Source organism: Colossoma macropomum, unplaced genomic scaffold, assembly GCF_904425465.1.
Source record: "Colossoma macropomum unplaced genomic scaffold, Colossoma_macropomum, whole genome shotgun sequence".
Lineage (NCBI taxonomy): Eukaryota > Metazoa > Chordata > Actinopteri > Characiformes > Serrasalmidae > Colossoma > Colossoma macropomum.
The window spans coordinates 1,153,781-1,225,869 of record NW_023495565.1 but is presented as its reverse complement, the minus strand read 5'-3'; the positions used below and the strand labels follow the sequence as shown (position 1 = coordinate 1,225,869).

Sequence of the window (72,089 nt, the reverse complement as noted above, 5' to 3'; positions counted from 1 at the left end):
GGACACCCCTCCTAATTATTGAGTTCAGATGAAATCAACCAGATAATCATGCAATCTCCATAGACAAATGCTGAAGGTAGAATGGATCGTACTGAAAAGCTCAGTGACTTTACATGTGATATTTTCATAGGATGCTACCTTTGTCAGTTTGGCAGTCTGAACAAATCTGAGTTTGGTGGATGCCAGGAAAATGCAACCTGCCAGAATGCATAATGCCAACAGTTTTTAAGATTTGGGCTAGAATCCTTTGTTCCAGTGAGGAGGGGAGGGTGTCCCCATGGTTAAAAAAGCTTTGCTAAAGTGCCCTCTAAAGTGGCAAAAATGACAAGAAGTGTCCTATTGACTGCCCCTCACATGGAAAAAAAAATGTTTGAGTGCCCTCTAAAGTGCATCTTCATACAATAAATTATGATGATGTGACCTATAAAGCAAGGATAATCGATAATAACATTCCCTATCTGTGCCCTTCCAATGAAGTGCCCTCTACACTGCTCCTACATGACAGTGTCCCAAATTGTGCACAATCAGTGAATAAAATGTGATGCAGTGCTGAAAAGGGTGTCCTTACATGCATGACAATGTGAGAAAGTTTACTAGTGGATGTCTCTCCAGTGGAGAAAATGTGATGTGGTGACATACAGGTGCCCTCACAATGGGATAAACATGACGTTCCCTACAGGAGAAAAAACTCATGAAGTGCCCTCTTAGATTCCCTTCCAAAATGGGTGCCTTTCATTGAGGCTGAAACGATTGAGTTTTACCAATAATGTGTTACTAAATACTAATATATGTACACTGCAAGTGTTTTTATAGATAGCTGTATCTCATCATTTTTTAGCTTTGACGCCTAGCTAAGGAGCTAGCTAACTAAACAGGTATATTGCCAGATTCTATGCTAACCTGTGAACTCAATTTGGAAATCAAGCAGAAGCAAAGATCCTTCCCTAAAGGCATTATTTCAGGGTAATTGCCCACAGGACAGAAAATTTCATGTGAACTGCTTTTTCAATTAAGACTGATTAGTCCTGATTTCTAAGCTCCCAATCATAGCTTTTTCTTTGACATTTTCACATCCATGTATGTGTGTTTGTGAAACAAATGTTAATAGTTCCCTCTGTGTTTTACACCGGAGGTGTTTGTGAAATAAAATTTTTAAATCTTTATAGTTCCCTTTGTAATGTGGTTTGCCTATTAACTTCAGGCAAGAAGACTATTTCGTCATGATGCATTGTAGCTTTTTGCACAATGGTGGGGCCCCATGTCGTGCAGTAAGTGCTACCTTTTATTTTTTTGCTCCTGCCCTTCAAACAGCCTAAGTCCACCACTGTTGCAAGTGATGTTCATAAAGACATGGTTGACAAGTTTGGTGCAGAGGAACTCCAATAGTCTGCTCAGCGCCCTGACCTCAGTGGGGACAACTCCGTAACAACAAACAAATATAAGTTGATGAGCATCTGTCCACATACTTTTCGGCGATATAGTGTATATGTTAATGCATTGCACCACAAAAACAATAATGAGCTGTTTGTGCAGCTTAATTTCTATATATGGACTGTGTGGACTGGAGAATAAATGGTACATTTTGAAACTTTAACAATGCTTACCATCAGTGGTGTAGCTAGAATTTAAATTAAGGGAAGGCCTGGTTACAGATTGAGGAGGCTAGCTAGGACTATAATGAGGTTGACAACCATCAACTTACTTCATTATAGCTACCACCACCATAGACAAAAGGAAAAATTTTAAACACCATTCAACTGCTTCATTAGTATAACAGCTGACAGCACCACAGTGGGTAAAAACTAATTAAAGAGGGTGTGTAAAGGGTCATTTTACAAAAATAGACAACCGATTGATGCTGTGTTTACAAGTTGCTGCTAAAAAAAATGCCTTATTCATGCCTTATTGCAGAATTGGTTTAAAACTGCGACATTACATGACCAATAGCAGCATGCAGACATGTAAACATTGGTATGGTGATAGTGGCCAATGGAAAATTTCTGCTGATCAAAGGAGAGTTTATACAGTTACATTTATTTATCTGAAAGGCACAAGGATGGGTTCAGCCTGTATTACAAGAGCACAAGACAAATTACAAGAGCACAAGACAAATGACATATACTATATCAGACTCAAAAAAATATTGAGTTTCACATTAAAAAGGAAACAGCAGGAATGGAAGTGCAGAGTCAATTCACCAGTTCCTAGCCATAAGCTCTATGAGGCTGCAGGTGCTGAAGAAGGCTCACATGTACATGAAAACGCTCTCACAGGCTTGTAAGCAGAAGGCGTGCTGAGCTCTAATGCACCGGCATCATCTGGGGGTGAATAATGAAAGACTGCCAAAACAAACAACACAAGCCAAGCAGGCACGAAGCAGTAAAACACAACGACAGACCCAATAAAGCTGCTTTGTGACAACACCTGTTGTAAAAAGCACTATATAAATAAACTTTGACTTGACTTGACTTAAAGATTGAAAAGGCAGATACACTATATGGCCAAAAGTATGTGGACACCCCTCCTAATTATTGAGTTCAGATGAAATCAACCAGATAATCATGCAATCTCCATAGACAAATGCTGAAGGTAGAATGGATCGTACTGAAAAGCTCAGTGACTTTACATGTGGTACTTTCATAGGATGCCACCTTTGTCAGTTTGGCAGACTGAATGAATCTAAGTTTGGTGGATGCCAGGAAAATGCAACCTGCCAGAATGCACAATGCCAACAGTTTTTTAGGATTTGGGCTAACAGAGTTTACCTGCACAGCTCAGTGGTAGCCTCTTCAATTTGCTCTTGGGATCAGGTTGATTTTGAAAAGATAAAATGTCAAAAACTGACATGACAGTTTATTAGGTGCACCTGTAGTCATTGGCCTTTTTGTCAGGTACACCTGTCATAACTACATACACACTTGGTAAATGTACAATTACCGACTGTAGCCCCCAAATTGCTACACAATTTGTCAGCCATGCTCTACCCCATCCATTCATGGAAAACAACCTCCACAGGACCACTGCAGGTCAAATATTATTTGGACCTCAGCATAGCAGTGACAATGTGTGTAAAACCCCAGCACCACACAAATTCTAATTTGTGCCACTTTAAGCTGCACTCATTGCTGATACAGGCATTCAATCTCGGTGGAAAAACATTGTTAACAGAATAAGATGCAGCTGCACAAGGTCACCGTGCCCAATGCCAAGCATCAGCTATCAAACTTTTCAGGAGCAATTTCATACTGCAAATCTCCCATTCTATCACATTCCAAAAGTGCTCTATTGTATTCGGATTTGGTGACCGGGAAGACCGCTGAAAAACACTGAACGGATTGTCAAGTTCAATTCACCAATTTGAGATGACTTTTGCTTTTTTGATATGGTGCATTAACATGCTGGAAGTAGCCAGTAGAAGATGGGTACTTGGGTAAATATTGCCATGAAGGGATGTACATGGTCAGCAACAAGACTCAAATAGGCTGCAGCATTCAAGAGATGATTGATTGGTATTGAAGGGCCCAAAGTGTGCCAAAAAAACTTTCCCACACCATTGCATCACCTCCAACAGCCTGGACTGGTGGCACATAGCAGGTTGGGTCCAAGAATTCATGATGTTGGTGTCAAATTCTGACCCTACCATCTGTGTACCTCAGCAGAAATCAAGATTCATCAGACCAGGCTACATTTTTCCAGTCTTCAACTGTCCAGTTTTGGTAAGCCTGTGCCCACTGCAGCCTCAGCTTTATGTTCTTGGCTGACAGAAGTGGAACCTGACATGGTGTTGTGCTGTTGTAGCCCATCCATGTGTTGTGCATTCTAATGCTTTACTCCTAACCACAATTATACAGAGTAGTTATCTGAGTAACGTATCCTTTCTGTCACCTCTCTCATCAGCAAGGTGTTCCTGTCTGCAGGACGGCCACTCACTGGATGGTCTTTCTTTATTGAACCATTCTCAGTAAACTCTACAGACTGTTGTACATGAAAATACCAGGAGATACCAGCAGCTATAGAAATACTCAAACTATTTCATCTGACACCAACAATCATACCATATTCAAAATCACTGTGATCTAATTTTTTTCGCTATTCAAACGGTTGATGTGAACAATCTTAAACTGACCAGTTACCTGAAAAGCCTTCACAATTGCACGGGGGTTTTTTTTTTGATATTATGCCTTTAAGACTGATACATATTATATTGTACCTCATTTAAAAAGCTGTTTTTGCTGAAACACTCCATTTAAATTATAACATTAATGGCCAGGCCTAAATTGCTCTAGGCTGAATAGACATATATTTTAATGTATTGGCTTTCATGACATCACAAATACAAAGAATTCGAAACAGGCTGTTTTTGAAGCTTAGTTTCTATATATGGAATGTATATATCTATATGTAGAAATTCCTATATATGGAATGTATATGAACACAGCATTGATACATACCTCTTTTGAAGTCTATTGCTATTTTAGTGGGAAAATATCTAAGGTAAGCTAGTTTAGCAATAAAAACCACTGGTAGGGTGGCTTCTTAGCTACCACGAGACTGCCCGAATTAGCACTTTTAATGGCAACTCGACAAATATTCATTATATAATTTCACTGTAAATCACAGAATTGGTCCACTAAAATTAAACAAAAAAGTTTAAAGTTGACACAGCCTTTTAGTTTGGGTCTAAACACAATTAGTAATCTTTCACATCCCGTCTATGTACTTCTCTGCAAACTATACCAAATCAGTTGCTTGTCTAAACCAATGAATCTGGTCAAAAACGTACATTACCAAAGCTGTCCGCAAGTATCTGGAATATACAAACAGTGTCTCAGAAACGGAAGAATGGGTAATGGCCTCTAGATTAGATTAGATTAGATTAGATAATCCTTTATTAATCCCACAACGGGGAAATTTGCGGTGTTACAGCAGCACAGAAGACAGAGCAGCAGGAAATATACAAACAATATATAAAATAGAATAAACAAAAGTATAAAGATATATATGTATATGTACAAAGATTACAAGAAAAATATACAAAGTATTAAATTTTAATTTAGAAATGTAGAAATGTATGTATTGTAGTGAGTATTGCACAGTGAATAAAATAGCAAATAAATAAACAGTAAATAAATGGAGAAATATTGCACTTGACATAATTGCACATAATGGTGGTAAACATGTTGACAATGATCCGCAGTGAATATACTACGCATGGTGGATTGAGATATTGCACACAGTAAAGTGCTATGGCAGTGATGTTGAGAGTTCTTGCACATGGAAAGTAATTGTAAACTACTGTCTACTGAGTGCCGTGACTGTTATAGAGTCTGACAGCGGCTGGGAGGAAGGACCTGCGGTATCTCTCCTTCACGCACCGCGGGTGCCGCAGCCGGGCACTGAAGGAGCTGCTCAGTGCTGTCAGAGAGCGGTGCATGGGGTGGAACAGGTTCTTCAGCATGTTTGTTAGTTTAGTCCTCATTCTCCTGTCCCCCACCACCTCCACTGGGTCAAGAGGACATCCCAGGACAGAGCTGGACTTCCTGATGATCTTATTCAGTCTCTTCCTGTCAGCAATGGAGATGCTGCTACCCCAGCACACCACTCCATAAAAAATGGCTGATGCCACCACAGCGTCGAAGAAGGTCCTGAGAAGTGCCCCCTGCACGCCAAAGGACCTGAGTCTCCTCAGGAGATGTAGCCTGCTCTGGCCTTTCCTGTAGAGGGCAGCTGTGTTGTCAGTCCAGTCCAGCTTGTTGTTGAGGTGAACACCCAGGTACTTATAGGACTTCACAATCTCAATGTCCATTCCCTGGATGTTCACAGGCACTGGAGGAGAATGTTTGGACTTGCGGAAGTCCACCACCAGCTCCTTGGTTTTTCCTGCGTTGATCTGCAGGCAGTTCCTCTGGCACCATTCCACAAAGTCCTGCGTCAGTTCTCTGTACTCCCTGTCATCTCCGTCTGTGATGAGGCCGACGATAGCAGAGTCATCAGAGAACTTTTGCAGGTGACAACCGGCAGAGCTGTACTTGAAGTCCGCAGTGTAGAGGGTGAAGAGAAAGGGAGCGAGGACAGTTCCCTGTGGAGCCCCCGTGCTGCAGACCACCGTGTCCGACAGACAGCCCTGGGTCCTCACATATTGCGGTCGGTTAGTGAGGTAGTCCAGGATCCAGGTGGTGAGGTGATGGTCCAGGCCCGTGCACTCCAGCTTGTCCTTCAGCAGTGTGGGTTTGATGGTATTGAAAGCACTGGAGAAATCAAAAAACATGATTCTCACAGTGCTCCCAGCATTCTCCAGGTGAGAGAGAGAGCTGTGTAGGAGGTGGATGATGGCATCCTCCACTCCAATGCCAGGTTGGTAGGCAAACTGCAGTGGGTCCATTGAAGAGCTCACCAGGGGGCGCAGATGGACAAGAAGCAGTCTCTCCAGGGTCTTCATCAGGTGAGATGTCAGCGCCACCGGCCTATAGCTGTTGAGGTCTTTGGGGTGTGGGGTCTTTGGCACTGGCACCACGCAGGATGTTTTCCACAGCTGTGGGACTTTCCCTAACCTCAAGCTGAGGTTAAAGATGTACCCGACCACGTCACACAGCTCGTTCGCACGGGTCTTGAGAAGCCTTGAGCTGATGGCATCTGGACCTGCAGCCTTCCTGATCTTCATCCTCCTGAGCTCACTTCTCACCTGGGATGTTGTGAATGTGAGGCTGGAGTAAGGGAGAACAGTGCTGGGATGTATGTCAGCAGGAGAGCCGTCTGATGGTGGCTGTGTGTTGAGATGAAGGGGGGTGGGTGCAGGAGAGGGGGGAGGGCCAAATGCTGGTAGTGCCAGACAGGGAGAATTCAGCAGTGATGTGCCTGTGGTGGGGGGAGCAGGCGAGTGATCAAACCTATTAAAGAATAGATTGAGTTCGTTCACCCACTTGTGGTCCCCCACAGCCCGGGAGTCGGGCTTCTTGTGTCCAGAAATAGTTTTGAGGCTATTCCAGACTCCACTGACATTATTCTGCTGCAGCTGGGCCTACATCTTTCTCCTGTAGCTGGCTTTCCCCTCCCGGATCTTCCTTCTCAGCTCCCTCTGCACAGATCTCATCTCCTCCTTGTCACCTGATTTAAAAGCCCTCTTCTTCTCCTTCAGGAGGGCCTTTATATCAGGATTAATCCAGGGTTTGTTGTTGGAGAAACACCGAATGGTCTTGGTGGGTACGGTATTCTCCACACAGAAGTTGACATAGTCCGTTATGAAGTGTGTGAGGCCATCAATATCTATGTACTCTATGTACACGCTTTTTCCCTTAAAGTCAATGGCAGCAAAGGCAGTCAATGACCATTTTTCTGTTTCATTGCCTTATGTCAGGGTGGTCCCCCTACCCCAACACAGCGCAGCAGAGTAATCCATCTCTGTCCTTGCCAAAATTACACTCCATCCCTAAAGAGGATGTCCCATGTGGAGGCAACACCTTACCCTTGGAGATAAAACTCTATTACGTCCCAAAACCTCGCATCAAGATCCCTGAGTAAAAAAGTAAAACCAGTGGCTTTGATGAGATGGGGAGAGGAAAGCAAAATCATCTTATACCAAGGTTAGCACATATTTAGCTTTTACATGGCAAAGAAGAGCCTGGCCAAGGCACTGTCCTTGGACAGAGCACAATGACATGTAAGTATAAAAGTAATAGATTTCTGCAGATGTTTCTGTTTGCTGGAAAGAAGACATTACTGTTCAACTCCAGCATTTCTGCCAAGTTGACCTTCAGGGAAACACAGTTTGCTATGTACAAACCAATCTGAACTCAGCAACCCTGTTCTGTATGGATACACTATATCAGCACATTCTTTAAGGGTTCTTTAGTGAAGAAAATCGTTCTATATAGTGAAAATGTTCTTCAGATTGATGGTGAGTGTGTTGCATTTGTTTCTATAAAGAACCTCTTTGGCACCAAAAAAAAAGGGCTCTTCCATTGTTACAATGTCAAGTTGGTTAAAGTTGGAAGGACCCTTTTCAAAAGGGTTCCATATAGAAACATATACAGCACATTCTCTGTCAATCTGAACTACCCTTTTACAATTCAAAGAACCATTTAATCATGCAAACGGTTCTTTGAGTGTTCATGGTTCTATACAGAACCTTTTCTTTACTAAAGAACCCTTGAAGAACCATCTTTTTTAAGTGTGCACTGCAAAGCCACTCTGATTTGACCATTCTTAAGGTCAATGTAAATCAATGTAACCTTGTAACCAGATTGGTCCAATTGTCATAGAATGATCACACAAGATAAGGGGTAACTGGCATAATGAAAAGGTATATAAAAAAATGAAGATTATGAATTGACATCAACAATACATTCTTTAAACTAAAGGTGCCAAAAAAGATTCTATGGGACAATGCCACAGAACAGCATGGTCCCCTAAAGCAGTTGTTCTCAAAGCAGTACTCAGGCCCGTAAAGCCTGAAATAATCATTTCAAAACGAGAGGCATTAGGTGGGATTTCGCCAGAGTTTTTCGGCCCACGTCATATGCATTAACATTACACATGCAGATTCAAAAAGAAGGTCTGGCTTAATCTTTAGGTCTCAAATGCAAAATTAACATTATACTGATGATGATGGCAATAGTAGATAATTCACTTACATACTCAGGAAGACACATCCTTCACCAGGTCTTGACTGAGCTGTCTTTTGATAATCTTTTGACATACTCGCAAACATCAGAATTGTTTGTGGGCTTGTGGGGGTCTGAAGCACAACTGACATCAGAAAGTGTTCCACACATTGTGTGTAATAACATTTCCACCAGAGAGGTCTCCATATTCCCAAATCTTACATAGGGCAGCTTAAGGAAATCTATAACAGGACTGTTATAGGTCACCAAAGGTGATACAGGGGAAAAACAAAAAGCAGGTTTTTCAACATGAACCCAATTGCCCTTAGCTTGGCTGGTCTTATTGAGCTAATTAAGTATATAAGCAAACTTTGCAATGCAAACCTCTTTAAAAAAAAAAAAAAAGTGTGTAGAATACATCTACCTTTTGAATGCATTGCACATATTTTTTGTTATTGTTGCTAGCTGTGTAGTTCTTAGCAAGTCAGCATAGTAAAGTAAACTTACATCAGCAGGTTGTATGACAGATGGAGTAGTTGAGCTCAACTTGAAAGTAGCAATTTGAATGTCACTAGTTTTGAAATATTTAGAAACTGACAAAATGAATGTTGTGTCATTGAGGCAACTTGGGACTAAACATTGGGGCCATGAGAACACAGAATAGGCAACACCACACATGTAGAACACAGGCCCCTGAAAACACAGGGCTGTTTCCATCAAATTTCAATGAGAAAATAAAAGGACTGGGAAACATAGGACCGTGGGAACATACGAGTGACCTTAGCGTATACTACCAGTAAGACAATTTCAGGAACACAGAGTTTCTGGAGCTTCTCTTAGTTCTTTCTCCTCAACGCTAGGTATTTCGCACATTTTTTTAAGTTTGGACATTTTATCAGTGACTGATACACTCAGACAAGGGTGTATCAACACTGGAAGACAGGAAACAATATGACCCCACTTACAGCAACTTTGTGACTTTAAACGCAACCAGTAAGACAAGAACTCAGACAGGTTCCTGTAGCTTCTCCTAGTGTGTGTCTCTCTCTCGCTCTCTCTCAAAAGCCTTCTTCCCTACACTGGATATGTCTAAAGGCTTTGCTTGTAAAAAGGCTTCCATTCATCCATTCAGTGGTTAATTTTCCATTCATGAACACATGGAATTTTACATAATTGATTGTAACAGCTCAAGAAATGTCTTCTTCTAAACTGTAGAGAATTACATCAAAGGCACTCAGGACAGTATTTCTATGTACATGAACAAACTGAAACTCAAACGGGCTTAACTCAACATGACAAGATATAAAACATTACATGCCCAAAATGAGCAGCTAGCAACACGAGGCTCTGTATCTTGTGCTGTATTTTGTCAGAATTTTTTTTTTTAAAAGGGCCTCTATACACCCAGGGAGATAGATAACGTGGCTGGTATCTAATCTTTAGACAGTTGTATAAAGCAGCAGATCCACCACAAGCCCCAACCAATCCCCAAACCCAAATGGCCAGGGAGTTAAATGCTTCTGCGGCAAGACAATGAATGCTGAAAGCGAGACAAATTAGGCTAATCCCAGTGTCCCTAAATAGCAAGACAGATAGCCTGCCCCTGAAATAGCAATGCACTACAGACAATAACATGCCAGATTAAAGCAGATTTAGGCTTACTAGCAAAAGCCTCTAATGCTACATATGCTATTAATTCTTATGGACAGGTTATTCACAAGGAACTGAACAAAGAAATTGCAGATATAATGCAAAATGATTAGCTTAAACAATTATTTGATAGTGTGCCAACATATCTTAAGAAGCAAACTGTATTACAAGGAGTTAGATCAGACCAAAATCAATACAACTGTTGCTGGTTCAGTTATTAGTGACTTGCTTATTTGAGGACGCGCATAAAGATGATTTTTATTTATTCAGCAAATGTAGCCAACTGACCTGTATTTAGATTTTCCCCATGCATCAGCCACAAACATATCGAGGTTATATATATATATATATATATATATATACACATATATATATATATATATATATATATATATATATATATATATATATATATATATATATATACACACACACACACACACACACACACACACACACACACTATTGCTAGAAGCAAGCCATGGAACCTTTTCTGGTACTATATAAAACCCCCCCCCCAAACAGTGTACGTAAAATGACTTTGTGAAAAAGACTAAAGGACTTAAAGCAAAATGGCACCGTTACTGCAACAGGATTTAGAGCCACTCAGCCATCTTCTCTGCTTAGATAACTAGGCAACATCCCACATGTCTGCACTGTGTGTGTGTATCCCTTCTAAAATGCACTACTGAAGCCTCCATCTGTCTCCCACATGGGCCACAAGAAGAGAGGAAAGTTTTAGTGCTAACACAGAGGGAGCTAGCTTAGCGCTTGTGACACACTCTTTGGCAGCACAGGCTCTTCATTAGTTGCTCGTTGACATTTTGTCAACATCAGAAGCTCTTAAAAGGCGTCTGAGCCGCAGTGCTGACGCTGAGTACTTGGGAGTGATTAGCAGGTTTGCTGTGTCTTGGTGTCAAATACAAGGACACATCCGCAGATATTAATCCATTCTTTCTGTTTATATGCCACCATGAACATTCAGGACATTTAGATCGTTCTGATGCTTGACAATGCATGCCCACACAAGGGAAAGCTAGACGCTTTAGGAATTAGGCCATTTCCAACAGTGATTCATTTTTAGAGATGTTTAGCAACAGCTACATTGGTTTTAATAGGACACAAGCAAACAAATTTAGTTTAGAGCCAAAGATTATAAAAGGTAAATTTCAGAACTCTCTCCTATGCCCTGGGTGATATCAGATACTCATGGTAATTTGTCACAATCAACTAACTCACTGTGACGCCAATGGAGGCCATTAACAAACAACCACAACTCGCTCCAAAAACTTAAAGGAACATTTGCATCATTTTTCAATAATAAAAACACATACACACACAAATTTCAGATAACTGGGTACATGATCATGAGGCATAACTTTCAAAGTTGCTCATCAACCACATAAACCATTTTCGTCGTAAATAATTAGTAGTTAGAGGCAGCACCAATTCAATACAGGATAGCACTATCAGTACTGGTATCAGGCCAATATCATCAGAAAATGCGTCGAATGAGGGAGAAAAGAAAGGAATCAGAAATAATTTGGTCACAAATCTAACCTTAAAATAGCACAGAATTGCTTGTAGCGACACAATACAAAGTCATGATACAACACATGATAATATCTTGTGATAACAGTATGGTCGAGTCTGAGCGAATTAGAGCATGAGAACAATGATAAAAATTTCATTTTAAAGCTTAGTAGCTCAAAGAAAAAACTATCGATAATGTCAGCATTGGCCAACAGTCAAGGTTTCAGAATCAGAATTGTTTCTGCTACAACTTTATGCATATTTAATGTAATAAAAAGCACTATATTCTACTATTAGAACTAGATTTTCCAAACAGGCATATCCAAACTGCCCAAAAGGACATAGCCAAACTATACAGGGAGTTAAAATATTGAGATGTTTTTGCAGCATTGTAATCCAACCAAAACACTGGTAGATGGTCGAAGGACATTTGCTTTCAGATAGCCCCTCCATTTCTTGTACCCTCTGGATCCTATGTCTGTACACAATGATCTAACCACTGAAAAATGTATTTAATTCTTCATACTCAAACAAAACAAAACAACAAAGTAAATATTATGTGAAACCCAATATAAACAAGGAATCCATCGCTGAAGTTTTAAGAAGAATGTTATATCTTAAAGTTAAGTCAGTTATTTTAAAAGAAGATGTAGAAATAACATTTTCTAAAACTTTAAGGAAGTAACAGACTGGGGAAATTCATTTTGTGACCAATATGATTAAAGCTTCTCCTGGTTTGGTTGTCTGTTGGGTAGAGTAGTTGCATTTGGAAAATGAAGCACCTAAAACAGTATTTTTGACCTCCAGTCTATTAGTACATCTGTGCTGCACAATGTAGCATTTGTTCTACACTAGGTTCACACCAATAACTAATAATCAGGCCCTTCTGGAGCTCAATCATGTAGAAAAATGAAATGTAGTGCAATGAACTGGAACACACCAATTCACTGACCACGTACTAAAGAATTATCTGGCATGAACCTTCCACGTGACCTATTTTTTCTGAAAACCTGCTTCAATATTGCATGCAAACACAAGCTGAGGACATTTTCCTCACTGGTCCACTGGTCATGAGATAAACATAAATGTCTCAAGTGATACATTTCTGTGGGAGATGAACCCACTTAAGTCTGAATTTTTTCAACAAGACTAATTTACATGTTTATACTGGTGTGAAAATTGAGATTCTCTCTGGAACCAGCTTGCAATCATGATAATAAAAATCAATTTTCAAAATTTAAAAATTCAAAAGTTAAAAAAACCATACTCATGAATTTGAATCAAACCATTAAACAGTTTAATACTGGGAAAAATGTCATCACTTCATCTAGCTTGCCCACATATTTCTGAAAATAAGCAAAATATTTGAGCGTCAAATTAAAATTCTTCTACACATGGTACCAAAACCTTAAATAGAAGTCCCATAAAGATCCTTCAATCAACTGATAATTATTAAAACGGATACCTTTTAAATATACAGTCCTGCTATTTATGTGCAACATCCACTTTGGAATTGCCTAGATTCACCCATACATACCATTATTAAACCCCAAATGAGGAAAAAGAAAAAACTGCCACTGAAAACATGACAAGCATTTAGAACTGCATATGCTGTGTTTTGTTCTCTTTAAAGTAGGAATCTTGCTGTACATTAGTCTCAGAATCTGTACATTTATACAAGAGATATAGTTAGCTTTTAAGTCAGTGTTTGAAATGAGATATTTAGAGTGGAAACTGAAACTCACACAAGAAGCAGCTGGCTCTACAATGACTTGTGTTTGTCCGGAGCGCATTGGATAAAGTGCCTGAGTATGTCTCAGATCAAGAGATGCCATAAGGAGATCATTAATAAAAAAATAAATAAAAAATAAACAAAGGCAAAACAACCTGCGTTAGCCGAGGACAAAAGCACAGCACCAAGCATTTCCATTAGAATTATAGAGACAGGAAGGAAAATCGCATAGCAGTCTGTCAGTCCTCATTCTGTCTATGTAACATTTGCAAAGGTATACATACGGGTTTTGGACCACTAATGTCTCAGCATGAGATAATCACTGAAGGTCCAGTAGGAATTCAACGAATCAGGCCGTCGTCCACAAACAAGGTCAAACGGAGGCGGCAGTGAAGCTCTTGTTAAAAGAACGTCCACCACATCAGTAGCTAGCCACAAAGTCCAGAAGCACCCTGAGATCAGGGGACTACATTTCCCATCATGCCATGCTCTCTCGCTCCTCTGATGGGCCGTTCGACACCTTCTTCACCTTCTTAACGCCCTCCCCCATGGCTGTGGATGTAGTGACCCTGTAGAGAGAGCAGATAAAGGTTCAAACAAGATGGAAGACTTATAGCTAGAGCTATTCTAGCTAGGGCTACAAAAGATTTTATAAATTTTCCATACCATTTACTACTGATGATCACTGCATCTAAAAAGTATTTGCACCCTGAGGAGAACAAAAGACTCTGGTGTAATATATAACATTGGTAATCATATTTCAGGGCCTCTGCACTTTTGCCACTTTTGCCACAATTTGCTCTCATAAAGAGACATTTCCTCAAACTCACTGCCTTTTTTACTTTACATAACTCCAAGTTTGAAAACAGTTAACTAGCTAGTTTCGCTAGTTTATACTGTTGTGAGTGAATGGCTAAATGACTTCCTCTCCCTATCCACCAAGTAAAGGGCACATCACCTAAAATAATGATGTAGTAATTATTCAAAGTTTAACAGGTCCATGCACAGACACTAAGAGGCAGGACTTGAAAGAAAAAAGGGTCACTTGAACATGAATAAAATTTAATTTACAACATACATCACATTATCTGAAGAATGCATTTAATTCTGATTCAGGGAAAAGCGTTATGAGTCTTTCCCAGTGATTCTTTTGAGCAGAAATCACTGCCATTTCTACCCAAACAGGGAACTGAACCCCAGTCCCCAGCATACATGGCGCTGGTGTTATCTACTGCACTACCTAAAGAATGAGCCAGAACTCTCTTTAAGCAGCTAGTCCCTGTAAGAGGTCCACACTGCCCATGTTTTTTACAATAATAATCATGGTTTAGCAAGTAATAAGCAACCTTTGCTGCTACATAGGTCATATAAAAAACAATTATTACACATGCCAATCAAGAGAGCAATGGTACAGCTTAAGGTCCAAAGGACAGGGGTTTAGGCCTCCCTTGGGGTCTGTCTGTGCACAGGACTGACAGCTAGAACCAGACAGAGGAACAGAAAGTCATTTTGTCAAAAATACCTCAAAAGCATGTAATGTTTGACTCTGATATTTACTGTTGATGCTTTATTGCTCAGCTTTAAGCTTTCTGGCTCTGTTTATATGGTGACTTGCAGATAAGAATCAAAGTTTGGGTTTGAGAATCAAAGCTTAAAAGTCCTCAGGAAAACAGCACGATCTCTCTGGTGAACTATTTGCATTTTGGTATCAGCTAGAAGCAGATGATCTTGGATCAGCAATTCTAGCTTGAAGTACTTCCACTACACAGACCTCAGTGTGTGAAATATTTACAATTACTCTGTTTCTCTAGGAAAAGCCTTGAGCTACGCCACAATCCCATGATTAATTGATCAAGAGTGACTATGAATTCTTCCTTTTCTGAGAAAACTTCAAACAGATTATTGCTGGATTGAACAACCATTACAAGCTTGTTTTATAACCATTTGTCTTGATAGATGACAAGATGTTTAAGTGTCAAACTAAAACCAAGAGAAAGCGTGCACACACACACAGTCCAGCCCCTTCTGTTACTGATAATTACTTGACACAGATTGGACTGCGTATGGCAGGGCTGGTGGCAGCAGCTAATGTGTTAGATTAGCTCCATTATGCATGCCTTATTAAGAACAACCTGGCCTGTACTCAACATCTGGGAGCCGTGTAATATACATCACATGCAAATCCAATGAAACAAGAGAATTACTATGACTATACTATAGATCAGTTGGTACCACTAATGTAATTTCAACAAAATTCTTATTCCTTTCGCTTGCATTTTGACATCTAGCAATGAAAGTAGGCTCTAAACACAGGACATGAGTTGTTGGCTGGCTGATTTGAAAAAGGCAGGTACCCAGTACATTTAGACTGTCACCTTGTTTTAAAACAACAGAGTGAATTTCATGGTCTAACACCCAACAGTAGTACTTGCTATAAATACAACTGGAAGAAATATGCCTTTCAAGGGTATGCAGGAGCTCAATCACTGACTGCTCAGTCAACTAAGCATGTCCTTTTCAACAAAGGTAAGTGAATGGCATGTAGACAGTAAAAGCTTCAAATTAGCCAGCAAAGAACTTCATATCCTTACTTCCCTAAAACTGGTGTCTTGGTTTCTCAGTTAAGTAGTTCATTAGTTCAGTAGCTCACAGCGGTAAAGTGCTAGTTTAGCAAAATAATCAAATGCACAGAACTCACTAAAATGTCGTTGATTAGCCGTTAGTTTTACAAAGCTAATGCAGCTACCAAGTAATGGAAGCTTATACCCAGTCTGTGTGCCCAGTTAGCACTGTACAAACTGCATGCCTAAATCGTGACACATCAGACTCCAATCATGTCAAGTAATCTCAAAAATACTTGCTTATGTCTGATCAAGCACATCTGATTTTTGGCAAAGCCATTTAAGTATAGAAATAGGATATGTCTATCCTGTTAGCTTACTACATATCAGCATTCACACACTGAGCATCTGACAGTTCCACACCAGCTACAAATTTCACAAAAATCATCCAGCAAGCCTGTCTTTCTGAGTCCAAATTGGGATGGCAGCAGCCTCTGGCTAAGATGAACAAGAGAGAGAGAGAGAGAGAGATGAACTGAACTTGGGGCCAGCCAAACCCGCTTCACCAGCAGCACCTTCACCTCCTTCTCCTGGGACGACTCTGCCACTCACGACCTGCCCAAAAAATGCCAGGCCACATGGTGCCTACCTGAAGCACAGTTTGGTGCTGGCCTATGCTAGCTATCTGGCAAGGGCAATGTGACATTCTGAAGTGCTTTTCAAAGCAGCACTACCAAGCTGATCCCAGGGCTGACCTTTGCTTATTTGTTTATTCAAGTTTCAAAATTCAACCAAAACTGTGAAGGTAACAGCTTGCGCATTCAGTACCAGTTTTTAACTCACGCTTCGGTTAACCGTACCTAAGCAGTGGTCTGCACAATGTTTTTCCAACAGACACAGTATCAACCCAGTCCTCTGACGGACACAAGACATTTTATCATTAGTTGACATTGTCTTTAATACCACCTAGTCTATTAGTTTTATCCAACAAAGCATTCGGAATGTTAGCAGTGGTTTGCCAAGTGTATTTGCCACATGCTATCTGACTTAACTGCTATCAGAGATCTTATGGCATGTTGTTTTTATTTACTACGGTCAACTATCATTTACTCAACAATATGGGTGGGAATCTCTAGGCACCTCTCGATTCGATTCAATTACGATTCAGAGGGCTGCGATGTGATTATAAAACGATTATCGATGCATCTCGATGCATCTTTTTTTTTCTATATAGCATTTATATTTTCTCACTGTGTGAGCTCTAGTTTCGAGTTTGTCATTTGCACAACATGTCAGGACATTTATGCATTGAAATGCTTGTGGTGAGACTAATTACTCTACAGAAAGTAAATAAGTAAAAATAAAAATACAAGAAAAAGAATATAGAGACAATATACATTTTAAAGTGACTAAGTAACTCTGTGTTATTGTTATTTAAAGTGACTTGGTACTTTTAAAGCAAAGTATTTGTAATGATCCATAATGAATTTACTTCCAATATCTTTTTTAATAAATCAAATGTAATGCAACATAGCGCGAAAGCCCTGTTTCGCAATGGCTGAGAACCGGCGTGCAAACTGCAGGTCACCTAACAACGATGCGTTATTCGCATTTATAAGCAGCGCAGTTGGTTTCCTGGTACGTTAAATCTGCAACGACAGACTGTCACACACTAAAAAGTGGCGAAGCTGAAGTCGCTTCTCTTTCGAATTCTCCCGTTCCACCTTAAATGGTGCCGCATTTACATTTGGTGCCTCAGTTAGAATTTAAAGTGGAACGGGTAAATTCGAACAAGAAGCTGGAGAATAAGAAGCGACTTCAGCCTCGTAAAACAGTCGAACGTTGAGAGACATTTAACTGATCTAGGTTACTTCTGAGGAAAAGTTTTCTGGCGGAGATGGGAGGAAAGCGGCTGTAGCTGAGCTAAGCTAAAGCTTAAAGCAGAGCAAAGTAAGTCTGTGTTTTCGTTTATATTGTTTAGTCTATACTAGGACATTAACACATACTGAGACATACTGGACATTAAATGTTGCGGCTCCCAAGGTGGTTTGATTTTTGTTGAAAGGACAAAATGTTAACATTTGTGTTGTGACTCCTGATCTAACCTGGCTTTAATGCAGAGGGAGCCGGTCGGATTTCTCGCTCGTCCAGTGGTGTTTTTGTTATGTGCCGCCACAGACTGTCCGGGTGTTGCACTTCCAAGTTCCGCCGTTTGCGTTCCGTCAACATTACGTTATAAATTAAATATTTAGAAAATCGATTTTTGACATTTGTGAATCGATTCAGAATCGTTCACGTCCGCATCGCGATGCATCTAAGAACCGATTTTTTCCCGCACCCCTACTCAACAACTAGTCTAACTTAGAGAACCGCAAACAGTACAAATAGTTAACTCTCTCCAACCCCTTTTCCCATTAGGCCTTAATTGACTTATTAAGACTGATTAAACAAGTCAAGGACACGTTAAGTGCTAACATTCAACAAACATGGACTCTTCTCAGCAGCTGGCTGAGGACCTGAAATTGAAGCCAACTGATGCCTACAAAGAGGGAGAAGGCTATAAAAAGATGTCTTCCAAACCACAACTTCCACTGTCTGAAATGTCCAAAAGACATGACTGTTAAAGTCAATGCAAGGCAAAGCAAGGAAACGCAAGATCTGGAAGACCAAGAAACAGAGCTGCTTCTATACTGAACAGAAAGGCAAAGCAAACACCCCATATGACAGCAAGGGACCCGCAGGAAGGTTTTTCCTGACAAAGGAGTGGTGGTACACTGTTGTACTGTACATTATTTAGATAAACCAAATTCATTTTGGAAATAATTTTGGACTGAAGAGGTAAAAACAGAACTCTGAGGCCACAGACATACCTCTTACAAAACATACCTCAAAATCCACATTTAAATACTTCAAGAAATACAAGCTGAAGCTATTGGAATAGCTTTTGCACATATCCCAATTGGGATTTGTTTTCTAATGTTTAAGTTAATCAAATGCATTAACATTTGCCAGATAATGCTATTTTTTAAATAATTTGCTGCCGAGCTTGTGTTTACTTCTTTCCACTTCAAAAATCAACAAAATCTGTAATTTAACCAAGCGTGCCCCAACTTTTGCATTTAATTGTAAAGGCACAGAAATAAACAGGTTTCTGTCTCACATCGACAGAGTTTATAAGAAATATCAGCAGCGACTAACTCTTCTAAGGATGCTCAGAAGTATAGCAACATTACAAATCTTTCATTAGTTCAGTGCTAATCTGTAACATCACATCCTGGCACAACCTCCTCTGTGCCAAAAACAAGACCAGGTTATCAAGAATCATCAAACAGGTGAGCAAAATAACTGGTATGACTCAAACTGAACTATCAGAACTGTACAACCAGTCAGTTCATAGGAAAGCTACTTCCATAGTATGGCATCCTTTACATTCTCTTTACAGCTCCTTTCAGCTCCTCCCATCAGGCCCTCTGGCCAAAACAAATGTTTTAAAAGGTTTTTTTTTTAATCCCACTTGATTTATAAAGTACATTATTTTAGTTGTAATGCCATTGCACATTTCTTTGTAGTTAAATTCCCCCTACTGTACCCAGTTACATTCATGTAGAATAATGATGTGTCTATATGTATGTATGTGTATGTATGTATGTATGTATTTAATATGTTGCAGGGTGCTTGAAATTTTCATCTTTATTATCTGACTAGCGGGTTGGAAATGCAGCTGATTCTTGTGCCTTCTCGAGTGGCCTCCTTTCTTTTCCATGTGTCCCCATCATCCATCTTTTCTCTATTCTTTTTATGACTCAATGGGTACAGCCAATTCAGACTGCACCCACATGCCCCTTTACCCTGCCAACACAGAAAATAGGCTATAAGGTAGTCCACTGCCCCATTCAATTCATGTTGAGGGTCTCAGAAAGTGAGGGAGAGAGAAAGAGAGAGGGCATGATTGAGTTTGTCCCCAGGCAGGTGTGAAAAAACAGCATGGAGAAAAGAAGGGTGGGGGAATTGTGCAGGTGAAGAACAAGGACACCACAGTTCCACTAAGCTATTTCTGGTTGGGTTTGGGAGGGAGGGGCAAAATGAAAGAGACAGAGAGTGGTCCAGAGAAAGAGAAAAACAAGTGAGAGAAAGGACAAAGTGCCTGAAGGAATACCCAAAGAGAAACAGTGGGTATCGGATGTGTGTGTGTGTGTGTTTGTTTTGTACATTTTTTAGAACAAGAATGAAATAAACAGGGCTAACCTACATTACACTACATTACATTACATTATATATATATATATATATATATATATAAACACACACACGAACCATATTACATATAGATTAGTTGATTTTGACCAAAATCTTATATCTCCAAAATAGTAATTTTAAAGGAGAAGGAACAAATGTTTAAATATCTGATGAAGTCAGGTCACCACCTGGGACAATTTAAGCTAGAACAAAGTGAATGAGGAAAGTAAGAGGAGACAGTGATGAAAGTAATGAGGCAAGGCAGCAGTGGCCAGGCCTTAAGGGACATGTCTACTACGGACAGGAGCAAGGCTTTTTTATGTGTGTGAGAAGGGCAGGTGCTCAAACAGCCAGCTCCTTTAATGAAGACTGCTTCTTCCAGCAGGCCATGTGTCCCTCTGGGTTTCAACTATAGCCAAGACAGGTGGCAGGACAAGGTGTGTGTGTGTGTGTGTGTGTGTGGCCTGGACTCAGCTGTTGATGTAGCTCACGTGGGTAACAATTTGTACACAAGAATCCATCTCACCTTTTCTCAATTGTCTAAGGCAGAACATAGCCTAGACCTCCTTCTCTTAAATGGTCAACCCAATACTACAGTACTTCAGAGTGCATACCCAAGTGTTTAGTTACTGCAGTGAAAGAGATACAAATACTTCATGTTTACTTTGCATGTTTACTTATTCCAAACCAACACATAGATTTAAAATTCCTTGCAAATTTCTCCATAATTAAATCATTATGATATAAACACAGTCAACTGGAGTGGTTTAATGTGGAATGCTCAGTTTCTGAGAAACTGTGAGTCAGAATTGTTCATAGTGGTAGTGTACCCTGAAAAGGTACATGATAAACATATTGCACAAATTGATCAAGAATATGCTGCCTGATGTCTGATATATTGTTTTACAATAGTTCTGAGATGCAATTTTGACTTAAAGTATATATTTTTAAATCTATTCATGGTGAAGAGGTACATGCAGGGTGTTTTAAGGCAAAATAGCCCCAAAAGATAATGTATATTTCAGGTTTACCTCTGTTTTACCATCATCAAAACTCAAAAGACACGTGTAGGTTCAGTAGTGGTTTTAGATAGCAAATAAAATGGCTTTATTTGTGTCATAAACTGCCGGACCCCTGGTTCCCATCACCACCACTATAAAGAAACTCATCTTTCTAAGTTTCTCTATAATGAACAATTTCACACCCAACTACTCTAAATGACTTTATTTACAGCTGAACAATTGAATTATGCAGAAATTCTAAAAAAATGCTGTGTTCTTGTGATTTTGACAATGACTTGTTCACAGTTTACCTCTCCACAGTTAATTAGAGTTGAATTACCACATAAAAAGTACGTGTGATAGGGGTTTTTGAGATGCCACTCATGCAATTGAGACATAAACTGTCAGTCTATAGACAATATTTACGTGACAAAGAAAGTAAAACTAACTGTAACTTTTAAAGCAGGGTTAACTGTATGTTTACACATTCACATGTGTGCTCTTATTTCCTGTCTCTGCTGAGAAAAGCTCTCCATTAAGAGCTGCGGTGGGAGAGTTACGTAGCAGAAGTCTCCTCTCAACTGCTCTTTCCATCCTCCTCAATAAAAGAGTTTTTAGCCATGCTGGAGAAAACTACTCAAAATGTTCATATGGTGCTTAATACTATCTACCTAAATTTAGCAAATAAATTGTAATTGTGTATTAAAATGTGCAGAACTGTGTTCTCTGTAGAGGAGGTATACTTATTTTCAAGTAGAAAATCAACACCATGTAATTTGACCAGGAGAGCCCAAACCTATGCATATGGCTACATTTAGTCGGTCTGTAAAATAATATTTCACTTTTTATGTTTAATGCATCTAATAACGTTTTCTAACTTTACTGCTCTACCCTGGCTAATGGATGGCTTTTGCGATATCATCCTTCCTTGTCTTGCTCAATAGTTTTGTGTGCAACAAAAGAGTGAAAAATGAAACTATTGCAAAGTAATAATCTGTGGCAACATGGCACAGCCCATGGCTAGTAAAGCAGGTGATTCTGTGATGCTTTTGTTTTTAACACCAGCTTTTTCCAGTGGCATGATGCAAATAGCAAAAAAAACAGATTGCTTCAGGCTACACTGATTAACGTAGGGGTATACTGCAAGTGTCTTCAGAGTCATTTAAGCTGTTCATGCTCATGTTTAATTTGTCTTGGGCATGGGGCTGTTTGTAGTTTTTGGGTAAAATCTATTTAATGAGACATTCTACCAGTTTTCACTTTTATACTTGTATAGTTATTTAGCAGCACACGTGGATTATTTTAGTCAAAAGATGTGCCTGGTTGACTTTTAAAAGACTTCCAGTTCCATGATAGATAAGAAGGTGTTTTCTACCCATTTCCACAGATAAAAAAGAACTTCAAAAATGTCTGCTTCGGATTCGTCTGTGTGGTTTCCAGAGATTACATTTATACTTGACAATATGACCCAGCTTGACTAATTTATAGGCTAATAAGCAGTGACTCCACTTGTGAGTGTAGATGCTTTGCAAATTGTTCAAGGCTAACTGTAGTTACTGTTTTAACCACATTATCTATGCAGTAAGTTAACAAGTTAATGTAGTGGAGAAACTGATGTTGGTCACAAGCAGGGTTTAAAAGGCTTTTTTGTTCTGTCCAACAAGTTATTGCAATCTGGCTTGTATCATATGAACAGTATATAGCATTAAAGAGCTTTTAAAAAAAATACATAATATGCCAAAAATAAAAATCCATATCAACATTTTTTCATAATTTTTCATCGCTGTCTGTCGTCTAATCCCTAATTGTGAGTGTTCGTGTGAGAAGATATGTATCTGTTTAATTAAAGTATACATCATGAATGTTTGTTTAAAGAAATGCACGTGTAAAGATCTTACACGTCGTCCATCTCCATGTCCTCCTCATCCTCCACAGACAGCAGCAGGTAGGGGTTGTAGGAGGCCGGCCGGAACTTGTGTCCGGTTAGGACAAAGAAGGTCAGAGTAGCTAGTTCGTCCAGCAGCTTAAGAGAGCACAAAAGATGCACATTACACCACAATGATATTATGACCCAAAAGTTCTTGAAGTTCTTTTAGATCCATCTAAAGTCAACAGTGTCAAAAGGTTGGCAAGGTGCTGGCCTACAACCACTTTCTGTTCTACCAAACTGCAGCTGCATCTAGAAAAAAGCAATCTAAGACCGGGAGAAAACAGTGAAATCTGGCTCGCTTCAACAGACAGTTAAAGTGGCCTTGATTTTCAGGTGATGTTATCAACCATAATAGATCTGAATGTTTCTATTCCCAACCATTACTTACACAGGGACACCCAAGCTATCCTCATTCAGTCATGGCATATCTCACAATGAAAAGTGAATTAAAGAGTACAGTCTAAAGTAGAAGCGAGACGCACTGTATTTGAATGGTACAAGAGGGGTGATCAAGAGCATGTTATTTTTACAGCAATACATAGACAACGATATGGCCTTTCACCCCGGGCTGCACATTAAATGCACAAACAATAATAATAGTAAGGCTGCTCCGATTTGTTGGCATCACTCACTGTTGACACTCTAAATACATCACTTTACATATTCATATTTTCAAACATTTTATATAGTGCAAAAAATAAATCCATAAAATTTGTTTTGACTGCAGTTTCTCTCGTACCACCTGTCAGTCTACATCTGCATGATGTTGAGTACAACCAGTGGCTTGCTACTGTACACAAAGTTTTTGAAAAAACTTTACCATGATGGCCAATATTACCAGTATAACGTAGATTTTCAGCACACACAAGAAAAAGGTACCACAAATAGTGACTGAAAGGCTGCTCCTAATCTTAATCTACAGGCAGAGAAGCATTTAAATCCTATTCATTTCAGACACCTTTCAGAAACGTGCTATTTTTTCAGCTATGTTCTTGTTTTTTTATCTTTGCTAAAGATATAATAACTATTTTTAACAGTCCATAAATCACTTCTCATTAATTTAAAATGTATTAGACAGTTGTGGGATACAGTTGGATTGCATGGGTGCAAGAATAAAGAGAACAATGTTCTTCACTCACCTGGTACAGCCATTTCCACTGGAAAGGGACAATAACCTTGATGAGAATAGCGATGATACGAGTGAAATAAATGTAGCACACAATCTGCAAAGCAGAAACATGATTATTTATAATGGACACAGAATTTGTAAAATGATCAATCAAATCAGGGTTAAAAAACTTCTTTTTTCTGAACTAATGTATTTGTACTCTTTGTAAATACAGTCATTTGTCTGTATTAAGTGACAAAGTGTCATATGTAGCTGGAGAGGAATGTAAACAAACAAAACTTAGACTTTGTGTGTGAGTGTGTGAATGAGAGACAGAGAGAGAGAGAGAGAGAGAGAGAGAGAGAGAGAGAGAGAGAGAGAGAGAGAACATAATGTTTACAAAATGCTTTACATGACCGACCAATCAGCGCAGGGGGATTTAGATACCACACAAAATCTATTACACTCTGCATCATCTGTCTTATTTCAGTAAGAGTGATGACAAAGAAGACACAAATCCAGACCAATGAAACTAATAAAGGACATCCAGGAACATCACTGCTGGTGGATCTGAGTGGAGAAGAAACTGTAATACACATTCATACGCAGCAAGTCATGAATAGATGAATATAAATCACATCTGTCATTGTTCAGGTCAAGCAGAACCGACATCCAATATAACCCATGCAATGAGAGTGAGATCTACAAAGAACATCCTATTAGGTGAATTTCCATTTAAAAGATGTAATAATTAATTGGCACCCTGGTAAAGATGAGTAAAAAGCGTTAAGAAATCTTTTGGTGAAGTAGCTTAATCTCACTCTGGAAAAGAAAAAAAAATTTCTCTCATGGTAATATTTTATATATATATATATATATATATATATATATATATATATATATATATATATATATATATATATATATATATATATATATATATACACACCTACACACACACACAGAGTGAGACAGAGGAAGTAGGGATGGGAGGGAGAGAGAGAGAGAGAGAGAGAGAGAGAGAGAGAGAGAGAGAGAGAGAGAGAGAGAGAGAGAGAGAGAGAGAGAGTGAGTGAGTTAGGGAGGGAGGGAAGGAGTAAAGGAGAAGGAAGGAAGAGTTGATAGAGAAAGAGTGTGTTAGGGAGGGAGAGTTGGGGGGGAGAGGGAGAGAGAGAGAGAGTGTGAGGGAGGGTGTTATGGACAGAGAGTTAGGAAGGCAGGGAGGAGTAGGAGAGAGAGTGAGATTGCCAAACAGAATGAGATGGCAAAAATGAGAGTAAGAAAGAGAAAGGGAGAGAGAGAGAGAAAGAATGAGATGGCAAAAGTGAGAGAGAGAAAAAAGAGAATAAGGTGGTGAATCTTTGCGGTTTTTGTACAATGAGGAAATTTTGGCAAGAAAGCCTTTTTATTTTTTTTAAAAAGGTCACACTAGCTTAATAGAAGTCTCAATTTAAAATGCGAGGCCTTTTTAATGCAGAGTCTGAAGATACAATGACAGAGCCAGCCCACTGTAGTGTATGATCCACACAACAAAACCAGTGTGCTCTATTTACAATGCATTACAATGCAGAGTAAATGTCCTAGAAAATGTGACTCCTGCTGAAACTGAATACTTTCTTGCAAGAGTGAAAGTGAGAGAAGGAGTGAGAAATTGAATAACGTCAGCACTCACCATCACGTAGTAGTGCCTAAAAAGCTTCAGCTGAGCCAAATTAATGGCAGCTTAAAAAAAAAAAAAGAAGAAAAAACAGGACAAAAGAAAACCATTAACGGTCAATATAACTAAAGAGAGACAAAATTGTTCTCTCTCTTACAATAAAACTACTCTTTGTGTTTCTTCTGTAAAAAAGATAAATCATCATATTTAATGGGGCCATACCTACATTATTCTTGTCTCAGGTCCATTTATGTTTGTATGGGATTATGTACCAAAGCAGTCTTAGTTCATTTTTACATGACTATTTTCTCAACCTCTCTTTATACTTTAGAAATACCTAGGCTGATTTTGTAAATGAGAGAGAATGACAATACAAACGAGCTCTGTTCCGATTGGCTGCCCTATATTTTGCCCCATTCAAGAAGCAGTCCAGGCTGAAACACTCAAATTTCAGTGTGAATGGGCGAGGTTAAACTGATGTAGGCTGAACAGGCGGGTAATATGTTGTGACATCAGAAAAAAAAAACGGTGCTGCTTCTACATCTTAAATTACATATATGCATAGCCTGGGGAGTGAAGACATTTGAAGACACAAAAAGCTGAGAAAAAACAAGCGTTATTTAAACAAGAAATCACTCTGTCCAAGATTTTACCTTCTTCTTGTTTTTTTTTCCCAATTTTTATAAGACACACACATTTGGGCTTAGGGAATAACCTGTGTTATTTCGACACATAACTACTCTCTCTCTCTTACACGATGAGAATGCTGCTTCTGTAACAACACTAACATACTGATGAAGCCCTAACAACAAGAAAGCACTTATAACAGACTGCATTGCACATTGCACTTGCACTTGCACCTCATTCATGCACGCACCAAAACTGGGCACTGCCCTGGTGCTATATAGACTATGTATAAAGGAAAAAAAACACCACTAAATAATACTGATTTTTTTTTTTAATGCCTTCAGGTGCGTGGCGCAACACTTGTCAGATTAACTTCCATGGTACTGCAGAGAGAAGGCCGCACTGGCCATTAATGGACAGCTCCAGCCTTGGGTCGGGGGGAAGGGGGGGGTGCAAGAAAGCGACATGCTGCATGCTAAACAGCACTGCAGAAACAACAAAAAAGACACAGCTGTTACAGCTGCACCATAAATTAGCAATACTGAATTTTGTGTGCATTTTTCTTTCTCATAATTCATTTATTTTACATACACAGTCTATATTGACAAAAGTATTGGGACACCTACACATTACATCTACAGGAGCTTTTATGACATCCTATTTTAAATCCTTAGCCATTACTATGGAATTGCTCCTTTGCAGCTATAACAGCTTCCACTCTTTTGAGAAGGTTTGTACAAGATTTATTTTTGCAGTGTGTCTGTAGGATTTTTTGCCCATTCATCCAGACGAGCATTTGTGAGGTCAGACACTGATGTTCTGATGAGAGGGCCTGGCTCACAGTCTCCATTCTAGTTCATCCCAAAGGTGTTGGACGGGGTTGAGTTCAGGGCTCTGTGCAGGTCAGTTAAGTTCTTCTTGCTTTGTCTACTGGGGCGCAGTCATAATGGAACAAAAAAGGACCTTCCCCAAGCTGTTCCCATGAAGTTGGAAGCATACAATTTTCCATAATGTCTTGGTAAGCTGAAGCATTAAGATTTCCTGTCACTGGAACTAAGGGGCCAAAGCCGACCCCTGAAAAAAAACTCCATATTATTATCCCTCCTCCACCAAACTTTACAACTGGCACAATGCAGTCAGGCAGGTAACATTCTCCTGGCATTCACCAACCCCAGACTCATCCATCAGACTGCCAAATAGAAAAGCGTGATTCGTCACTCCACTGAATACGTTTCTTCTGCTCCAGAGTCCAGTGGCAGCATGCTCCTTTGTGGACGTCAATTATTTTAATTTTCACAGTGCTAGGCAGCTGCTTTGCTCTTACAACATAACAAAGCATGGGATACTTAACATTTTGACATCCTGCCAATTGTGCATTTAATTCACTGTTAAATGTACATACATTTTCTTTCAAGTAGTTTTTTGCAGTTTTACACAGCAGTGCCATCTTCTGCTATAGAGATTTGCTTCCTTTTGGACAGGAGCATAAGTATCGGCCATCAGCTTTAGTCTTTGCAGTGTATTTAGGTGCAAATTTTCACAGGAGATGAGAGGTGATGGTACGCTAACAGAAGCCGACCATCAGTCGGCCTTAGCTTGCGCTAGTTCTTCCTTGTCAGCTTCATGTGTCTGGGCCCTAAAGTAGAATTCTGAAGCGAATACTGCAACTTTTGGGGTAAAAGTTGCATAAACATAACTATTCTTTTAATACAGATTTATATGCAATGCTTTGGTACCATTAGAGTGATAATGCCTCCTGCTACAAAACAAGCCCCACTGTGCTACCTGGAGGTAGGGTGAGATTTTGTTTGCATGCATATGTATGCATGTGTTTGAAAGAGATAACATTCTTTCCACATAATGGATATTGCATGGCCCCATACTATGGTAAAATCTGTGGCACTATCTGCAGCTCCAATAAAGACATAGCCCAGGCCACTCTCTCTGTGCTGTGACATTTATGGTGTGTCCAGCATCTGCTGTCTCCATGGGGAACAGCGCAAGGTGGTCCAGCTCTTTTCAGTTACACAACTGTTGGCACAAGATCATTTTTTCCCATTCCCAAATCCATCAAGGTCATTATACAGTTTAGATGAGTCAGAATTTAGTTGCAATATGGTGATAGAAAGCTATACTTGAAGATAATACAACAATTACAGATGCATATTTAGGGCTCAAACAATATATTAGTCAGCCTGTAAAATCTGCCATTCTTGAAGTTTCATGTTTTTTTATCACAATCAGTGAAAACTCTGTTGATAAAGCATTATTATGGTGTCATGTTCTTCAAGAAAAACCATCCAAGTTTTGACCAGCAAACTGATACTGTCCTTTCTCAGGTTACATCTGAACCCAAAAATAACAGAAGCAGCTACAGACTTGAAGTCTAGTTGGAAGGGAGGATGACTGAATGATGGGTTAACTCCCACTCTGTCACTCTCTCTCACTTTGCCCCAACAAAGCACTGCAATCATAAACATGATTTCACCCCCTACACTGCCTGCAGTGTATCGTAATCTGTCAGAATGATCATGTGCATCACATGAGCATTACAAAGTATTTTAATTTATAAGTAAATTACACAGAAACTTTATTCCATAATCAACACTGTTTTTGTTGACCTTTCTATGGTTTCTGTTGAACTGACAAGTTCCAAAGCCTATATGTTCTGTTCCGCACTTCCACACCGACAAAAAAGGGCTTAGACTTAGAGACCTTGTGTCGGTGTGTTGTAAATTACAAAATGACATGTCCTCAGAGGTCTACAAAGAAAATACTGGCTTCAAGTCTGTATGTAGGGAAGATGTATAATCAATTCTGAAATCTATGGTCATGCAATTGCACAATCCAGTACTCCAGTCCTGCAGCAATAATACACTACTGCTTCATTCTGAGTGCAACTGAAAACTTATATTGCTATGATTACTTACTGCGGGTTAAAGAAATTAATTCTCAAAGGCTGATTCCAAAAACTCTGCAATGCTTAACAACTTCATACATGACTGAAAAGCATCACTAACATTTTCATTCCCATCATAACTAATTTAGGGGCAACACTTGACCTCCAGACAGATAAGGGATTGGATTTTTCTATCGGTTTACGATTCCATTCACCTGCAGTCTAATGCAATATGGCTGGGAATAGACAGAGAGGCAGCAAAAGCATTTCCTGCTGTAAAAGCCAAAGCCTATGAATAGGTTATAGAGGACGGCCAACCATGACAGAGTCATGAAGCAATACCAATAAAGGAATTTAAAAAGAATAAAACACATTTGACCTAGATAGAATATTTCCTACTATTTGTGCCCAAAAAAGTTTTCATGTGAGGTACTTTGGAATACTGTAAATATGTAAGAGATCTACACACTTGTGAATGGCAAATGTTTATAAAGCTCTTTATGTAAAGACAATCAAGATAATTGGAGCAGCATGTTACGAGGTAAACAATTGGAGGTTATTTAAAAGGTTATTTTGTCAATGTGTAATGATATACATTATCAGGTTTAATGTGATTTTCAAGTCTAAGGTCAAGGTTACAATTCAAATCAAGTTTTGATTTTTTCATGTTAAAATGTCTCAATTCTACAGATATCTGATTACATATTACATGGATTGGCTCAGAAAATATACCTAAATAAAATATGTGCATGTACAAAATAGCCATCTTGTGAAACTGATATAAAATAGAGAGGATGCAGTCAGATGCCTAGTTTTGGTCACTGACTGTGGTTTCCACAAAAGACTGTCAATGACAGACCCTTGGAAGAGACTGTGGAACACATCACTGATACAGTTTTAAATTTCAATACATTGTTTAGAATGTTCAGATACTGCACTAAGTAACTGTATCATGCCTCTTGTAAGCATGCCAGTACGAGGGAACCACATCTGCATTTGTAATTTGACAAAATAATTACTGTTTAAATGTAGAAAAACTGGCACAGTACTCTTTGTAGCACCTGACATGACATAGGTCACTAAAGCTACAGAACAATCATTGAAGAGCCTTACATTTATCCACAGATAACCACCAATATATATTGTTGCTGTCCTATCAATGATTGTCACTGAATTTTTAGATTTTTAGTTATCAACTACAGCTGACAAACAACTCCAGGTGCCCATTATGTTGTGTCAACATTTAACTCTATAGATTAACAGAAATAGCCCATAGTTGCCTGAAATAAAATACTGCAAAGTAATTTACAATTTGCATTAGCTCAAATGTTTTTTTGGGTTTTTTTTTAACTTCTTCTGTGAGCTTACCATTTTGGGCAATATATTCTTCTATTAGAACTATATATTCTTCTATTAGTAGTCTAAAAGAGTAATGTTCCTTTAAAGTAATAATTAAAATCATTACAACACAAATTAGAAATCACTGGAACATTTTTTCTGCAACAATTAGGTAAAGGAATACTCAGCCTACCTTTTCCATCAGTTGCTGATGCCTCTTGTAAATGCCTGATAGACCTGAAAGCAAAAATAGTAGTCAAAAGCAGAACTTTCCTAGTTGCACAGAAACATGAACATGTTCATTTCATGCAAAGCTAAATCATCCATATTTCAATGCTTATATCAATATTTAAATATAACCACAGAGCTCTAAACAGATCCATGTGTTTGCATAGCAAAGCCCTGTAAAATATCTAGAACCTTCCAAGTGCAGTGGATTTGCATACCACACAACGGGAAAGAGAATGGCTCCACAGCACAGCAGGTCCACCAAGAACAGGATCTCCATCCACAGGCCATACTCACTGGAACCTTCCTCTGTTGACTCGATGATAATGTATGCCACGTTTGCCAGCACCTGGAACCAAAAGTCAGCTTTCTTAAATCAGTATAGAAACAAAGCTACACGTGATTCAGTAATAGAGCAAGAAATGGAACAGACATGAACCTAAATACTCTTTGAAGAGACTGTTCACCCAAACATCACATTTAAACGATTTTCCCTGTACCCTAGTCTGCCAAGACAGGTTTGATGTCCAAAGCTTTATTTGTGCTGCGGCAAAGTATACTCTTCCAATTAGCTTTGCAACTCAATGGTGAATTAGGTATGTGGTGTGTGAATTGCTAATCAGCAGGGTTTAAGCTTCCATTATTTGTTAGCTACATTAGCCTTGTATATCCAGTGCAATACTAAAGAAGAAAACTTTGAACTGATCAAGTACATTCAGGGTAAAAAAATGTGTAAATTAGGTTTCTGTCAAATTATTACTTTTAAAAGACTTGTCTTAAGTTTTCTTTGCATTTCATTTGTGTTTATTGTACTCCACATGCTTCTTGATAACAGAAAAATGCAGGCCAGCAACGTGGGTGAGTACCTGTAGGGGGATGACAATCATGAAGATCTTCTTGTCCTTGTCTGAGAGGATGTGTTTAACAAAGGCCCAGCCAGTACCTATTAAAGCTATAGTGATGAACAACAGTGCCCCCTTCAGCCTGCAGAGAAAGCAGAGAAAACCATGAGTACACAAAAAGCAAAGTTTGTAACAATTACATGCACTTCTTTATAGCTACATCTGCAGTGGAAAAACTCACAGGTGTGTGATATAATAGACCACAGCCCAGCCTTCAATAGGAAAGCCCTGGTTGGAGATGTAGTAGTAGTCAATCTGTAAAACAAAGGGTATCGTATTAACTGAATGATGTGAAATAAGCCATTGCTCTTCAATTAAACTAATGTGTTACATGGCATAAAAAAATCTCAACTCCAGACAACATAAAACTCTCAAATAATAACTTAAACTGAACATAACATTATGCACCTATTAAACATATAGGCCCCAAAAAGTCAACTCACTGCATGGAAAATGAGGGAAAGAGACTTGGTGAATGGGAGAGCTGCCATGAGCCAGTGGATTTTGTAGACATCAGCACTGAAAAGACAGACAGGAAAAAAGAAAGAGGAAAAACAGAAAGAGCAGAAGAGAGCATATTACACTATAGATTTAACTTACTAACACTAATCCAAATTAGCGTAGCACGATATAGATCATACCATATTGTGGTTGCAGTGCACCTTATCCAATATATTAAAAACACACTGGTGAACCTTTGATGTGACGTTCTTAATGATTGTTTTACATAGTTGAAATTAATTGTGTGACTTCAGTGTTGTAAAAGCCAATATTGTATAACACATTGTGCAGCCATAATGCAGTATGTAATATGGTGTATATGCTGCTCTCTACTGGTTGTTTTTTTTTTGTGACAACCTTTCACTTGTGTAAAGTGTATTGTGTAGAGAAGAATAATTTGGAGAAAACATTTAATTGCGATTTTTCTGACTATTATTGTAACTGCAACTGAAATTGTGACTCATTACTATGAATTAAGGTCTAGGCCTGTTATCAGACCAGAATATCTACTTTTTCTGGTTGAGTTAAGACTTGAACACTACATACTTTTCCAGCCAGTTAGTTGTGGTTGTGATGTCACAGCACAAGGTTGTTTGGTTGCCTCAGAGTAATCTAACTCATCAAGAAGCAGTTCATAAGCTCTATGTCATTGGATTAAATTTACCCACTTAAGACAATATCTTTGATGATATAGGCTATAATTAGAAATGCAGTTCTTGTGATTGGAAAATTGTACTTTAAATTGTGATGGTTCGATATAAAAACGATTAACTTTTTTAGCCCTAGTACATTATTAAGTGCATTGTTCCTCTACCTGCGTGTGCGTAGAACGTTTACCCAGATTGTACCAATGAGGAAGAAAAACACAGACATGCAGATGTAGAGTTTGGGCAGAGGAATCTCTCCAGCAGACAGGAAGCTGTCAGGATTCTTCTCTTCTATTTTGATCTGAAACCAGACAGATTTGCCCATTTACAGCAAAAGCATGGCAGTGTTCACACATTACATGATTAAACTTAACTGAAAGGAGGACAAATAAAAAAATAACGAATAAGTGATTCAAATTTACCCTCTTGACGATCAATTTTTTTTTTTTAGTTCCCACCGCTGGTCATTTTAAGCACGTTTATATCGTATCACTCAAAATCCTTTTTTTTCCTGTAATCTTCCATTAAAATGAACACCACACAAACTTTTGCCTGCCTTTAAATTGCCTTCTGCCTATACATCCATGCATCAGTAAACAGGGAAAAGTAATGTTAACCAATATCAAGTTTCACCTCCCCCTATCACCACTCCCACCTATCAATAAGCAAAAAATACTCAGCTAGTTCAGAGATCCTCCCTGATACAAGAATACAATCATAGTATTACAATAATAATTCACTTCGACACCAAAAGCTTCCTTGCTCATCTTAATAATAAAAAAAGTTGAATCTTTGAGAGAGTATACTTTGATACTATTTAATTTCTAGTCTTTGCTCTTTTATAAATAAATGAATGAATGGATGAATAAATAAATAAATTATTACTTTTCATCCATATAACTGGTAAATTATTGAACTACTAATAATGTAATAGTAGCAGCTCTACACAAAACAGTTGGATTTACTAGTGCTAACAATTGTTCTTTGTTTTCTCTGAACATGTCTGATTCTTAACTTACTAAAATAAAAATGAACAAAATAAGGCACTTACATCAATGCTGAAACTAAGCATTCTCATTGAAGAGGCATCCTGATTTGCAGCCATAGAGGAGTAGCAGTTGTGGAAGTAGAAGTTGTAAAGGCCTTGCTGCGCGTCCGTTGTTACATTGAAGTAAAACTGAAAATGAGCAAAATTGTTCTTAACATGGTCTAGCTTTTTTGTCAGCTTTACTGGGTACTGTTCATATGTCTTGCGTCAAATGTGTATGTGTTTGGGTGTCTGTGTTTGTTGCCATCACTGTGAGAATCACAATGACAGAACATGACAGTTTTGCATAAGTGAGGTCATTTTCCAGGTCCTCACTTGAACATGTGTTTTTTTTTGTTTTTTTTAATGACATATTATTATTATAAAACTAAGATTGCATTTTTAATACTGAGGTAAAGTTAGGGGAAGTATTACTTGGTCATAGCAATAGAGAAATCAATAAAAATCAACAGATGTTCTCCCAAGTAAAGTAAGACAAATGAGTATGTCTGTGTGTGAGAGAGAGAGAGAGAGAGAATCTCTAGACATCTCGTGCTTCAACTTGATTTCAATTGGGTGCCAGGGTGTGATTATAAAACACTTTTTAATGCATCTTCTTTTTTGATTCTAGAGCTCATATTGTAATGTTTGATATGTATGTAGCCTACACTTCTGTTAAAGGAATGGCTTGATGAAAAATCAAGTTTACACAATTTCCCAATTCCCCAATTGCAGTTGATCAGCCACAGGGATGCGGGAAGTGGGGGTCCTTATTTCAGGACTGCCACTGTTAAAAACAATAGAAATAATAAAGTGTTCTAAACTTTATAATAATTTGAGCATAGTAGTGACCCATGTGTGCTTTGTTTTCTAAACTTAAAAATGATCATCTATCATAATAATAACGTCAATATCAATATAATTAACTGTGGGTGTGGCACAAGATTACACATATGGTTTTGAGCTGAGTTTTGTTTTCTAAACGGCCATTTAGCTGAACAGTTATTTGCACTACTCCATGAAGAGAAGTGCTCAAGCCCAGCACAGGAAAGCACTTCTAATGCCACATTTCCACCAATCTCATTATGTCACTCTGGCACTTTGATTCACACATGCAAACCCTACCACATTTCTTTATTGTTTCCAAATAATCATCCTTCAGCAGTCTTACCAATATATTCCATCATGAAATGATAAAAATGTCCGAGTTTTACAGTGAGGCTAAATTCATGGATTAGCAAATAAACATCACAGTAAACATTTGTTAAAATAAAAAGTGCTTTATTACTGTGTTCAGCTAACTGAATCACCTCTTATGGTATTCTGAAGTTAATCTACAAACCACACTAACCTGAAAGGAGTAAGTGGAGTTGCCTTTGTGCTGCAGGGCATAAGTGATGTCTGCTTTGTTCTGCAAGAGAATTAAATCAATACATTTCAGCACAAAACTGGCAAAATCCAATGACGCAAAAACCAGCAAAAAAAAAATGTGCCTCCAAAGACAGCCAGGGCCATAAGGTTAACAGAAGCCAAAGTAAATGTTCCTACCTCAGTCACGTCCCGTTTGGATTGACTCAGAGCTTTAAAGGACAAAGATACAGAAGATGTTTATGAGCAAAGATGATATACAGTGCGGAGTCATACTAGTAAATGACTTGATGCATCCTCTACTACAGTAATATAATGTGGTCTGAAGCCTTCACTGGAGGTTGGCTGCATTTGTATACGAATACTGTTCAGATCATAACGGAAAAGTTGTGTCATATCTTTTTTGTTGTTTAAAAATCAAACAAAAAAGATAAGGCCCATTGGGAACAAACAAATCTAAAATAATTATCTAAATGCAGCTTTATCTGGATAGATACTGGATAGAATCAACTGAACACAAATGGCTTCAACATTAAGTCAAGCAAACTCAGTAAGATGATGACAGAAGTCAGAAACGACAGAGCTGTACCATCAGACTGAGGTTTCTTCTCATTTTCATCCTTCTTAGCCTTTGGCACCACAGGAATGATTTGAGGGAACATTCCCTCATCTGCAGAAGTCTTCATCCTCACTCTTTGAAAGATTGAAGGATGGAAAGGAAAAAATGAAGGATTTATTTCAGTATCTGTTTTGGAAGCTGAAGGCGAATGAATTTATCATTTAAATGTGGAGTGCTGGAGTTCATCTAGAACAGTTAACAGTGAACTTACAGGTTATTTCTGAAGTCCAGCAAAAGAAGCACCACTGCAAAATCACTGCTAGGCAACTTTTTCAAAACACAGTAATCTAGGCCGTCATCCTGCAGAACAAACCACAGATAATTACACAACTGTCTTGTTTTAACTGATGCATCACTAGCAGTGGTTATTGCCCCATCTAGTATCTAAAACCGTCAACGTACATTACTACCCAATAAGAGACTTAACACTAAGTTTCAAAAGTCCTCTTTGAATATACTGACATGTTCAAAATTATACTATATTATGGGCTGCAAACTGGACATAATGTTTTCCTTTTTTGAGCATGTTTACTGCTTCTGGAGTAGCTCTTCCATCTGTTCGGCTCTGCTTGTGTACATGTGCAGATGTGCAAAATAAAAGATACAAAATTAACAGTAAACATGCACAATGAAAAAAGCCCAATTACTTGGCTAAACTGGGTGTCTACATTGAATTTTCCACCTCAGGTGGCTGAGGAGGTTTGGCATGAACCTCCGCATCCTCAGAACATTTTTCACTTGTACTGTGGAGAGCATTTTAACAGGTTCCATCACCACCAGGGTGGTGCACACAGCCCAGCACATCACTGGGGTCCAGTTCCCAAACTTCCTGGATTTATACACCAGCCACTGAATGAGGAAGACCAGTAGGATTCTGAAGGACTCCACCCACCCAAGCCACTGTCTGTTCTCATAGTTGCCGAGCAGGAGGAGGTACAGAAGCGTTAAGTCCAGAATCAGCAGGTTCCGAGATAGTTTCTTCCCTGTGTATCAGTCTATGGGACTGTCACTACACCTCTGAGTCATCATCATCACCACCATCATCAATCTTGTGTAATCTGGAAGGTTTCTATATCAATCTGTACTGAAAGTAATTTCATACCTTATTACTGTACAAAACTGTACATTGGAAAGCATATATTAATGTGTATATTGTGTATATTTAGAGTCTAATATATACATATATTCACCTTTACACTTGTGCAATGTGATGTGACCATGATTTGATTTGATTCCTTAAAATCCAATAAGGGCTCTGATCTAACAACATGTGGTAATATGTCGTTTACATGTCCACTTGAATAATCTGGTCACTGCCAAAATCAGACAATCAGACAATAAGTGTATTGTCTGATTGTACATGTAAATGCACTCTTTTTTTATTAGTCTGTTTAAATCAAGAAGTGTCCCCTGTCCCCTAAGCCATGATTCAGTCAGAAAGAGCTTTAAGTTCCTATCTACTTTCATCTTATTACTTAAAGAAAGTGCAGTAGATTTGTTACAACAAATAAGATATGTAACTAATTGCAAAGCATGCATCTTAAAGCCATCCACACAGGTTCTTCGATTTCATCCAACAGCACAACAAACAATAATCAAACAATTAAGAGTGACTGCCATTGCAGAGAATGCCTTTACCAGATAAGTAGAGAAGCCGTTACTGCTTGTTCGGTCCAGGCTGAAACCAATCTGTTGCCAAGCCACAACAAAAGAGAGAGGTTGTTCATTAGTTACAGCCCAAGTTGTAAGGAACTGACTCCTGCAACATTTCCCTTAGATTATAACTTGCTGCGGATAAATGTAAAGGCCTAGGACTGGCACTTACCATCACATCATTACTGGGCTCTCAGCAGGGCTGCACAATATTGATGAATATAATTTGTTCATCAATATTATGATACTGGCCTTCACAATATTAATATCACCAAGCACTAAATGTTTTATTGTGTGTCCTCAGCATTATGACTATACTTATTAGTTATAGAGAAGTGTTTTGTAGGTGTAGCTGCCGAGCAGGAGGAGGTATAGAAGCATTAGGTCCAGAACCAGCAGGTTCCGAGACAGTTTCTTCCCCGTGTATCGGTCTATGGGACTGTCACTGTCACCTCTGAGTCATCATCACCATCTTGATCTCCATGGACAATCTACACCACATCCACATCAACAAACTTACTCTGATGTTACTGTAACTTCAATCTAGCAAATCTATACTTACACATATAGTTTGACATCTTGTACATCTTCTATCCATATCTTGTATAATATGGAAGATTTCTATATCAATATTTTATCCCCTGTGTACCTTGCATCTCATTTATTTATCTAATTTATTTATCCACCTCAGACTCATTAGTTTTGGAGAAGTGTTTTGTAGGTGTTGATGAATTAAGGCATTCAAGTGATCTATCAAATGTAAATTTAGGGAAAAAATAATGAAGACCAATCTTGTCAAGTCATAAGGGTTTCATAAATGTGTTTTAACATATTGCAAGGCATATCACAACATATAGCAATACAATTGCAACATGGCGTTTTGTCCATATTGTGTTGCCTTAGTTTGCATTTCCTAATTTCCTCAGAATACTTATAGATCGGAACCTATACTTATAAATACTTACAGATACATAGATCTCCTGGATCTTACATACAATATCATTTGCAAAAAGCAGCTTAAAAACAGTTTATGAAAGCTGAAACACTTAAGAGAAACCTTACCGTAGAACTGTCAATATCCTTGTTTGGTGCCCCGCTCACACTGAGAGCATTCAAGTTCACACTCATGTAACCATTTTTATAAAAGCCAAACGTGTTGAGATGGACCCTCTGACGGACATCATCCTGAGGCAAAAGAATCTGTTTTAGTGGCACTGTCCCTTTTGCCATTATCCAAGGCATCCAGCTTACTAACCTGCTGACCAGGTATTACTTAGTAATGATTTACTGAATGGTGTATCTAACTGCATGGCACCTGCTATTGACACTTCTCCCCTCTTCCTGTAAAACAACCACATGCTGAGAGATTTAGCTACCCATGAACCTAAATGTGAGGTGTGCGGTGATACCACTACTACTAAAGTTACTGTATAACAGACTTAGCATCGTAAACGTCGAAAGTCTTTTTTTCCGTACAAACCCGTTTGTATCTAAAACAGCACTCCTCAAGTGGAGCTCATGCGCCTTTAGCCACAGCCCCATGAGACAGGACTGCTTATAAGTTTCCTAAGTGTAGAATGTGCGTTTGGTTTCTACGATCACCCATAATTCAGAGAAAAAATAAAACAGCAGATGCTACAATATTGCCGAAAATCGAAACTTGTCAAGAGCGTTCGTGAGTGTCGTTTTTCGAAAACGACAGTAAACAATCAAAATGTTATCATTTATGAATCCTGAAAATATTATAGTAATATCTGAAAAAGGTTTTACTCCACAGCCATAACATTACATGAAGATTACATCTAACTAACCTCTCGGAAAACGAAAGAAGTTGTTACGAAGGGCTAGTAACAGGGGCCGTTATGCTAGCTAGCTAACTAGCTAGTTCACAAATGTAAATTAATCGGTGTTTGGTGTGTACATACAGACAACTGTCACGCTTTGATAGCAAAATACAGATTTATCCTAACATCTTATTCTCTGCCAGCGTTTTTGTAAGTTAGCTAACTAACGGTGTTCCTCAGTTCGTTACTCAGGCAAACAGCCAATAGCTACGGCCAAACAAACGTTAAAGGATTTAACTCTAACTAGCACTTACCGTAAGTATGAGATGATGGAGCCGACACTGACTTTCTACAAAGAATAACACCAAAAATAACTTAACACTTGTAAACACATATCCTTTGTCGGTCGCCATTTTTAAAAAGAAGGAAAAAAACAGCTGCCGAGATCGTTCAAGCACTTCCAGGTCCGGAAAACGGCATTGAAAGCCGGATGCCGTGGGCGCATTCCAAATCCCTCTTCCCGGGGGCGCTCTAATCTGCGTATTTATTTTCTTACTCGAATGCTTAGCTAGTGCATGAAATTTGACAAAAAACCTAAAAAGTACATGGGATAAGGACTGAGTAAAGCACAAAACTTGACTCGCTACATGTTTAATTCTTGGCCCATGATTACAGTAACCTTTAACAACCGTGCAGTGTTTTTGCTGATTTTAATGAGCAGCAGGCAGTAGATATATTAGGGTTTTTTGTTTTTAAAGTGTGCTGCTGTTTTGTGTTCTGTCAGAAGGTCGAGAAAGTAAGTTTAGTTTTCAATGGCTCTGTCCGTTGTTCATTAACAGAAGACTCACAATACATATTGGTATAGGCTTCATTAAGCGATCTATAAGTTAGTGTTTACTAGCAATTCTGGGTGTATTGTGGACTTTTGCAATGCCCTGAAAATCATGGCTATGCACACATGGATGCCGCATTGGGTTCAGCCAGGCACGTCAACGGCGCCGCCATTTTGGGCCGGTAAACATCACTGCCCGACTGCACTCAGTACCATTACGGAGAGGCAGTTTTAAGAAAGGTGATGTCCAAAATTATTCTGTTTCAAGGATATTGCCCTCAGAGAACTGGAAAGGATTATATAATGGGGGAGAACTCAGCCATTGACACTCGTTTTTTTCTTGTAGATATGAGCATGTTTGGTGAAGCAGAGAGAACTCGTTGATGGTTTTTAATCTGGTTTTGTATTAAATGTATTTCTTTTAATAGTCTATATACGGGGTTTTAATTTAATGTGGTAGTTACATTATTATTATTTTTTTTTTTACAATGATTGTATATAAATCAAGTTTATTTATAAATACTCTTAATTCTCTTATTGGTAAGGTACAGCATTCTTCAAGCTGTATAGATATTAAGAGTAGCACCTTCTTACACAAAGACAGTCAGCTTCTTGTTCTAATGTTCCCCTTCCACATTAAATGGCGCCAGAATGTAAATGCTGCACCGTTTAAGGTGGAACGGGAAAATTCGAACAGAAGACTGGCGAATAGGAGGCCGATTTTAGCCTCGTCCTTCTGTGTTTGAGGGGTAAATTGCATTTCTATGTGCATGAAGATTAGAAGTGACTCACATTTTATGGACCTGCAGATGTGTGTGATTTCTACCAGAGCTCGCGCTCTACTCCGTTGTTAACGTCAGACTGAATACTCTCCTGCTGCCCCGGCACCATCATTGTTATTAAACAGAAATAAAAGCTACAGAGATCAGTCCGTGCAGCCTAGATTAATCTATGTCTTTGAACTTGGTGAAAATTGGTTGGGTAATAAGGAAGTTACGGCAAATTTAATCATGAGAACTCGTCATATCTCAGAACACGTGTATTTGTTTACAAGCGATCTTGGACGCGCAGACGTATCACCTCAGATAGAGAACAACGGACAACGCGGCAGCTATGATTGTATGTCTAGGCTGAAAATCATTCTGGAATTTCATTTTACGATTTGGACACTACGAGGCAAATGGCCGTTGATCACAGCCGAGGTTTTTGGGCGTCAGCCATTATTCAGCATAAGGGCTAGTGAGTAGGGTGCTATATCGAACTCAGGGTTACATTACTGGAACGTACCCGGTATGTTAGTTAAGGGATGCTCAGTCATGGTATAAGTCTGCTTTCGGGAGCTCATCGGAAGGTTTAAATACCAATGGGCAGATGCACCTGCTCTGCGTAAGTTCAAACGTAGACTAGTCATAACGTAAGCTAAGTAACTGTTTACAAAGTTCACGTTTATGCATTACTAAACCAAACGCGTTGCACCACACAAACTAATTTTAACACTGAGCTTAGTAGTGACTAAAATGTACACCTCACTGCAAGTTTAGCTTTTTTCACTCGTGTAAAAGGTGAAAGGTCGCGTTATACGTCATATCTCGTGAACTCGTGTTTTTCTTTAAGGTTAGAATTCCGAGTTTACCAGTAGTAAATACGACTTTGTCGGCCGATCGAGTTCAGCTTGCTACTGGGACATTTGGTATTTTCCATTTTTAGACACCATGCAGCATAATTGTATGTTCGTGTGTAGCAGCCCAGTGATCTTACTCCAGTAGTTACTCTTTCAACGGTAGGTTAGCTAGCTTAGCTAGTCCAATTGCTGAGAGAGCTGGTCTATGAAAAAGGTAGGCTGTTTTTTAACTATCCTAAACCATGCTGTTTTCGTAATTGTGGTGGTATTTGGCAAAGGTACACTGCGTGTGCATGCTGAGGGCTAGAGCTGTTAATATAGTTTTAGCTGAAATCAGTCATATTTCTTAGATGAATGGACTCGGACTTGATTGCACAGTGCGTCGTAAGTTCAGTACTTTTAGTGCTGAAGTGTGGCAAACAAACATTTTCGACATTTGCATTTTGTATTTATTTAGCTAGCACCAGATGTTTCAATAAATCATTCTTAAAAATGTAAGTGAGATGTGCGAGTGTGAAGAACCTTTTTAGTTTAAAGAACCTCAACATAATGCAATCGTTCTGTAGCAAATAAAAGTTTTTTTTGTTTTTTTTTTTCTTTTTTTGCCTGGATCCGTAAGACATTTATTTATTAACATTTCCGTCTGCTTCTAGAAGCAATCTACATAAAGAATAGTTCTTTTTTTAACGCGGTGTGTTGAATGTTAGGTTGGTATATTTCTTTATCTTTTATCTCCCTTCAGAACCTATTGAATGAGGTAATGTTTAAAATGTCTAGCTACTTATTTGATATATTTAACATTTGAATATTTTGATATTGATAAAGAGTCTAAAAAATCAGATGTTAATTAAGCTTTAACAATTTTACTATTTTTCTTTGCTTAATACAATAAATATTTGGAAAGTCTTACTTTTTTTCTTAGTGTTATTGCACATTTTGCACTTCTGGTGTCGTGACAGCCCTAAATTCAGACAGAACATGCTTTTGATTCTACATATGTGGCCTTGTTTGGACAGAGAACTTATAGCTTGTCTTTTTCCTTTTTACTGGAAATGTTTGCTGATTCATTATTGCCCACACTAATTCCTCAGAGAATTTCAAAGCCATTTTAGCACTTTGTTATACCCTAAACTTTTGCTGTTGCTTTCTTTGCCACAATTAAGATGTGTGTTTTGCAAAGAGTGGTTATATATGTGCCTTTATGCAGTCTTCTTTAGCTGAGGTGGTAATAGTCTGCCAATTTTGCATCAGTTGAATGCACCTATGTATTTTCAATATCTCTGAATTACTATGTCTTTACAGTGTTTTATATCAGTGCTGATATAATAGTGTGTGTGTATATATATATATATATATATATATATATATATATATATACTATTTACTATCATTTAGTAAACTGATCGCATGTTTAATCAGTTCCTCTAATTACAGAGCTGTGTGACAGAATGGCAACCCATATGCTTCTGGTTTTATATGGGAGTCAGACAGGCACGGCCCAGGACACAGCCGAGAGACTTGGGCGGCAGGCCCAGAGGAGGCGGATTGGAGTCCGAGTGCAAGCTCTGGACAGTTACAATGTGGTTGGTATATGTCATGACCCTAAGGTGGTAGTTTGGCAAAAAATCTAATGCACACAATTTTCCTCTGATCCCAGATGTATTCAGTCAGCTAAGACATGTTTGGTGCTTCTTAAGTAAGAGTTACAAGGCTGATATAGCTGATAAGTAATGGAAGATTATTAGCGCCTCAAACTGAGTCGAGTTGTTATGTTATCTTGCTTATGTGGTTTCTGACCCTGTCATAGTGTGAAGTGTGAAACTGAGTGAAAATACAGACAAAATTCAGGCTTCAAGACGGCTGCTATTAGGGATGCACAACAGTATTGGATTCTTATCAGTATCGGCAGATGTTTAGGTATGTCCAATATTTTACACTGATATTTGATGATGTATTTATTGTTCTCCAGAAGAGCAGAATGTTTAGGCTACCGTGCTAAAGTGTCTGCATGTAATTTTTTTTCAGTGCATTTTTTAACCCTTTAAAAATAAATGTAAAGTTCCTCTGTAATGCTAATTCAGGTGGATTTGGTCCCAATTTCTATGTTTTATAAATTTTTATGTATCTGTTTTGTCATTGGTCGATGCATACATAAAAATATCAGATATCGTCATCACTCCAGAACTCCTATATTGGTGCATCCCTAACTGCACTTAACAGTTTTGCAGCATTCATCACCATTTTATATTATAGAAAACGATACCAATCTGGTCAAACAAAATATCTGGAGTGTTTGGAAGATCCAACAAAATAGTGTGGTCGGTGAAGGGAAATAATCAAGCCTCTCTTCTTTCCAAAAAGTGGAAAACACTTTATTTACTACACAGAAATTCTAATAACAAAACAAGTAACCCACGTAGTAATGGGCACTCAGTGTACACCCCACACATAGTGGTAACAGGGCGCAGCTTGCGTCTCAAACTGGACTTGGCTGATGATCATTTGTGGTAAGGGGAAAATTGAACAGGTTAGATTTTTTTTTTTTTGCCAAACTTTGGCTTGAAGAACAGTGCAAAATGTAAAGGCATGTATCTGTCTTTAAAGCACAAATGCATATTGATTGTTGCTTTGTTGCTTGTACTGAATAGTAAGTATTTTTAGTGTAAACTGAGGTAGATGCTCATGCCTATGTACATGTATTTCAGGCAAACCTGATATCCGAGTCTCTCGTGGTGTTTGTTTGTGCTACTACAGGGCAAGGTGACCCTCCAGACAACATGAAGGTAAGAAAGTATATAACGAACAATAGATAACCTCCTGTAGCACTCAGTGCTGATGTGCCCAAATTGCTGCAGTTGCCTTCAACTATGCCAATATCAGTGTTGTATTTTGTAAATGTTGTATTTTTAATAGTTTACAGTTTGATTGACTAAGTCCCATCCACTCAGCAGTCCAAACAGTGCATGGTTGTGAGATCACAGTTATCTATATTTTCACTTAATCAGCCTACAGCAGTACTCTACACAATTTATAAAACCCAAAAAAAAAATGAAAATGTGGAGCATCTTGCATCAGTCTGTCACAGAACGTCTTTACTTATTGTCATAGGGGTGCGTATGCCAGATGATTATCAAAAATATGTGATATGTGTGATATGTGTGTATGCTGTGATATGTGTGAATGCCGTTAATGTGCCCATCACCGCAGACGGAATATTGTCATTGCAGTGTTGCAGTGATTATTGCAGCCCGAAGCTGTAGTAGCAAGTAAACAAGATACCCTTGCATGTTTTTGCTGAAGGACAGTTTTGGTAATTGCCTGCCCCTGCAAGTCATATTAAAACACTATTGTGGTTGTGGTTGGTCAATTTGCATGTCACTCATAGCCAATTCCTGTCATAGTAGGCGGTTCTTTGCCACTGTGAAAGGCATAACCCAAGAGACTCTCAGGCAATTGTCACTGTGATCATATGAGTGCATGTTTCATAGAAGACTTTGTAACATTATCATTTTGCTAAGCATACTTCATGTTAAAGATCAGATTAATGTTAATATACCTGTAATATAAAGAGGAGCTTTACTTTACTTTACGAAAATGGCTGTTAGATTCAAGGTTATCGTTGCTGATTGAAAATGCGCATTTAAAGCTGCACTATGTAAGATTGAAAGAAGCAGCATTACTGAGTCAGGAAAAAAAACAAAAATATGGTGTGTGTGTGCACTGCTGAGAGTCAGCCTGTTTTGCCAGATTTAGTAATTTAAGAGTCATGATCTCAGAAAGAAGGTCTGGCTTGATGTTTAGGTCTCAAATGCAAAATCAATATTGTATTCATGCAGATGTGATGACCATAGAAGATAATTTGCTTAGATACTTGGAAGACAAATCCTTCACTGCTGGGGGGGATCCAAAGCACAACCAACATTACAAAAGTCCTTCTGTGTGGTGCATGCAATTACATATTTCCACCAGAGAGGTTCCAATTCCCCAAACCTTAGTGTAGCATGAAGGAACCACAGGTTTAAAAAAACTTTAATTTTGTACTGTACTATATGTGTAAAACCACTACAAACATGACAGCTAGTACACAAACAAACATATGTATATTCTCCATTAGGAGACGTTTGACTTATTTTAGCAGGTTGAATCATGCAGTGTGTCAAACTATTTACACATTTGGATCACATGTCATTTATTAAGTTTTGCCACATTAGCTCAGTGTCCCACCTTGGCCACCCCAGGCAAAAGGGCCTGGGAGTTGTCCTATTTTTGTTTATTAAATACTAGGTCTTTCCTAATTGCTCCTTTTATGCCCAACCATGAATGCATAACCTGTTTGTTTTTTGAATGTTTAACAATGTTCCTAGTTTTAAGTTGTTCCTGTCCCGATTATGATGCCTGAATGTATTTCAGGCATCAATTTCTGAATGAGCATACAATTACGTTGTTAAGATAAAATATTAAATTGTTTTTGTTATTGTTTTCATTTAAATACAAGCCAGAGTGGATTTACAAATCACGGATTTCTGTTTTTAATTGCACTTCAAATACTGTTCCAGTGTAGTTTCAAATATTTTTTTTTGCAGTTTTTGTACATGGAAAATGTAGAATATGGTCTCTTGAAGTCTATCTTTGTCCTGCAGAATTTCTGGAAGTTTCTGTTCAGGAAGTCGTTGCCTGCAGGTTCCCTTTGTCGCTTGGATTGTGCAGTGCTTGGCCTGGGGGACTCCTCTTATCCTAAGTAGGATTTTACCTAGTATTAATCTCACTATTAGCCTATTCAAAGGTTTTCTAAAATTTGCTTACTCTTCAGCATTTCAATTGCCTTATGGTCTGGGAGAATATTATTTTAGAGACCTAATTGCATATACTAGGACACATTTTAGAAAAGGAATGAGGGTAGGACACAGTTGTTACTTTGTGCTTTTGTTGTGTTAAAGTTGTTATTACATACCCAGTCTTTCTGAATGAATGCATTACTATGAAGCCTGATTTGTAGAATGCTAGTTCTGATGCCTGTCACTTTCTAGGTTCAACTTTGTTGCTAAGAAGCTCTATAAGCGTTTGCTGCAGCTTGGTGCTAATGCCCTGCTCCCTGTTGGCCTGGCTGACGATCAGCATGATCTGGGGTAAGAATCTTGGGTACCAGCAAAGCCTACCCTTGAATACTGGTCAGAGATTAGTGCTTTACCTGCCCAATGACTGAAAAAGTTATCTGGAAAAGTAGCTGGGAAAGATTGTTCTAGATCTACTGGACTATATAGTCGAAGGGTTTTATCAACGTGAATCAGAAATTTGATTTTCCTGGTGGTGTATTTCCAAGATCAACACAGCTTTTTTCAGTGATCGGTGGGGCTGGTGGGAGATAGAATATAATATTATTGGTTAATATTATTTATATTCTAATTATATATTATATTATTTATTATTATAATTGGAATAGTGTCAATTTTAGTTGTATACACTTAATATACAATGGTTATTCCATGTAGGTGGTACTACATCTCTATTGCATTTATTTTATTTGTCAAATGCTCCTATACAGAATGGCTTGCAGAAATTCTTTGCTATATTCTTGGAAAACATACCCTTTGGCTTGTACAAATATGCTGGAGTCTAAAGATACTATGAAGGAAAGATACTGTCAGAAACAGAAGTTAGTGCTTATGCATACATTCAGAATTATACAGACAATATACACGAGTAATTTTTGTTAAGCTGCATGACAAGCCTGGAAATAGTAATATTCTTCTTGTCTGTTTGTTGGTGTCTGTGTCAGTTAGTGACGTACTGTACAACAGGGTACCTCAGGTCTGCTTCTGGAGGGCCAGCCTCCAGATTCACCGAATCGTGCTGGACTCTGGCGCTCCTACAGAACTGATTATCCTTGTAACATACTCTGTAATATTTATGTATGATTTGTTTCATATCTTTAGGCCAGATGGAGTGATTGATCCCTGGTTAATTTCATTCTGGCAGAAAGTTCTGCCTATGTATCCTCCACCAGCTGGACTAAGCCCACTCCGTGAGGAAGATCCGTGAGTCTCCCTAATGCTCTAATGCAAGTCTCTGTGCAGTTAGGAAGAAATAGTAGAACACCAGCACTGACACAGTGGAGAACAGAGACCGCTTTGTGTACAAATATAGTATTTTTTTATTTTGGTTATAAAAAGTTCAGCATGCTAGCCTTCTTAAAACATTTTTTTTCCTGAGTAAAAGATGCCGTCTAATGCTAACAGCTAGCAGTGAGCTGTCAGTATGACAACGACATGATGTATTGTTGCCTTCAAAGTGCTTGTGAAACATGATTTGGTTGCAGGACAGCACAGGCAGCAAGGCATCAGACACAGCCTTTGCCATTCAGTTTTGGACACATTCTTTACTGCTTTGTAGCTTAGCTGTTGTTGCTCCATTTCATTCTTTCATTTCACAGTAATATCACTTACAGTTGCCTGTACAGTTGCAGATCTAGCAGGGCAGAAATTTCATGAGCTGACTTTTGGTAAAGGTGGCATTCTGACAGTGCCATGTTTCAAGTCAGCTCTTTAGCACTGGAGCCTCTGAATTATGAGGTTGTAAAGAGCTTTAATACTAATATTGCCACATGCAAGCTAAAGCTGCTGCGCATCAGTATGATGTCACTATGCTAAACTGATGTAAAGACCTCAGCATAATTCCTGTGGAGACAACGTTCGCCTGGCTTCAGCGAACAATATGACGTAATTGCGGAGAAAACCGCAGACGTCGCGCGGAGGCTTTGCTCGCCATGCCGCGCACATGGCAGCTGGGCGAACTCTGCGGACGAAGACACTAAGTGACAGGGCCTGTGATTGGTCAGTAAAAAAAAGGCATGCCATGAAACAAAGATAGACAATTTTGAGGAGCTTTGGCTTTGGCAGATACACTAATATTTCACTGAGAAACATGCATTTGTTAAATAAACAATGAATATCTCCTAAATGTAAGATGTTAAGTCTGTTATTCGGTAGTACTAACTAGTGCTAAGCACCAACATAAAAGTCATCTTATATTTAGGTTCACAAGAGGACGAGGCTGAAGTTGGCTTTCTATTCACCAGCTTCTTGTTTGAATTTCCCCATTCCACCTTAAATGGTGGCAGTATTCTGAACTCAAACATCGCCATAGTTAGAAATAGAAAGAACTAGAAAGAATCATTTTCTGCAGAAAGTATACAAGCTTGTAAGCTCGCGAAGGCGCTTTCGGCTTCGCACAACCCTCGAGAATTTCGTTTCACAAGAAGTATGCTGAGGCCTTAAGGTGGGCTGTGGCGGTGTTCTGGCGAGTTGTGCTACCTTATCGAAATGTTCTCCCATACCACATTTTTATATATATGCCCGTAAATAAAACCTCTGGGTAGGACATTTTGACAGCCTTAAACGTCTTATCAAAAAATACTACCAGTGTTAAAACTGCAGGTCTGAATTTAGCTTCTTTTTTGCCAGCTTCTTGTTTGAGTTTTCTCGTTCTACCTTAAATGGTGCAGCAGTTGTGATAAGCTATCACAAACATTAGCAAATGGGACAAAACAATAATGACTTGTTGGTTCTGTGAAACCGCAGAAAAAAGTTAATGTTACTCAGCTGTCAAGCAGAAATAGAGCAACCTGCTCATATTATGCTGTTCAATTCTCCATTTTCCACTAGCTGCTGGTTCGAATTTTCCTGTTCCACCTTAAATGACACAGCAGTTCAGAATGTAACTGCTGCACTATTTAAGGTAGAACAGAAAACTTCAAACAAGAAGCTGGCAAATGTCCTGAGAAAATGTCCTTAGAAATATGTTACCAGCATTAAAATAATAAGTAGGATATTTTGATAGCCTAAATCAGCTCATCAGGGGAAAGTAGTGATATTAAGTCTGTCCTGAATTAGCCTGAGTGAAGGTAAGTTTGTAGAGCTTTTCAAATCAAGCAGTGTGTAGAATGGAAAGATCTGTTGTGTTTCAGTGAGTATCAGATAAAGAACAGAGAACTGCATGGAAACCTGCATCTTTTGTTCTGACTTATTTTCATTTGCCCTCAGACTGTACATGCAAATACACTGGCAAAGCGTGCTGGTTTGCACAGTTTTTAAGAAGTCTGTCAGTCTAATGATGTTAATTTAGTGCGCAGTAGCATTAGGTTACATGTAGCAATATTCATATTTCAACTCTAACCTCATAATTCAGAGTAATAAATCAATTATAAGTAAGTAATTAATAGTAATTTAGTGACAATCAAAAGAAGAATGTTCATAGGACAAAACGTATCGTGTTCTGAACATTTTTATCTACCACAGGGTGCGATAGAGGCGATTTTTCGAAAACCCTATTCATTCTGGCCATAGGGAAATCGAGTTTAGACCCAGAGTTCCTAATATGGGCATGAGATAGGCGCCAACTACAAAATGACAACATGACTACAGAGGTCTATTGTGCCTCATATAAAAACTCTCCTGGACCAAAATGTGTAGAACAAACTGTTAAGTTCAAACTGAAATTCAGCATAAATGACTTGGCTAAACTGCTGTTTAGGCGGTCATATGTTTGTATGTTAATGTTTGTGACATCGCACTGTACTGTCCTGTTTGCTTGTTTTTGTACAGAATGGTGTAATTAAAGGACAGAATTTGACCATTTGACTGTTTGTATTTTCTGTAGGCTTCCTCCTCGCTATGTTTTCCAATTCTTGGATGATGTAACAGAGAAGCTCATGAAACTCCTCCCACCTGATGATCAGGCCCTGCCCTCTTCAATGCACCCTTTCCCTGCAAAAATGGTGTCTAATGAAAGAGTAACAGACCCTTCTCATTTCCAGGATGTAAGGCTTATTGAGTTTGACATCACAGACTCGAACATCCAGTAAGTGGCAGATGTAGGGAAAAAAGTCCCTACTGTGTGTATAAGTGTGTTTGTAAAACATTTTGGCCGACTCCAATATGTATTTTGTTGCCATACACTATTAAACTATGTAATCTAACTATGCATGATTGTTTCCTAGTAGATGATTAAAAAAATAGCATTTTATAGATATAACATGTCGGACAGGTACAGCGCAGGCGATGTTGTGATGATGAGGCCATGCAATTCCAAAGAAGACGTGGAGCAGTTTTGCCGGCTACTGAGACTGGACCCTGCCCGCTACTTCATACTTACCCCTACTGATGGCAGCACAGGTATGTGTACGTGTCTATAATCTGTGCGATTGTGTAACTAATTGGTAGCCAACAGAATAGTGTAAAGCAGTAAAGTGTGTAACTTTTTTTTTGCCTTGTTTCTCTCAGCTCCAGTTCCTATGCGCCTGCCTCAGCCCTGTTCAGTCAGGTATCTAGTAGAGCAATTTTTGGACATTGCTGCAGTTCCACGCCGCTCTTTCTTTGAGCTGCTTGCCACGTTCGCCACAAACGAGCTGGAGCGAGGAAAACTGGCTGAGTTCAGTTCGGCACTAGGTCAGGATGAGCTACACGGTTACTGCAACAGACCCCGCCGCACAGCCTTGGAGGTGAGCGTCCTCTGGAGGCCAATAGTGTTAGCTAGACAGGAAGAGCTGGGGAAGAGTTAGAATCACTGCATTCTATGCAGCACATTGCACTATGCTGAAATACTTGTATTTAATTTCAAATAGTAGCTCATAATTAGTAGGTTGTTGATGTCCTAGTCAAGATATTTAATTTTGAGCACAGTAGCAACAAACACAAGTTTTCTGTTAAAGACAGTTTTGAAAATGCTAGCATGTTGAAAGTAGCAGATATGTTTTGAAAACTTGAAAGATGATAAAATTAAAACAGAAAAAATGAATTCCCCAAAATTAACTTTTTTTTTCCCCACCAGGTTCTGGCTGACTTTCCTCACACGACGGCTGAACTCAGTGTGAACTATTTGCTAGATTTATTCCCTGAAATTCAGCCTCGTTCTTTCTCTATAGCATCTTCCCTACTGGTAAATCCCTTCTTTTTACATTTTTTTACACATTTTACTTATGGTCAACTGTACATTTACATGGTTCCTACAAAAATAGTTGCTGTGCAAAACAATAAATATTTGCTTGTTTTAAAGAAATACCTCTGCTTTATTATTATTATTATTATTATTATATGATTTATTTTTAAGTTTTACAGCTTAAGCCGTTAAAGCAACTGCTTGAATTCTGTGTTCTTTTGTATGCAGATTTTGAGCCATTGTGTTTTCTGTGCTTTGCTAAGTACATTGAATAGCACTGAAATTACTGTCCGTGGTTATTAATGATTTGAATCTATCTGTCACAAGTGCAATGTACAAATGTGGCAAATAGAAATTAAGTTGCAAAAAATCTGGAATATTCCTTTAATATTTCTAAAAGACCCCCCCCATCTAAACGTGTTCTGCAGGCACACCCTAACCAGCTTCAGATCCTGGTGGCTGTGGTGAGGTATAAAACCAGACTTCATAAGCCACGTAAAGGCCTGTGCTCCTCCTGGCTGGCATCTTTGGACCCCTCTCAGGGTATAGTATCTCAGAAATAGGAACTTATGCAAGCTGCCCTCAGTGTTATACACAGATTATTTAGTGTCTGAAGTTTACTTTTTTTTTAGCATTTATGAGGCTAATGTAGCTAAAAATGGACATAAATCTTATAGCTGAAAACAAGTAGGAACAGTCATCTTGAAGCTTCAATTTTGTCTATACTTTTGGTTATATACTTCTGAGTTACATTAGCCTCATAGCTCTAGGACAAAAATGTCTTGGCTGAATGACTATGTTTAAGGTAAGGTGGAAGTTGAGCCAATTTGACTTTTTGCCTAATCATTGCTTTATATAATGTCATTCTACGGCTTGTGTCTTCTTTAGATGAAGTCTGTGTGCCATTATGGGTGAAGAAAGGTGGCCTGAGGTTTCCCCAGGACCTTGAAACCCCAGCCATAATGGTAGGGCCTGGGACGGGTGTTGCTCCATTCAGGGCTGCCATACAGGAGAGAATTGCTCAAGGTAAAACAGGTGAGTGTATCATGGCTGTCAAGTGTCTAGGTCTTACGGTTGTAAATATAAATTTCCTGTTTTCACACTCTCAAAAATAAAAAAAGCTTTGTTTCACAAAATGCTGACATGCTATTCTGTGTAATCACAGCAATGTCCTGTACAGTCTTCTACTGATTCAGATTGAAACACCTAGTTTAGTCGATAATACTCCCTCAATCAGCACCTAATGTGCTAATTTTACATGCTGACATTTAAACAGGCTATCAAAATTGATGCTAAGCAAAATCAACCAGCAGCTAAATGGTTCACAAATACACAACAGATAATTGTCCCAATTGAATGTTGAATTTGATTTCATTGAGAAGTAAAAACTAGGGGAGCAAATATGCATTTTGTAAAGTATATGCGTGCTGTAAATATTGCCACTGTATGGGTGTACGAGTGTAAAACAGGCTATACACTCATAGGACACACTCAGACAGATTAAATATACTCAGGTATGCGTACACAGGTTTCTTATCTTTCAGTATTTAACTTAAATTTAATAATTGAGAAAGGTCCTAAGAAAAAGTTTACATCAGACTCATGACGCGTTTTTAAAACGCAGAATTGTTTATGCTCTTGAGTGTGTGAAGGTTCTGTTCTTCTGAACAATTGGTATACGAGGTCCAATGTTCTAAAATGCAGTTCCTGTAAAACTTAAGAACTTCTAAAATATTGTCATATTTTTAAGAAAATCGTATGTGTTCATATGTAGGCTATAGGTTATTTGTCTTGTTGCCTATCAATATCACATTACATTCTACGTATTACCAGAAATTATACTTTATTTCCATTAAACAGTTATTCAGTTTAATCAACACTCAAAACAGCAGTATAAAGATAAAATCAAACTAAATGCTCAAAACAATTTAGCAAACAAGAACTAGAAGTGATGGTGGAGGAAATAGCCAGCAGGAAAATGTTGGTTTATTTTAACAATAGGGCTGGGTGATTAAAACGTTAACGATACTTATTGAGATTTAACTTTCCTCGATAGGACTTTCAGAAATGTTCGATACATTTTCGATATAATACACCATTCTCACACTTCCACGTTCTAGTGACAGCTTTGGTGGCGTTTTCTACTGCAAGGAAAGTGACACTACCCTTTTGACGTGATTAGAGAGGGAGGAGGCGACGAGTAAAATGAGTCGCCAAATATACTTCAGCAACGTCTGAAATGTGGAGTTATATATTCCCTGTTTGAGTGGAGCGATCGGCGATGTGTTCTCCTGTGACCAAGTACGAGTGACGAGATAAGTGGCGTAACCGTACTGGCTTAGAGTAAACTCACCTTTTTCCTAACATCCTAACAAGCTTTAGCAGCGTTGAATCACGTCTGCTCCTCACAACTAAAGCGCTGTTACAGCGCTCAAAAAGTCATATTTGTGTTAGTGCATTCCCAAGCAACAAAAGTGAACGAAAGAAGTGGGTTCATGCAAATCACAGCCCTGATTTAAATGAAAGTAAACTGAGGTGCCATTGGTGAGTGGGAGAACGCTATCTTTCCAGGCTAGCTGTTTTAGCAGCTGGCTAACTTGAAGCAGCACTCCGTCACTCGCACAACATGGCGAATTGATGTTACTGTACATCAAACAAGACACAAAAGCACCGATTTCAGTTTAAACATACCTAAAAAGAGGACTTTGTTTGTCTGGTCCCCTCAAACTACTATAGAGAAATCCAGACGTCTGCTAGCTGGTGTTTGAATACTGTGATATACTCTGACACGGATGTGGTAGGAGTGATGGCAGTAAGGTGGTGTGATCCATCACTGACCTACCAAGCCAGCTAACGTTTGCTGTTCGTACTAAGCTGACGTTGTTGAGAAACTAAACAGTTTAGCACTGTTGATGGCCATTTGTTTAGCATTTGTAATGAGATATCCTAGCACTCGTTACCAGACAGCTAAAAATAAATTGTTTTCTTTCTTAAATTATGACTACTAAAAAAATTGTGGCCGTGCTTTACCAGTTGGCGAAAGCTAACCAGAAACTCTCTCCCACTGTCCCAAGACAGATTTGTAAAATGTTACACTGTTTGGCAAGTGTTTGTCATGTTCTGACCACAAAGGATAGTTTAAAACAGCAATTAACCACTCAGGAGCAAAAATCAGCCTTCAAACTTGAAAGATAAGATAAGATAAGATAAGATAATCCTTTATTAATCCCACAACGGGGAAATTTGCGGTGTTACAGCAGCACAGAAGACAGAGCAGCAGGAAATATACAAACAATATATAAAATAGAATAAACAATAAAAATATAAAGATATATGTATATGTACAAAAATTACAAGAAAAATATACAAAGTATTAAATTTAAATTTAGAAATGTAGAAATGTATGTATTGTAGTGAGTATTGCACAGTGAATAAAATGGCAAATAAATAAACAATAATAAATGGAGAAATATTGCACTTGACATAATTGCACATAATGGTGGTAAACATATTGACAGTGATCCGCAGTGAATATACTACGCATGGTGGATTGAGATATTGCACACAGTAAAGTGCTACGGCAGTGATGTTGAGAGTTCTTGCACATGGAAAGTAATTGTAAACTACTGTCTACTGAGTGCCGTGACTGTTATAGAGTCTGACAGCGGCTGGGAGGAAGGACCTGCGGTATCTCTCCTTCACGCACCGCGGGTGCCGCAGCCGGGCACTGAAGGAGCTGCTCAGTGCTGTCAGAGAGCGGTGCATGGGGTGGAACAGGTTCTTCAGCATGTTTGTTAGTTTAGTCCTCATTCTCCTGTCCCCCACCACCTCCACTGGGTCAAGAGGACATCCCAGGACAGAGCTGGACTTCCTGATGATCTTATTCAGTCTCTTCCTGTCAGCAATGGAGATGCTGCTACCCCAGCACACCACTCCATAAAAAATGGCTGATGCCACCACAGCGTCGAAGAAGGTCCTGAGAAGTGCCCCCTGCACGCCAAAGGACCTGAGTCTCCTCAGGAGATGTAGCCTGCTCTGGCCTTTCCTGTAGAGGGCAGCTGTGTTGTCAGTCCAGTCCAGCTTGTTGTTGAGGTGAACACCCAGGTACTTATAGGACTTCACAATCTCAATGTCAATTCCCTGGATGTTCACAGGCACTGGAGGAGAATGTTTGGACTTGCGGAAGTCCACCACCAGCTCCTTGGTTTTTCCTGCGTTGATCTGCAGGCAGTTCCTCTGGCACCATTCCACAAAGTCCTGAGTCAGTTCTCTGTACTCCCTGTCATCTCCGTCTGTGATGAGGCCGACGATAGCCCAGTCGTCAGAGAACTTTTGCAGGTGACAACTGGCAGAGCTGTACTTGAAGTCCGCAGTGTAGAGGGTGAAGAGAAAGGGAGCGGGGACAGTTCCCTGTGGAGCACCTGTGCTGCAGACCACCGTGTCCGACAGACAGCCCTGGGTCCTCACATATTGCGGTCGGTTAGTGAGGTAGTCCAGGATCCAGGTGGTGAGGTGATGGTCCAGGCCCGTGCACTCCAGCTTGTCCTTCAGCAGTGTGGGTTTGATGATTTAAATAATGAAATAATGATTTGACATTTATTGCGATATGTATCAATATTTACTGATATGAATTTTGTTTATCGTGGTAACATTTTTGGCCATATCGCCCAGTTCTATTTAACAATTATATTTTGTGATCTTGATGAGTATTACAGTGTGTTGTTTACTAGCTGGACCTCTTACAGTAGAGTAATAACCAAAAGTGTACCGATACATTTGGCCCATGATTCGAGGCTCAAAACCGTATTCACGATTTGGTATTCTCATGATGTTTTGAACTAAATTTCAGTGAAGAAAAAATGCCAGTATCCATGTTGCACAGCTTACTAATAAACATGCTGGTGTGGGTTGTTGAATGGTGCTTGGTTCGTTGATTGGGGTCACACCTGGACTTGTTTTTTTGTGAACCACAGCACCTTTTTTCTGTGGTTTTCAATAGAAGAAATAGTTGAAAATAGTTTTTTAAAAAAGTGAACAAGTAGCCTATGTCAAAGTTCTTTTTACTGTGCTGACCAATCGGTTCCAAAAAGAAGAGCTGAGAACCTAAAAGTGGAATCACTGAGTGTAGCCATATGTGTATTTTGAGTATAACAGCTTTGAATGTGGCTCAGCATATTAGATTTTAGAACCTGACCTCTTTGTTATATGTTTCCTTTCCAATGCATCCTTTTCTGTTTCAGCTAATGTGCTGTTCTTTGGATGCCGCTCTGAGACCAGAGACTTCTACTGTCACTCTGAGTGGGAGGAAAAGATCCAGGCTGGTCACATGACGCTGTTTACCGCCTTCTCAAGAGACCAGGTCAGTAGAGCCTAGGAAACCACATTATCGTATCATTGGAGGTATAGATTTGAGGACCCAGGGGTCAAATAAGCAGATTAATAAGTAATATAATCAGTAATGTTTTAGCAAATGAAAGAAGTAATTTGTGTTTAAAGAACCAGAAATCGCATGTTTGTGAGCATGCATGGGGAATGAGTATACAGATTACTAATCTTAATATTGATTAGCTATTGTTACATTTGTAATGCCTTGCATAAAAAGAAGAAACTGTATAAATCATTATCATGATTCTGTTTTTACATGTTTTTGTCAATTTTAGGAGGACAAAATCTATGTTCAGCACAGAGTAAAGGAGCAGGCTAAGCTATTATGGGACCTGATTGCTAACAAGAATGCAGTCTTCTACATAGCAGGGTAGGTGTGCGCCAAGAATGGCTTGAAAGGTTTCACCAGTTCAGGATGCCAGTGCATAATGATAAAACATTCTAGATAGTTTTGTTACCACACATGCCTGATTAATTAAATAAATTGTTGAGTGAAAAATGACGTATACAATTTTCCACTTGTAGTGGAACTTAAGACTTATTTGGTGTCCATATTTTGCTTATTAAGTTAGCTATGAGGTTAGTGTTGGTAACAAACTCTAGAAGTCAGGTCACCCAAATCTATTCTTTAAATACATCCCCAAAACTTCTCTCGAGCTGCTCAAGCTGCTTCCAGGTTTTCTAAACTCTTCGAGCAGCCATTTTTGACAACCGGATGTTGTCTAAAGTGGCTGACTGCCTGCTGCAGTCAGCTACACAGTGAATTTTTGTTCATTTCCTGAACCACATAGGCAAGTCTGTGCGACCTTGACAAACCCCTGAATGCAGTTTCAGAGACTTTTGGGAATGTGTTTACAGAAAACAATTGACCAACTGGTGTTTGTTAGTGCTAAACTAAAGAAACTAAATTTGGACACCACTGATATTGCTTTGAACCATTTTTAAATGTCTTTACACGCTTGTATGGGGAGTCTTTAATCTCAGTCTATGTTATCATTAGTATTATTAATTACATTATAAGTAATATATTAAGGGAATAACAACTTTGTCAATATGTTCCTCTGTCTTTTTTGAGCGTCTGCCATTTACTGTATTATTTGGAAACTACTTACAAGTACCAAAAGACATTAACAATTCAAATACCAAACATGTAATACATCTTAAAGAATCTGCAAAAATGTGCATCATTTACACTGTAAATGTACTGTACATACCATCTTTCTTTGTACCCAGGAACTCCAAGCAGATGCCTACAGGAGTATGTGATGCACTTAAGGAGGTTTTCCAACAGGAGGGAGGTGTGACAGATAGCCAGGCTCAGGAAATGCTGGACGCCATGGAGAAAGCTGGACGTTTACAGAGCGAGACCTGGTCCTAATCAGCCTCTACTCACTTGCTTAATATTTACTCTTAACATGGCCTTCAGTTGCAAAGGGAGATTGAACTAAGTTAAAGGTGTGCTATAATGCTATGCAGACTATACATCTTCTGTTTGACCAAATAATAATGATAATAATAATAATTATTATTATTATTATTAATAATAATTAATAATAATAATGATTAACAAACCTGGTTCATATTAGGATGCCCAAGGTGGAGAGCACAAAAAAGGGCCTATTATTTGTAGAGTATTTCATTTTTTATATGAGACTTATATTGTTATTACTAATTCAAAACTGGACTTCCAAAGGACCAAGTAGTGCAAATTCAAACTTACATGCACAAGTTGCACTAATCTAACAACACTGAAATCAGCTTTGAATTAACCTGTAACTGAAATTGTCTGAAAATTAAATCTTCTTACTCAATGTTTGGGAAGCATATAAAATAACTTCATGCAAGTATAATTTATTGGTTATTTTGAGCAGTTACTTTTATATACCAAAAACAGACTTGTTATCCCTTAGAATTAAACAACCCCAAGATTTAATAGCCCCATTAATATAAAGACACAGCTCAACAATAATTTCTACAAAGCTGTTTATTTTATTTTTGCACACTCATTCATAGTAAACACTTACATGCATACATAAGTCTCTAAATAAGTTATACACAAACATCCACCCAGACAACTCGGTTCAGTGCAAGCACGGGCTATACTTGGGCTGGCTTAAATATCACACATTCATCACCATGAAGCTTTTCTGCTGTCTTTAAAGCGCCTTATGAGAAAATACAGGCTTAAGATGTTTAGACGTCTTGGAGGCTAATACGACAAACTTAAGTCCTGACACCTTTCAACCCCTCAGCAACAGTCCACAAAAGACTCAGTCAAACTAGATCTGAAAAGCTCCCCCTTGCTTAAAGCCCCCACACTTTGACACAGGCACATATTGATCCTTTTCCAGTCTTGTGCATCATTAGAAACTGCAATGACACTGGCAGTAAGGAACAATCTTGTACAGACTTAACATGGTTCGTACAGTTGCTTTCTCATAAACAATGGCTCATTTACTCACAAGGCTCCTATCTAAGAGCTAACGTGTGGACCTGGTAGATCTCTTCAGGAAAGTTCTGCTGTTGTTCCTCGTGGACAATGACGAGTCCGGCTCTGGCCACCAGGTGGTGCAGTATCTGCAAGTCTCTGCATACACTACTGTCAACCTCATCAGGCACCACACCCTCGTACGCTACATTATCCTTTATCACGATCAGGCCGTCAGGACGTAGGGCGCCTTGACAGCGCCTCAGGAACTCTACTAGGTGGTCATCAGTCAAGTGACCTGGATAGAAAGGGAGGGCAGTTCATTTTTTCAGTTGTTCAGAACCAAATTTCTTTTCTGTGAACATAAACTAGTCTCAGGTATAGCCATACAATAGAAAATGAGCTAAGCAGAAATGGGAATAATTTTTGTAATGATCAAGGTTAAATCCAGTTTCTTTGCATACTTTGTTAGCCCCCTTTCATCCTGTTCTTCAATGGTCAGGACCACCACAGAGCAGGTATTATTTGGTTGATGGATCACTCTCAGCACCACAGTGACACTGACGTGGTGGTGCTGTGTGTGTGTTGTGTTCATAAGAGTGGATGAGACAGTAGTGCTGCTGTAGTTTTTAAACACTGTGCCCCTTCCCTATCCACTCTTAGACACTCCTACTTTGTTGATGTAAAGTCAGAGATGATGGCTCATCTGTTGCTACACAGTTTGTGTTGGTCATACTTTAGTCCTTTATCTGGGGTCACGCTGCTGGCTGGATATTTTTGGTTGGTGGACTATTCTCAGTCTAGCAGTGACAATGAAATGTTTAAAATCTTCAGCAGCCCTCTTGGGTCTGATCCATTCGTGGCAGCGCAGCACACACTAACACACCACCACTATGTCAGTGTTATTGCAGTGCTGAGAATGATCCACCACTCAACTAATACCTGCTCTGTGGTGGTCCTGACCATTAGTGTGAAAAAGGTCTAACAAAGTATGCAGAGACACTGATGGACTACAGTCTCTTGTAGAACTACAACATGCTCCTATATGGTAAGTGGAGCTGATAATATGGACAATGAGTGCAGAAACAAGGAGGTGTTCCTAATGAAGTGCTTCATGAGTGTTAGCACAAACTAATATTTTACAATAGTTAACAATATAAAGAATTTAGGTTATTAATAATTCAATAAATTCAACAATAGACTGATTCACACCATAAACATGGTAATTAATACCCAGTTTCTGCCATGTTACATGTATGAGTATGTAAGAACATGCTGACATAATCCACCTGACAACTATACTCCATGAAGCTTTGAGTGGTTTATAGGCCTGGGCAATATTTAAACTGCTTTTTAATAAAACCACATATTAAATAATGTAAGATTCAGTAACCCAACATCGTTTAAGAACAACTCTTTCGTTATTATAAACTTTACTGCAAACAAGGGCATTCATGAGCTGGTGCGGATTCATTGTGACTTGTGTGCTAACAGCGCTCCCTGCTGGAGAAACCTCAGACTGCAAATGATTTCGAAAGCCATGCGTTCGTGCTTTCCACATTAAAAACAAGCTGTTTGTTATAATTCAATTAACCACAGGGACTATTAAGCTGCACAGAAAATACTGCACATTTTACTCACACAGAGCAGAGACAGTGAAATCACTTTTAAAGGCCCCATTATAACTGGGTTTTCACAGAAAAAAAGTGTGTACAAGGTATTATTTTTATTTAAGATTATTTATTACTTTTTTTCTGAGAACACCAGCCATAGATGCAGATCAAAAGACCTTTCTCTACAGGTTCACTTAGCTGCTCTTCAGTAACATCCAGTCATTTTAGCTCTTTTTTTTTGACTGCAGCAAATCAGAGGCAAGCTGAATTTCTAAAGCACATTAGCATTTTTTTTATTTCATTATTTTTCTGTTCACATACAGTAGAGGGAGAGGCCGTGTGGTAAAGCTAGCATTACAGATCTTAGCAGAGAGAACGAATACAGACAGTTTCTTAACAAACCTCTCTTTTTCCCCCTCTCTCTCAAACAGAAAAAACCCGAATACCGCTTGAGCCCGCCTGCACCCTTCTTAACTGTTAACATTTTTACAAGCTGTTCAATGATAAACTTGTCCTCTCTGATTCACTCAGTTCTTCTCCCAAAACAGCGATTATCGGCTTTTACCTATCGCCATCAGGTTACTCGTCCATCATCGACAGTGGTGGACAGTAATGAAGTAAATGTAATTCGTTACTGTACTGTTTTTTCGTGTATCTGTACTTTACTGAAGTATTTCCATTTTGGGCGACTTTGTACTTTCACTTCACTACATTTCAAAGTCAAATATCTTACTTTTTACTCCACTACATTATGCGAAATCTGTCAAAACGAAAGAAGCACGAAGCAAGAACACCAATCAGGGTACAGCACGCACTTTGTTTTGAGCTTGTTTTGGCCTGTTGGACATACAGACCCAGTGCAAGCATACGGTTCTACAACGGCGTTTTAGGGCCACTGTTCATAAAAATAAAAATAGTAGACTTGGAGAATAAAGTTGTAATATTTAGAGAAAAAAGTCATAATATTTAGAGGAAAAAAAATAGGAATATTGCAAGAATAAAGTCATAATGTTTAGAGAAAAAAACGTCATAGTATTTTGAGAAAAAAGTCGTAATATTTGGAGGATAAAGTGGGTTAACCGGAGGGGGCTGCCATAACGCGTTGGGGTCTTGGTTGTTGTACTGGCGCCAGAGTTCCACTCCTGTCTCTTTGTGGATTGATCATTTTGATCATCATTCTCACTGTCTGTGAAACTTCATGCCCTCTTTGAATGGCGCAGAGATGTAGCCCCCGATAGCCGTGTAGACGACCCTGCCTGCGATTCTCCTTCAACAAAACAGACAGACAGTTTCCTCCCAGTCCGCCTGGCTCTTTATTCTAAATAAACACAGCTTCCTGCTCAGCCGTTTCTTATACTAATAACAGGCTGGTGCTGATGTGCAGGAGAGACAGGGAGACTGAGTATTTCTTTTTGGGTGAAATCAATATGAAAGAAACTCCACCAACTCACCGCCCTTAATTTAACACAAGGAGGTGCTGCCTTCCCTTTGCAAAGCCTTTGGCCCAGTGATGGACAGTAACGAAGTAAATGTAATTCGTTTCCTCCGAGTCCTAGTTTATGTTTATGAACAGACCTACAGATGCAATATAGTATAGGAAAACTCATTTGTGAACCTTGTTTAAAACAAGGTTTTATTTAACTTAACCTTGTAACTAAGTTGCCAATAAAGCTTAAACCGAAACTTTGTTTGTTCACAAAAAGTTATTTCAGAGCCACTTGGTTCATCCTAATGGAAATTGTTTGCCTTCAGTGTTTTGTGCTTATAATAATTTTAATAGACATCAGTGTCAGACTAATTAATGACATTCTATTAAAAGATTGGTTTACCAAGAGTGACACTGGAGTATTCTCACCTAAAATGAGTAAATGAAGCAAGAGTCTTGTTACAAAAATGATCATAGGACATTAGAGTCATAATTAATCTTTTAGTACTTTTACTTAAGTACATTTGAAGGCAAATACTTTTGTACTTTTACTCAAGTGGAGGTCTAAAGGGAGGACTTCTACTTTTACTGAAGTATTATTTTACCTTGGGTATCTCTACTTCAACTCAAGTACATGATTTGTGTACTTTGTCCACCACTGATCATCGACTATATCAAATAACATCACCGTTTTGCCCACGCCTAGTGGCTTATAGAGAAAACTTCCTGTGAAGCGTAGAGAGAGATGTCTTAAATGCTAATAACATCCTAATATGATAAAAATGTGGGAACAAATACAAATGTAAATTATTTTTATTATTGGGATACTTGAATGCTTTTGTGTCGATGCTTGTAATCTGCCAAGAAACCTGAACCTGCACGAGTGAAGCGCTTTAATGAGAGAATTCCATTTATAGAACTGAATTCAGAGTGTAAACACTAATCTCTGCAGTACTTTGGCCTGGAAGATCCCCAGTTTGACATGCCTGGTCTTCACCAATTACTTATAGTAAAGTCATTTAGTTTCAGCTTTTCCATTTTGTTCACTGTGACAGATACAGGCATAAAACCACAAAGCGATTTCATGACATATCAGTGTTCAAACAAATGCAAACAAATATGTTAATTTACTTTTTTTTTTTTAACCAGTACTAAGATAATGCTGCTCGATAAACAAAATTCATATCGTTCGATATCGATACATACCGCAATAAATGTCAAAACATTATTTCTTTCAAGTTTGAAGGCTGATTTTTGCTCCTGGGTGGTTAATTGCTGTTTTAAACTATCCTTTATGTTCAGAACATGACAAACACTCACCAAACAGTGGAACATTTCACAAATCTGTCATGGGAGAGTGGGAGAAAGTGTCTGGTGAGCTGTTTTTACCAGCTGGAAAAGCATGGCTCTTTTTGTAATAGTCATAATTTAAGAAAGAAAATGCTCGGCTACCCCGCTACAAATGACATCACAGTATTCAGACACCAGCTAGCGATGACTGGATTTCTCTATACTATCTTAATAGTTTAAGGGGTGAACCACAAAATATCAACATCAGACAAACGGAGTCCTCCTTTTAGGTACGTTTAAACTGAAAGCGGTGCTTTTGTGTCTTGTTTGATCCACAGTATCATCAATTCTCCGTGTTGCGCAAGTGACAGCACGCTGCTTCAAGTTAGCCAGCTGCTAAAAACAGCTAGCCTGGAAAGCTAGCGCTCTCCCACTTTCCAATGCCTCACAGCTTCCTCAGTTTACTTTCGTATAAATCAGGGCTGTAATTTACATGAACCCACTTCTTTCTTTCACTTTTGTTGCTTGCGAATGCACTCATACTAAATTATGACTGTCCGAGCGCTGTAAAAGCGCTGTAGTTGTGAGGATTGTGATTTAACACTGCTAAAGCTGGTTAGGATATACAGAAAGAGGTGAGCTCGCTGTAGGACAGTATAGTTACACCACTGACCTCGTCACTCACACACGGTCACAGGAGAGCAGATCGCCGGTCGCTCCACTCAAACAGGGAACGTATAACTCTGCGTTTCAGCCGTTGCTAAAGACTCATCTTACTCGTGGCCCTCTCTAAATCATGTCGGAAAAACTCGGAAGTGCGCCCTATCCTGGCGACAGCAGAGTAGTGTCGCCTTCCTTGCAGTAGAAAACGCCACCAAGGCTTTCGCTGAACGTGGAAGTATGAGAATGGTGTCTTATATCGAACATTTATCGAACATGTTGTATCGCTCTATCGAGGAAAAGTTATATCGCGATAATTATCGTTATCGTTTTATCGCCCAGCCCTAGCTGCTCGTATGGAATATAGCACCAAACTAACAGGGTTAGCTCAGCATTTTGTTGGAGTTTGAGGTCCGCTCTAGAATAGCTCAGCCTACTGTAGTAAAGGGCAGATGTCAAATTCATAGTACTCAAATATGTAATTACGAAGACCATGTTGCTATTTGGCAAGCTGTCACTCTAATTGTGCTCTGATAGAATTTATCTTGTCGATGTTACTGCAGCTACAACGCTGCAGGTGGATAAAAACCAAGCAAAATAGACCAGAATGACCACAAAAAAGGAAAAAGATTTGAAGACACTGCAAGAAAAAGATTAGCTAGATTGTTGGACTGGATCTGTATAACCTGCATTTCTCCAAAATTCTGAACATTTCAGTGTAGTATTTCATAAAAACGAATAAAAGTGGCTACTAAAACTGCCAAAGCAAATTTAAAAATTGTTAAACCTGTGTTTTACTACCTTTGCTGGATCAGTTATGGCTTATTATTTCATTGCAAACAGCCACAGCACTGCTGAATAAACTTAAAGTTGCCTACCAAAATAGTGGCAGTGCAATTTTGACATCATTGGAATACTATCAATTCAAGTCTGTCAGCAGCAACCAGTGATGTTTAACTGGCTGGTTGGCTTTATAGGCATGGATTTCAATAAATACAACTGGGCTTTTAAGTAGTGACTATGAAGCCACATTCATATGTCTCCTGAAGCACTTTGCTTTCTTTAGAGGTTTATTATTATTATTATTTATTTATTTATTTTTTTTACTCAGAACATTGCTAGTCTTGCCATACTCTTTCAGTTTCACTGTGCTGTAGTGACAGCTGCAAACTGCACTTTGTTCAGGAAATGCTTCAGAGAAATAAGCAGTTTCCTTGAAACAGTAAGACACTTCTGTTCCTCATGTGAAAAATAAGGTGCATAAAACATTTCCAATGGCAGAAAATTCCATGACATACCGATGACCCACTGGATCCAGATTACATCGTAACGTTCCAGCTGAGGCTGGAAATCCTGCAGGCCACAGCAAAAATAATTCTCCACTCTCTTCCCCTCTTCACCCAGGTAGGAGCGGGCTTTGTCCAGAAACTCCTGGGTCACGTCCACCAAATCCACAGTCCGGAAGAGGGGTAGTAGCAGACGCTTGGTGATGCGGCCAATTCCTGCCCCACAGTCCAGCGCACAACCTGGTCTTGTCTTACCTTTACCCTCCTGGGAAAAACAGAACAGAGAACAAGGGGATACAGAAGGTGAACAGGATTGTTACTACATCTGACATGCTTTCGAACCTGGTATTTTACAGGGATGTAATCCCCAATTTGTTGTGCTAAAGATTAACCTAGCTTATATATGAAGTTCTGTACAAGTCTAGTTTATTTAAGAAATGAAAAGGTTTCACACATACCACAGATTTCACTTACACACAAATCTGTCCAACATCAAACATGCATATAAACAACTCACCCCAAGGAACTTCTGCAGGAACTTTTTGGAACCGTTGATGTCAATGCTAGAAATGCTGCCATAACCTCCGAGCATGCCATCTACAGTGGGTGATATCTCTTTCCAATAATGCTCCGCCTTGGAGTAAAACGCTGCCTCATCTTCAGTGGGGTAGTCCTCCATTGTCTCTTCACTTTCAGGTCAAGATAGTGGTAAAAGAGGTTAGCTTACACTGCTAATCTGAGAGACTTCTTATTTTCCTATGTTGGTTAAAGTAGGACTCACTTAGGGAGCGCTGGTCCAGTGCACATTAGTAAGAGAAAAAAAAAAATCACAAATTGTAGTTCTTTTCCTCTGTAACCAGTAACCGTTACAGTTTATATGAATTCTGTCTTGATAACTGTCTAGTGCTGAGCCCATTACTTTATTGTAAATAAGATCCAACATCATTAAGGAAAGCCAGTAACTTCTAAAACGGGGTGGAGAACGCTGGTCTGCGGTTTGGTCATTTTCCTGCTCAAACACAACTGATTAAACTGTGCAGTTAATTAAGGTTTAGTTGGTGTCAGAACAGAAAAAATGTGCAAACTGTCCTGGACTCTACTCTGGGCCTCAGCTCTCCAGCCCTTTCTAAAAGTTCAGAAATGCTTTAAGGCTTTTAGGCAATTTTAGCCTGAGATGTACTTTAGCTGATTACTGTTGATGAAAGGGCAGAGGGGTTCAATGTATATACATTCAACATCTACTTTCAAAACTCTTTTGGAGTCGAAGGACGGAGGCTCCATAGGAAACACAAGCAGACAATATGTAACCTCACATCAACGTCATGCAGCCAGTTCTGGCCTTACTTGGCCTTCAGCTGTCGTCGGCCGTCTTCTGACCAGGGTTAAAGAAGGACATGACCAAATCGTTTTAGTCCAGTACATAACTCAGTTTGAGAAAAAAAAAAAGATTCTAAATTTAGCTTGTTATATTCATTCTTCAGTCTATTGCAAGCTAATTAAGTCCATAGCAACTACAACTGAGTTTTCTCACCGGAAATTCTCACCCTGTAACGTTACACTAAAAGATTCAGCCTCTTGCGAACCTGAAAACAGTTACTTCTGCTAAACATGAGTCGTAACACCCTTCCATTCAAAAGCATTCACTGGTTAATCTAATACGTTTGTTTTGTTTTTTTTTCTTTTTTCTAAAATGAAGCACCTGTAACAGATCCAGAGTGTCTGGTGGCGATGGAGCATTTTACTCTTCACAATAAACATCCAGAGTTAACAGCTACAAGACAGAACCGAGAGGATGATCTTTGATTCTACACGGTATCGGTGACGGCGAACATCAGAAAGGTTTCCCATCTGCACTTTCAACACACAGTAGGCAGCGTAGATGATTGTGGTCATTTTCACGTCTTTTTTGTTTCCATTTTTCAGGATATCATAGCTACGTAAAGTGAAATATCAATATTGTAGCATTATGAACCATGAAAATATTTAATTTAGCTTATTGGCCATGTTCTGCTGCTTAGATGCAACCTAAATATGTCCAAACCTGTCAAAATCGAAGAGAAGTTGGGTAACTTAACATAGCGTTAACTTACCAAGCTAGCTAGCTAGCGCTGGTGCCTTGTAGGTAATCTAACAGCTAGCTAGTCAAATACATAAGTTTCGCCTACTACTCGCACCACCACCACTACTACTAGCTACTACTACTACTACTACTAATAATAATAATAATAATGCCAACTATGATAATAATAACAATAATAATAATAATATTAATACTAAAAGTCTTACACAGAAATTAGCTACTATATTTAGGACACACAGTTGCACGTGTTTATAAAATGGTGAAAGTTCACCAACTGTTAGTTAGTTAGCTAACGCTAGCTAGGTTAGCTAACTTAGCAACACTTATGACGAGACGTGATCCGAGTTTAAAGCTCCATATCCCTACAACACAGTTCTCATCACAGTCCACGTTGCTAACAGAGACCTACCTTCAGCTCCGTGTACGTGCAAATTTTCAAGTCCCAAACTAAGTCATGGCCCAAACTCAACACTCACAACCCACAACGACCTCCACAAAAGAACTTCTTCCTCTACGACATTTCCTCAGCTTGTTCGCGCTGGGCGCGTCTGACACGGAACGCAAATGCCTAGCTGCCTAGCTGCCTTGCTGCCTAGTGTTGTCTAGCGAGTGGGTAGGTACGTCTCAAAACGTGTCCTATGTAGCAAGTAAACAAAGTAAGCATTCATCCATGCTATTTTGAACACAGTCCTTGCGTTGGGTGTGAGAGTTCTCTACAAGTTCATAGGTAATATAGGCTAATAGACTACTAAAACTGACGCACATTGATGCACGTTGTTTATAGGATATGTTTTCATCTTTTATATGTTTTCTACCATCATATCATAATGACACTGAGGAATTTGTGCATCAGGTGGATGGGATTCCTTGGCCATTGAATACTGTCTATGCTGCCTTCTAAAATAGCCTCTGCAGGCCGCATTTTGCATCAAACAATGGACTGGGAAATGCCTCAAGGCAAAACAAAAAAATATCCGAGTAGGCAGCACTTTTTGTTAGTGTCATGCACTTCATGTCTCTTATTTAAAATGTCTCCATCTAGTGATAGTTTTTTAAAATTGCTACCACATTGTTTACCACGCTGGTTCAAATCACAGTTGAAGTGGTTAAGTATGTGTTGTGGGATTTTGGAAAGCACTACTTTAATAATCTAATAATCTGCACATACAGAACATAAAGAACATTCAGTAGTAGAATGTGTATAGCATTTTTTGATTTAGCTTTGATTTAGTCTGTAGCTATGTATTTTTAACTTTTTTCCAACTCACATTGCCTAAAATATAATCATTCATCTTAATGATGCTCGTCTATGTTGCCTACTTGGTTGTTTTCTACCCGCTGTTCCATGTTGCATGAACTGTTCTAAACTTAATGTAATAATTAATTGTATCATCTCTCAACATAGAATAATACAAGATGCAAATGTAAGTTAAGTAACACATTTGTATAGCCAGAACAACATCATACATGAAAAACACTAGCAGCTAATCTTGACAACTATTGTAACTGTGTTGCATACAACACTGATTAATTTAATCAGTTAAACTGCTTCTTGTAACTTTTAAACTGCATGCATTTTTTTTCATGCAACTTGCAACCAGTTTCACCATGTAAAGCCAACGTTCTATCCCTTTCTGTGTTTTTTTTCTCTGCACTTCCCTTTTCCTCTCTTCTCTCTGTCTCTCTCCCTCTCTTTCTCTGGCTCCATCCCTTCACTCTTCCTTTTTTCTGTCTTTCCTTTTACCAGTGCTGGCACAGCTCACTGATGATAAGTCAGTGCACCGCTGCTTGTCTGCACTGGACAGCCTGAAGTCAGTCGATATTTAATCCGATCTGCTCTCTCTCTCTCTGCTCTCTCTCTCTCTCTCTCTCTCTCTCTCTCTCTCTCTCTCTCCATCCCTCTGAAACCCCTGCCAGTCTTTCCTCCTTTCATTAGAATTACAAAATAGCAAGAGAAATGGAGTGGAAATCAACACTTTTCTTGAATAGGCCTGAGTCAGCAACATCAGAGAAGCCTCCACCTTCTCTTCACCTCTCTTGTCTTCTGTCTTCCTCTCTCTATCTTTCTCTCTCTCTCTCTCTCTCTCCTTCCCTCTCTTTCTCTCTTTCATCCTCTTTGCTCTTTGCCCCTGCTTATTCCACAATTTTACATTTCCTCACAAGACAGGACGTATTGTCCACCAAACTCAAACCTCCCTACTTCACATGCATATGTGCTGTAGAGATGAAGTATTAGCACAGTGATGAAGAAAAGCAATTGCTTTTGGATGACTGCAAAAAAGTAACAGTTATTCTACTGTACTGCAGATGCATACTGTAATTACAGTACTGTAATTCTATGACATTTACAGGCTACGTGTAGTATAAACACATTGTAATTACCTTGACACGCTTCTGGATTTGGTGACATCACACCTGTGCCTCTATAATACAACACTCTAAATTAAGTACAAGTAATTTAAATAAATAAATCTACATACTCACTGGAGCCCTTGTGGCTCAGGGGCCCTAGCAATGCCTTGTATCACTTACAGCAAGAAGCAGCCCTGACTACAAATGTTGTGCACTGAGCAGGCATGGTTGTAATTTTGTTATAACTTAACTCTCTATTCTAATTTAGATCGACAGTTGGTTAAACCTGCCTTCATGGATTCATTCGTGACATATCAGTAGATACAGCATGTCAGGATTAAGAAATGAATAGAATTGTCAAATGAACCCACTGAAAATGCATATTTTACTGCTTGTTTTGCCAACACAACTATAACTTCAATTGCATACATACATCATCTAAACCACTTATCCTTCTGGGTCACGGTGGGGTGCTGGAGCCTATCCCAGCTGTCATTGGGCGGAAGGCAGGATACACCCTGGACAGGTCGCCAGTCCATTGCAGGGCAGACATACACATTCACTCACACCTAGGGGCAATTTAGCATGTCCAATTGGCCTAACTGCATGTCTTTGGACTGTGGGAGGAAACCCACGCAAACTCCACACAGAAATGACCCCGGTCGCCCAGCCGGGAATCGAACCCAGGCCATTCTTGCTGTGAGGCGACAGCGCTACCCACTGCGCCACCGTGCCGCCCACTTCAATTGCAGTAATGCTAAAAATTCATATTTGGAAAAACTGAAAAAAACATGTCACACAATTTCGCAGATACCCTAGAAGGCACATGTAGGTTCACTAGTCATTTTAGATTATAAAATTGTTTACGTTTAGTAAATTATAATTTCATAAATTCAGTGGAATTACTCTTGGGGGTTGCATTTGGGGTAAGACCGAAAATTGTGTAAATTTGTTTTCTTGCTGACCTAACACTTTAATATAACGTTGGGTATGACATAAATGGAGCTGTGCTGAATAGACCACTATAGTCGTGCGTCATTCTGTAGTCCTCGTTATGCACATATTAGGAACCTCGGGTCTAAGCCCCATTTCTCTATGGCCAGAATGAATAGGTTTTCGAAAAATCGCCTCTATCGCACCCTGTGTTAAATAATAATGTTCAGAACCCGATACGTTTTGTCCTGTGTACATTCTTCTCCCGAATACCACTGAATCCTCCGAATTACGAGGTCGTTAAAGTGCTATAATGCTAATACTGCTGCATGTGAGCTAACGCTACTGCGCATCAATTTGATGTCACTAAGCTACACGAAACTAAGGCAGGCTGTGGTGGTTCTCTGACGAGCTGTGGTATCTTATCGAAATGTTCTACCATAGCGTATAATTACAGGTATACCCGTAAATAAAACCTCTGGGTGGGATATCTTGATAGACTAAAACTCCTTATCAAAAAAAGACTACCCGTGTTAAAACTACAAGACTGAATTAAGCTTCTTTTTTCGCCAGCTTCTTGTTTGAATATTCCAGTTCCACCTTAAATAGTGCAGCAGCTTTGACTAGCTATTACAAACATTAGCAAACG

The 72,089-nt window shown here is 38.9% G+C and overlaps 3 protein-coding genes across 11 annotated transcripts; 1 reads left to right on the top strand and 2 right to left on the bottom strand.

The window, feature by feature from the left end:
• Positions 1-13,191: 13,191 nt before the first annotated feature.
• Positions 13,192-40,078, bottom strand: gpr107 (G protein-coupled receptor 107). 3 transcript variants are annotated; one of them, XM_036562921.1, is made up of 18 exons: positions 39,916-40,078; positions 38,880-39,002; positions 37,803-37,853; positions 36,376-36,464; positions 36,135-36,238; positions 35,726-35,757; positions 35,529-35,588; positions 34,202-34,327; positions 33,318-33,451; positions 32,446-32,521; positions 32,184-32,257; positions 31,967-32,084; positions 31,319-31,449; positions 31,066-31,109; positions 26,024-26,073; positions 24,383-24,466; positions 23,212-23,336; positions 13,192-14,084 (listed from the first exon to the last, which is right to left on the bottom strand). In XM_036562921.1, exons 1-18 carry the CDS (start codon positions 40,012-40,014, stop codon positions 13,994-13,996), a joined length of 1,611 nt encoding a protein of 536 aa, XP_036418814.1. In that variant the 5' UTR covers positions 40,015-40,078; the 3' UTR covers positions 13,192-13,993. The 3 variants fall into 3 exon arrangements, with proteins under 3 accessions (XP_036418814.1, XP_036418816.1, XP_036418815.1); XM_036562923.1 differs by lacking the exon at positions 39,916-40,078 and adding an exon at positions 37,990-38,308; XM_036562922.1 differs by lacking the exon at positions 26,024-26,073.
• A 1,405-nt stretch (positions 40,079-41,483) lies between these two features.
• ndor1 (NADPH dependent diflavin oxidoreductase 1) lies at positions 41,484-60,768 on the top strand. 6 transcript variants are annotated; one of them, XM_036562926.1, is made up of 15 exons: positions 41,484-41,552; positions 43,489-43,637; positions 44,760-44,837; positions 46,695-46,792; positions 47,082-47,180; positions 47,988-48,089; positions 50,710-50,910; positions 51,097-51,230; positions 51,333-51,550; positions 51,880-51,987; positions 52,416-52,530; positions 52,876-53,022; positions 57,228-57,346; positions 57,648-57,742; positions 58,606-60,768. In XM_036562926.1, exons 2-15 carry the CDS (start codon positions 43,503-43,505, stop codon positions 58,748-58,750), a joined length of 1,794 nt encoding a protein of 597 aa, XP_036418819.1. In that variant the 5' UTR covers positions 41,484-41,552; positions 43,489-43,502; the 3' UTR covers positions 58,751-60,768. The 6 variants fall into 6 exon arrangements, with proteins under 6 accessions (XP_036418819.1, XP_036418820.1, XP_036418821.1 ...); XM_036562927.1 differs by lacking the exon at positions 41,484-41,552 and adding an exon at positions 41,710-41,819 and having other exon boundaries at positions 51,097-51,224; XM_036562928.1 differs by lacking the exon at positions 41,484-41,552 and adding an exon at positions 41,710-41,819 and having other exon boundaries at positions 52,876-53,013.
• ntmt1 (N-terminal Xaa-Pro-Lys N-methyltransferase 1) lies at positions 59,342-68,680 on the bottom strand. 2 transcript variants are annotated; one of them, XM_036562931.1, is made up of 5 exons: positions 68,565-68,665; positions 66,857-66,866; positions 66,593-66,764; positions 66,088-66,340; positions 59,342-60,098 (listed from the first exon to the last, which is right to left on the bottom strand). In XM_036562931.1, the coding sequence occupies exons 3-5, from the start codon at positions 66,752-66,754 to the stop codon at positions 59,842-59,844; spliced, it is 672 nt and encodes a 223-aa protein (XP_036418824.1). In that variant the 5' UTR covers positions 66,755-66,764; positions 66,857-66,866; positions 68,565-68,665; the 3' UTR covers positions 59,342-59,841. The 2 variants fall into 2 exon arrangements, with proteins under 2 accessions (XP_036418824.1, XP_036418823.1); XM_036562930.1 differs by lacking the exon at positions 66,857-66,866 and having other exon boundaries at positions 68,565-68,680.
• Positions 68,681-72,089: the final 3,409 nt, after the last annotated feature.

Bases quoted from the DNA above. Each gene is read 5' to 3' on its own strand.
- ndor1 (XM_036562926.1), top strand. From the start codon at position 43,503: ATGGCAACCCATATGCTTCTGGTTTTATATGGGAGTCAGACAGGCACG. The intron at 51,551-51,879 runs GTGAGCGTCCTC...TTTCCCCACCAG, and splicing joins CCCGCCGCACAGCCTTGGAG to GTTCTGGCTGACTTTCCTCA. The intron at 53,023-57,227 runs GTGAGTGTATCA...TTTCTGTTTCAG, and splicing joins AATTGCTCAAGGTAAAACAG to CTAATGTGCTGTTCTTTGGA.
- gpr107 (XM_036562921.1), bottom strand. From the start codon at position 40,014: ATGGCGACCGACAAAGGATATGTGTTTACAAGTGTTAAGTTATTTTTG. The intron at 37,854-38,879 runs GTAAGGTTTCTC...GCTTGGCAACAG, and splicing joins AGGATATTGACAGTTCTACG to ATTGGTTTCAGCCTGGACCG. The intron at 33,452-34,201 runs GTAAGTGCCTTA...GTCTGGTTTCAG, and splicing joins TGCTTAGTTTCAGCATTGAT to ATCAAAATAGAAGAGAAGAA.
- ntmt1 (XM_036562930.1), bottom strand. From the start codon at position 66,754: ATGGAGGACTACCCCACTGAAGATGAGGCAGCGTTTTACTCCAAGGCG. The intron at 66,341-66,592 runs GTGAGTTGTTTA...TGTTTTTCCCAG, and splicing joins TCCTGCAGAAGTTCCTTGGG to GAGGGTAAAGGTAAGACAAG. The intron at 60,099-66,087 runs GTATGTCATGGA...CTTTCTATCCAG, and splicing joins CTGGATCCAGTGGGTCATCG to GTCACTTGACTGATGACCAC.